At 46.4% G+C, this 72,089-nt stretch overlaps 1 protein-coding gene across 5 annotated transcripts; it reads right to left on the bottom strand.

Annotated features, from left to right (window-relative positions):
• Positions 1 to 29,217: 29,217 nt before the first annotated feature.
• On the bottom strand, positions 29,218 to 61,644 carry LOC141054067 (uncharacterized). 5 transcript variants are annotated; one of them, XR_012221341.1, is made up of 4 exons: positions 61,491 to 61,644; positions 32,315 to 34,782; positions 29,775 to 29,848; positions 29,218 to 29,694 (listed from the first exon to the last, which is right to left on the bottom strand). XR_012221341.1 is itself a non-coding variant. In XM_073551247.1 (2 exons), the coding sequence occupies exon 2, from the start codon at positions 34,654 to 34,656 to the stop codon at positions 33,541 to 33,543; it is 1,116 nt and encodes a 371-aa protein (XP_073407348.1). In that variant the 5' UTR covers positions 34,657 to 34,782; positions 61,491 to 61,644; the 3' UTR covers positions 29,218 to 33,540. The 5 variants fall into 5 exon arrangements, 2 of the variants coding, with proteins under 2 accessions (XP_073407348.1, XP_073407349.1); XR_012221340.1 differs by having other exon boundaries at positions 29,775 to 34,782; XR_012221339.1 differs by having other exon boundaries at positions 29,218 to 29,848.
• Between the last annotated feature and the right edge of the window lie 10,445 nt (positions 61,645 to 72,089).

Below are 72,089 nucleotides of genomic sequence, written 5' to 3'. Positions count from 1 at the left end.
AAAAATACTAAATAGTATATTATGAAGAAACATCATATGTATGCTATACTAAAATGTCAATATACACAGGGATTAAATCCATATAAACTTATCTGGACTAATAGGAGCTTTCCATAATGGAAACAGGCATAGCCTATCTACTGTTCCATATAGAGCCTAAGTGCCCAAATTGTATCGCTACACTATTAGTAAGTACCTCATAATCCCAAAAAGTGGTGTGTGAATAAAAAGACATTCCCCAAAAGGGCACTTACAAGATTAAAGTATATGGCGCTGGCTTCCCCGTCGTACTTTTTTTTTTGTGGTTTATGAATTGAATTTTGAGTTTTTGCCTTAGTAATATTTTCTGGGTTGTGTTGGTTATCATTTCCAACCAAGTCTGGTGGAGGAAGGAACTACAGAGAGGAGATCCTTCCAGCTCAGGCAGAGCTCTGGTGTAGTAGCTTCAGGTGGAAGCTGAATTCTGGTGGTGGACTCTGTTGCTGGGAGCAAGAGCAACAGAGCAAAGCTGAGTGGTGTTCCCCTGTTTTGTAACTTTCCTTTTGTGTGTTTCAGAGCAGTGGTGGGGTTAGTTTCCGCACCGTCCATTTCACTAGAAAGGGCTAGGTGCAGGGCGAGCTAGGGTTTTTAGGTTCCTGATCGGCGCCTGGTGCGGAACCGGAATAGGGAACATTAGGAGTGTAGAGACACTGACTCAGGGGAGTGCAGGAGGTCTCCACGTCCCCGTTCCCTATCGCAGGGCCCTCCATTGTATCAGTTTCCCTGTTGTTTCCCTTTATTATTTAAATTCGCCCTGCTGGAGGCGGTGTATCCAGTTATACGTGTAATTCTGAAATTCGCCTGCTGGAGGCGGTGTATCCAGCTGCACGTTATATTATTTAAATTCGCCCTGCTGGAGGCGGTGTATCCAGAGTCACGTGTGCCATAGAAATTCGCCCTGCTGGAGGCGGTGTGTCCAGTCACACGTTAACCATCACATTGTGGTACTCTTACACTCATAAAGCTCTGCACACAGTGCAAAGCCTGACAATAATTACAAGCAGTTATCCATACACCCTTGAACGCACCCACTAGAGTGCCTCATATAAAAGTTAAGAAAGTGTAGTTGTACTTTTACACTCATAAAGGCTTTGCACAGAGTGGAAAGCCAGGAAAAAATTATAAGGAGGGTCATCCAGTCATCCATAGACCCAAGAAGGCAACAACTGGTGGGCCTTATTCAAATATTGAACATTAAAACACTTGCAGCTGTCATCTGGAGATGTGGAAAAGTCTAGTCTAATACAGTCTTTGTTAATTTTATTAGATTGAACCTGTCAGCACTTTCTGTTGACAAGCAAAAGCGCCTGTCTGTTATTACCCCATCGGTGGCACTAAAACCCGCTCAGACAAGACGCTAGTGGTAGGACAGCACATGGCAGGTGTCCAGCTTTAAGACCCAATAGCAGAAGGTCGCAGAGGAATTAGGAAGTACTCTGGTTTTGTCGGCCAAGTATTGCTTGACCACCTTTAAAAACTTTTCCCTTATCAAAAATAGTCGGCCTGGGCTGGTGTCATGAAATTGGCCCAAGACTTTCACAGCGACCCCTCCATCTGCTGTGTGTCTCCCTGGCCTCTATTCCTTGTTTGGGCAAGGAAGGTTGCCGCCTCCCACTAGCGTTGTCTGATGGGAATTTGTTCAACAAATTTTCCACAATGCCATTCTGGTAGAGCACCATTTTACAAGACCTCTCCACCTCAGGAAGAAGAGATGCAAAGTTCTGCTTGTACCGTGGGTCTAGCAGGGTGAACAACCAGCACTCTTTTTTGGACAAAATGAATGTGACACGAGGGTCATGGGAAAGGCAGCAGTACATAAAATCTGCCATATGTGCCAAGGTCCCTACAGCCAAAGCTTCCCTGTCTCCACCATGATGACTACTCTCCATGTCCTCTTCCTCCTCATTCCTATCCTCAGCCCATCACGTAGGAGAAATGCAATGAAGTTGTGTGGGTACTAGCTTCTTTTGCGCTATTAGCCAGCTCTGTTCCTCCTCCTCTTCCTCAGCTTCCACCTCCTCATTGTTACCCGATCTGGGCTGTGCAGATGAGATGAGGCAGGGCTGGATTGTATCTCCCTGTCTCATGTCTTCCTCCATCTCTATCTGGTCCGCATAGAAAGCTTCATGTTTAATTGTCAGATCAGCAACGACTGTTTAAGTAGACATAAGCTAGATCGCCGCTCACCATCTTTGTGGAGTCCACAAAGTCTTGAAGAACTGCACAAATGTCAGACATTCATGCCCACTCTTCTGCTGTTTATGTGGAGGCTGACCAGAATATAGACAGGCGTGTTGGAGCTGGTATCCCACAACTGGACTCTGCTGCTCACAAAGCTTTGCCAGCATGTGCAGTGTGAAGTTTCAGCACATGGTTATGACACACACCAGTCGGTGAGCTGGCACTTGCATGTGCTACTGCAGCACTACCAGAGCAGTGACGACTGTAGCTGACTTACGGAAATGGCCTGTTACAGACTGACCTAGTTGGAATAATGATATTGCAACCACTAGTGGCAGCACCGGGCAGATAGCTTAGTCTGGAATAACCAAGGAGTCGATACACAGGAACAGCAATGTAGTTTGAAGGAATAAATAGGGTGTGCAATCAGAATGAACCAATCAGGAACTCGGTAGTAACCAACAAGAAATTCAGGGTGGAGTCATCAGCAACAACATAGGTTCAAGTATGGAACTGTCCAGCGAGCTGAATAGATCAGAAGGACGAACTGCTGACTGGTGCACATGAGCTGCTAGTTTGGAATCCTGACACGGGCGCTGAAGCGGCGTACCTTGACCAGAAGCTCTGGCAAACATGATTAGGTTTTCAGAAATGGCTGAGCTACCAAGTGTAGCATGTGGGCCAAGCATGGTACGTGTGTTCACTTACCAACCTTCACGGCAGCCGCCAGGTTACACCCATTATCACACACAATTATGCCTGGTTGTAGGTTCAGAGGTGAGAGCCACAGATCTGTCTGATCTCTTATTCCATTCAATAATTGACGCGGTGTGTGGTTTGTCTCCTAGACAAATTAGCTTCAGCAGAGCTTTGCTGTTGCAGAAGATGTGCTCTGAAATAGCACATCGGAGATGGAGGATAAGTAGGAGGGGGGGTAGGAACTGGCGTAGGAAGTGGAGGACACCATGATAGAAGTAGGGCCAGCAATCCTTTGCGTCAGTAGCATGTGGCTTACCAGAATGGGACTCGGCTCTGGCATCCACAATGTTCACCGAGTGGACCAAATTTCTACACCTGTAGCAGGCCAATTTAGAATTTTATTTCAAACCAATGAAATTTCAGGCAAAGCAGGTTTTACAGTATATATGACATTAATTTTTGGAACAAAAGTATTTTGTGAACTGTACAAGGGCCAACATTTTTTTATTTTATTTTAACCTACCGTAATTTAACACAAAGTACATTATCATAGTATCGTAGAGTTGGAAGGGACCTCCTGGGCCATCTGGTCCAACCCCCTGCTCAAAGTAGGATTCGCTAAATCATCCCAGTCAGATGTCTGTCCAGCCTCTGTTTGAAGACTTCCATTGAAGGAGAACTCACCACTTCTCGTGGCAGCCTGTTCCACTCATTGATCACTCTATCTGTCAAAAAGTTTTTTCTAATATCTAATCTGTGTCTCCTCCCATTCAGTTTCATCCCATTGCTTCTAGTCTTTCCTTGTGCAAATGAGAATAAAGTTGATCCTTCTACAATGTGACAGCCCTTTAGATATTTGTAGACAGCTATTAAGTCTCCTCTCAGTCTTCTCTTTTGCAAACTAAACAATCCCAAATCCTGCAACCTTTCCTCATAAGACAGGGTTTGCAGACCGGTCACCATTCTGGTTGCTCTTTTCTGAACTTGCTCCAGTTTGTTGATGTCTTTTTTAAAATGTGGTGCCCAAAACTGGACACAATATTCCAGATGAGGTCTGACCAAAGAGGAGTAGAGGGAAATAATGACTTCACGTGATCTAGACTGTATGCTTCTGTTAATACATCCTAGAATTGCATTTGCCTTTTTTGCTGCTGCATCACACTGTTGACTCATATTCAGTCTGTGATCTATTAGTATACCCAAATCTTTTTCACATGTGCTGTTGCTTAGGCCTATTCCTCCCATTCTGTATATGCTTTTTTCATTTTTATTGCCCAGATGTAGTACTTTGCATTTTTCCCTGTTAAAAACCATTCTGTTAGTTGCTGCCCACTTCTCCAGTTTATTTATATCTTTTTGAATCCTCTCTCTCTCTTCTCTAGTATTAGCTATCCCTCCTAGCTTTGTGTCATCAGCAAATTTAATGAGTTTACCCTCAATTCCTTCATCTAAATCGTTGATAAAGATGTTGAACAATACAGGGCCCAGGACAGAGCCCTGTGGTACCCCACTTGAGACATTCTTCCAACTGGATGTGCAGCCATTTACGATCACTCTTTGGGTCCGATCACTAAGCCAGTTATGAATCCACCTAACAGTTGCCTTGTCCATTCCATACTTAGTCATTTTTTCAATAAGGATTGTATGAGAGACTTTGTCAAATGCTTTGCTGAAGTCAAGATATACTATATCTACAGCATTTCCTTGATCCACCCAATCAGTGATTCCGTCATAGAAGGAAATTAAGTTAGTCTGACATGACTTATTAGTTACAAACCCATGCTGACTCTGTTTAATCACTTCATTCTTATCCAGGTACTGACATACATGTTGTTTAATAATTTGTTCAAAGATCTTTCCTGGTATAGAAGTCAGACTCACCGGCCTATAGTTGCCTGGGTCCACCTTCTTCCCCTTTTTGAAAATAGGAACAACATTTGCTCTACTCCAGTCTTTTGGGACTTCTTGTCATGATCTGACAGTTTTAAATTGCACTGGGTGAACTTTTTTTACTTTGGAAAGTTCCAAGGTGTCTTGACTGTCCCCGGTGGTGGTGAGTGGTATTGCACTTTAGGGTTTTTTGCACTTAATTATGGATCAGGTGTGACACCCTATAAAGGTGTGCTCAGGGTGTTCACTCACTGCCTGTGATATTGTGAGATTGTTCACTTTGAGTTGGAGAGCCTGGAGGAAGGATGGAGCTGGTGAGGAGTCCTGCGCAGCTTAGCCAGGGGGGAAGTGTTTCAGCTATGGTGTCTGGACGAAGGGCTGGCATGGCGTGGTGGAGTCGCAGTGATGGTGTCAGCGGGAAATGTCTGCATGGGCTGGTGGAGTGGCGACTATGGAGAGTGGCACTCACCATGTGGGACTTGGCTGCTGAACTGGACTCAAGCATGCTCGACTTCGTGTCAGAAGCTGAACTCATCCTTGGGACTCTGGTTCTAAGCAGCTGCAACTGGTGGTGGACTCTGCTCCAAGGCTGCACTAAGGTGAAGGATCCTGTTATGGTGATGGATCCGGGTGGAGGAGAAGACGCACGCAGGTGGTGGGCTCTGTTGCTAGGAGCGCACGCAACAGAGCAAAGCTAAGTGGTGTTTCCCCTGTATTGTCTCTTTCCTCATGTGTGTTATTAGTGCAGTGGTGGGATTAGTCTCCGCACCGACCCATTCCCTAGTGAGGGTTTAGGGTCAGGGTGAGCAAGGGTGTCAAGGTACGCGTGCGGCGACAGGTGCGGAGCCTGTTTAGGGAATGTAAGGAGTGCAGGGACACTGGCTCAGGGGAGCTTAGGAGGTCTCCATGTCCCCATTCCCTATCGCAGGGCCCACCATTGTTATAGTTTCCCAGGTTCCCCCCTTTTATTATTTAAATGCGCCTTACTGGAGGCGGTGTTTCCAGAAATATATTTATAACGTGTAATACCTAAATTCGCCAGGTGGAGACGGCGTATCCACCTGCACATCCTTATTATTTGAATTCGCCCCACTGGAGGCGGTGTATCCAGGGTCACGTGTGTTATGGGTTCGCCTTGCGGCATCATCTGCGACCAGACACACGTGACCATGACACTTCTCCTGTTCTCCAAGAATTTTCAAAGATTATGGAGAGGTGTTCAAAAATTTCTTCTGCTATCTCCTTCAGTACTCTGGGGTGTAATTCATCTGGACCTGGAGACTTGAATTCATTTAGGTTAGCTAAGTGCTTCCTCACTATTTTTCTGTTTATAAATATCCTGGATTCTTCTATTCCCTTAATAGGACAGTGAAGAGCAGTTGATGTTACATTTCCTTTCTGAGAGAAAACAGATGCAAAATAGGAATTTAAAAGTTCGGCCTTCTCAACATCCTGTCTTACCAGTTCATCATTTTCATCCTGTAAAAATCCTATAGCATCTTTGACTTTTCTTTTACTTTTGACATATCCCCAAAATCCTTTATTATTGCTTTTGACATCTCTTGCAAGCCTCAATTCATTGTCAGCTTTAGATAATATGATTTGTGCCCTGGAGGTTCTGCAGACAGCAGTATATTCTTCTTTAGATATGCCTCCCTCTTTCCATTTTATAAACATTTTTTTCTTCCTTGTTAGCATGTGCTTAAGTTCTGTGTTCATCCATCCTGGCTTCCTTAAATGCTTCCTATTCTTCCCTCTTTTCGGAATTGTTAACAATTGTGCTTTGAGAATTTCATTTTTCAAGATTTCCCATCCTTCCTGGACATTTTTGTCTTTAAGGATATCCAGCCATCGGATCCCTCCAATTCTCTTTCTGAAGCCCTTAAAATCTGCCTTTCTGAAATCTAACCATGACGTCTGAGTCTTCACAGGTCTTCCTCCTCTAGTTATCCAAAATTCTAAAATAGCATGGTCGCTACCTCCTAGGGTCCCAGCCACTTTTACCTCTTAACTTTTAACTTTTACCTTTTCTCTTCCGACCAGCCTAGGCCCTGCAATCCACTCACTAGTTGCTGGATCCTGGCTCTATTGTCTGCAGTCTGCCAGAGCCCCATTAAACTGTAGGGATAACTAATTGCATCCAGAAAAAAAAGTTTTGAATGTAAATATTTTGAAAGTGTAGTTGATGTTCTCCCACATTCATAGACGCTTTGCAGAAAGTGCAAAGACAGGAAAAAATTATAAGTTGGGTAATACAGTAATCATTTTCAGATGTCCGCGTCTTCTCCTTCCTCGTGAGGCTGGGGGGATTGCCTCCACGTGCTTCTTGGAGCCCAATTTCCAGGTGCCTGGGCAGTAAGTGACCCGACTTTGAGTAGTGGGGAGCGCCTGACATGTAGAAATGGGCGACAGCCCCGTGTCATCTGCACCATTGCCTGTTCCTGCATAGGAGGTGGGGAACCCCAATGACAGTACGATCTCTCGGCTGTAGTTTCCCCATCTCCAGCCGCCTCGAGGAGCCTCTCCCAGGCCCGTTTATTTCTAAAGAAGGATTCATCCTGCTTCCTTCCTTCTCGGGTCAAACCGACCTTATACCAGTGATGCTGACCCTCCATTTTGAGGAACGTGACTTTGGTTCCAGCTGTTAGCTCTTGCAGCCTTCACAGTAAGAGTTACATCTCTACTAACCGCTGGTTGAACGAGATGTGATGATGGGTTCCAAAGTCATCTGAACCCCCATCTGCACTGCCGGTTGAACATAACAACCTCACCCGGGATGCCAGCTGTCGGTACATTGCGGCTAGTGGTCTCGCTAGCACTTCTTCAGCCATGGTCCTTGCTCGCCTCCTTTTCTCTTCCGACCAGCCTAGGCCCTGCAATCCACTCACTAGTTGCTGGATCCTGGCTCTATTGTCTGCAGTCTGCCAGAACCCCAGCGGTGAAGGCTGCAGCATGGGTTCAGGCCTTGGTGGTTCTGGGAAAGCAGATGGTTCTTGGCCACAGGTTACCGCCATCTCCACTGCTGCAACATCTTGGTCTGATTCTGATGTTCCTTTGTTTGCTCCCTCAGGAGTCCCCTGATATTCTGCCATCTTTGTTGCCTTGTCGCTCACTAAGCACGTTACACTGTATGGATTACTAATTCAATTCAGAAAAAAAATGTGAACACTTTTTTGGAGTGTTATATACCATTGAATTGTACCCCATAGCACGTAATACTTTATGAATGAGTAATTGAATACAGAAGGATCTTTTAATGCTTTTTTATTGTTATATACCACTGAATTGAACTCAAGAGCATATAATACTCTATGGATGAGTAATGTAATACTGAATTTTTTTTGGAGGGTTATATACCACTGATATTTAACAGAAAACACCTAATAGTGTAAGGATGGCTAATTGAATGCAGACAAATTTTTCAATGCTTTTTTTGAGTTTTATATACTAACAAAATATACCCCAGAGGAATGGAGACATGTGACCCAGAGAAGCAGGAGGATCAGGAGGCAGTCAGCACCCATACTGCTCAGAAACCAGTACCAGGCTCTCACGCAGGAAAACGATGAAGAAATACATCAGGATAAGACTTTGCCCACAAACAGCAACCTTGTACGCCTTCAGAGTCCTCCTGGATGGAGAAAGAAAAATGTTGTGAAGAAGAAACGGAGAGTGGTGGTCATGGGGGATTCCCTGTTGAGAGGAACAGAGGCCGCTATCTGCAGACCGGGTATAACTTCAAGAGAAATGTGCTGTCTTCCAGGTGCAAAAATTAAAGATGTGTCTGACAGGATATCAGGACTCTTCAGACCTACAGATGACTACCCATTCCTGCTACTACATGTGGGGACAAATGACACCGCAAGAAACGACCTGGAAACCATCTGCAGAGACTTTGAAGACTTAGGCAAGAAAGTGAAAGAACTGGGAGCGCAGGTGGTCTTCTCTTCCATCCTCCCAGTGGATGGCCATGGAACAAGGAGGTGGAATAAGATTCTGCAGGTGAACAACTGGCTACGTCGATGGTGCCGTCAGCAACGATTTGGATTTCTGGATCACGGAGTGAATTACTTATACGATGGACTACTTGCTAGAGATGGGGTGCACCTTACGAAGACTGGAAAGCAGGTATTTGGAAGTCGCCTTGCTACACTTGTAAGGAGAGCTTTAAACTAGAACAACATGGGAAGGGAAGCAAAAGACCAGAAAAAGCCATACACCTGACAAATGCTATTGAGAACTCTGCTATTAGAAGTGGAAAGGAAGAACAAAGACAAAAGAATCTAATTAATTAAAATATTGGAGAAAGAGAAACCAATCACAAACTAAAATGCTTCTATACTAATGCACAAAGCATGGGCAACAAACAAGGAGAATTGGAACTACTAACACAGGAAAAGAAATATGATGTCATTGGAATCACTGAAACTTGGTGGGACAATACACATGATTGGAATACAAGACTAGAAGGATACAACTTATTTGCAAGAAACAGACTTGATAAACGAGGAGGGGGTGTCGCATTGTATGTTAGAAACGCGTATATCTGCACAGAGATTGAAGCTTCAGAGACTGGGAGTTCTGTGGAAACTGTTTGGGTAAGAATACAAGGACAGAACAATGGAAAGGACACCATTGTAGGCATTTACTACAGGCCGCCTGTGCAAGCTGAAGATATGGATGAACTCTTTATGCATCAAATGGCCAAGTTCTCCAAAAACTATGACATAGTTGTCATGGGAGATTTCAACTATCCAGACATTTGTTGGGAATCTCTCTCAGGCAAAACTAACAGGTCAAGGAAATTCTTATCCTCTCTTGCTGACAACTTTATCTTCCAAAAGGTAGGGGAGAAAACAAGGGGAACTGCTACCTTGGATCTAATCCTTATAAACAGGAAATGGTTGAGGAGGTAAAAGTGGCTGGGACCCTAGGAGGTAGCGACCATGCTATTTTAGAATTTTGGATAACTAGAGGCGGAAGACCTGTGAAGACTCAGACGTCAAGGTTAGATTTCAGAAAGGCAGATTTTAAGGGATTCAGAAAGAGAATTGGAGGGATCCAATGGCTGGATATCCTAAAAGACAAAAATGTCCAGGAGGGATGGGAAATCTTGAAAAATGAAATTCTCAAAGCACAGTTGTTAACAATTCCGAAAAGAGGGAAGAATAGGAAGCATTTAAGGAAACCAGGATGGATGAACACAGAACTTAAGCACATGCTAAAAAGGAAGAAAAAAATGTTTATAAAATGGAAAGAGGGAGGCATATCTAAAGAAGAATATAATGCTGTCTGCAGAACCTGCAGGGCACAAATCAGATTATCTAAAGCTGAAAATGAATTGAGGCTTGCAAGAGATGTCAAAAACAATAATAAAGGATTTTGGGGATATGTCAAAAGTAAAAGAAAAGTCAAAGATGCTATAGGATTTTTACAGGATGAAAATGATGAAATGGTAAGACACGATGTTGAGAAGACTGAACTTTTAAATTCCTATTTTGCATCTGTTTTCTCTCAGAAAGGAAATGTAACATCAACTGTTATTCACTGTCCTATTAAGGGAATAGAAGAATCCAGGATATCTATAAACAGAAAGATAGTGAGGAAACACTTAGCTAACCTAAATGAATTCAAGTCTCCAGGTCCAGATGAATTACACCCCAGAGTACTGAAGGAGATAGCAGAAGAAATTTTTGAACCCCTCTCCATAATCTTTGAAAATTCTTGGAGAACAGGAGAAGTGCCAGAAGACTGGAGAAGAGCAAATGTTGTTCCTATCTTCAAAAAGGGGAAGAAGGTGGACCCAGGGAACTATAGGCCGGTGAGTCTGACTTCTATACCAGGAAAGATCTTTGAACAAATTATTAAACAACATGTATGTCAATACCTGGATAAGAATGAAATGATTAAACAGAGTCAGCATGGGTTTGTAACTAATAAGTCATGTCAGACTAACTTAATTTCCTTCTATGACGGTATCACTGATTGGGTGGATCAAGGAAATGCTGTAGATATAGTATATCTTGACTTCAGCAAAGCATTTGACAAAGTCTCTCATACAATCCTTATTGAAAAAATGACTAAGTATGGAATGGACAAGGCAACTGTTAGGTGGATTCATAACTGGCTTAGTGATCGGACCCAAAGAGTGGTCGTAAATGGCTGCACATCCAGTTGGAAGAATGTCTCAAGTGGGGTACCACAGGGCTCTGTCCTGGGCCCTGTATTGTTCAACATCTTTATCAACGATTTAGATGAAGGAATTGAGGGTAAACTCATTAAATTTGCTGATGACACAAAGCTAGGAGGGATAGCTAATACTAGAGAAGAGAGAGAGAGGATTCAAAAAGATTTAAATAAACTGGAGAAGTGGGCAGCAACTAACAGAATGGTTTTTAACAGGGAGAAATGCAAAGTACTACATCTGGGCAATAAAAATGAAAAAAGCATATATAGAATGGGAGGAATAGGGCTAAGTGACAGCACATGTGAAAAAGACTTGGGTATACTAATAGATCACAGACTGAATATGAGTCAACAGTGTGATGCAGCAGCAAAAAAGGCAAATGCAATTCTAGGATGTATTAACAGAAGCATACAGTCTAGATCACGTGAAGTCATTATTTCCCTCTACTCCTCTTTGGTCAGACCTCATCTGGAATATTGTGTCCAGTTTTGGGCACCACATTTTAAAAAAGACATCAACAAACTGGAGCAAGTTCAGAAAAGAGCGACCAGAATGGTGACCGGTCTGCAAACCCTGTCTTATGAGGAAAGGTTGCAGGATTTGGGAATGTTTAGTTTGCAAAAGAGAAGACTGAGAGGAGACTTAATAGCTGTCTACAAATATCTAAAGGGCTGTCACATTGTAGAAGGATCATCTTTATTCTCATTTGCACAAGGAAAGACTAGAAGCAATGGGATGAAACTGAATGGGAGGAGACACAGATTAGATATTAGAAAAAACTTTTTGACAGATAGAGTGATCAATGAGTGGAACAGGCTGCCACGAGAAGTGGTGAGTTCTCCTTCAATGGAAGTCTTCAAACAGAGGCTGGACAGACATCTGACTGGGATGATTTAGCAAATCCTGCTTTGAGCAGGGGGTTGGACTAGATGGCCCAGTAGGTCCCTTCCAACTCTACGATTCTATGATTCTATGATTCTATGAATGCTTTTTTTGAGGGTTATATACCACCAAAATGTACCCCAGAGGACGTAATACTCTTTGGATGAGCAATATAATACTGAAATAATTTTGAACGCTTTTTGGAGGGTTATATACCACCTAAATGTACCCTAGAGCACATATCAAAATTACCCTGCGGATGAGCAGTATAATACCAAAACAATTTTGAATGCTTTTCTGGATAGTTATATACCACCGAAATGTGCCCCAGAGGATGTAATACTCTATGTAACAGCAATATAATACTAAAACAATTTTGAACGCTTTTTGGAGGGTTATATACCACCAAAATGTACCCCAGAGGACGTAATACTCTTTGGATGAGCAATATAATACTGAAATAATTTTGAACGCTTTTTGGAGGGTTATATACCACCTAAATGTACCCTAGAGCACATATCAAAATTACCCTGCGGATGAGCAGTATAATACCAAAACAATTTTGAATGCTTTTCTGGATAGTTATATACCACCGAAATGTGCCCCAGAGGATGTAATACTCTATGTAACAGCAATATAATACTAAAACAATTTTGAACGCTTTTTGGAGGGTTACATACAACCAAAATGTATCACAGATCATATGCATACCAGCATAATGTACCCTGGAGCATGTAGTGCTATATGTAGTAAATAAATTCTGACAAATTGTTGAATGCTTTTTTGGAGGGTTATATACCACCAAAATGTACCCCAGAGGATGTAATACTCTATGGATGAGCAATATAATACTGAAATCATTTTTAACGCTTTATTAGAGGGTTATATAACACCAAAATCTACCCAAGTACACATATTAGCCTACAAATGAGCAATATAATACCAAAACAATTTTGAACGCTTATTTTGGAGGGTTATATAACAGAAATGTAACAGAAAGCAAGTAATACTCTATTGATGAGTAATTGAGTCCAGAAACATTTTTTAATGCTTTTCTGGAGTGTTACATACTACCGTATTGTACCCCAGATCATGGAATACTCTATGGATGAGTAATTTAATACTAAAAAAAGTGATTTTTTTGGAGGGTTATATACTACCAACATTTACCCCAGAATACGTAAAACTATGGATGACCAATAATACCCAAAACATTTTTAAAGCTTTATTGAAGTGTTAAATACCACCCAAATGTACCCCAGAGGCTGTAATACTCTATGGATGAGCAATATAATACAGGAAAAAAAGATAACTTTTTTGGAGGGTTACATACTATCAAAATGTACCCCAAAGGACGTAATACTCTATGGATGAGTATGTGAATACAGTACCATTTCTTTACTCTTTTTTTGAAGGGTTGTATACCACAGAAATGTACCCCAGAGCAAGTAATATTCTATGGATGAGCAATATAAAACCGGGAAAAAAATTTGTATGCCTTTTTGGATGGTTATATACTAGCAAAATGTACCCCAGAGGATGTAATACTCTATGGATGAGTAGTTGAACACAGAAAAAAATGTTAACTTTTTTTGGAGTGTTCTATACCACCGAAATGTAACAGAAAGCACATAATATTCTATGAATGAGTAATATAATCCTAAAAAAATTTTCAACCCTTTTTTTAAAGTTATATATGAACAAAATGTAACAGAGAGCACATAATACTGTAATACTCTATGGATGAGTAATTGAATCCAGATACATTTTTAATGCTTTTTTTGAGGGTTATATACCGCTGAAATGTATCCCAGGGCACATAATACTCTATGAATAAGCAATATAATATCGTAACATTTTTCAACACTTTTTTTGAGGGTTATATATTACTAAAATGTACCCCTCAACGCTGGGATGGCATCATGAAATTGTCCCAGGCCTTTGACAGTGTACCCCCTGCCTTTGCTGTGTGTGTTCCCTTACCCTTGGTTGAGCAAGGAAACTTGCCCCCTGAAGCTAGTATTGTGTGATGGGAATTTTTTCAACATGTTTTCTACAATGTCCTTCTGGTATAGCACCATTTTAGAAGACCTCCACCTCAGAAAGAAGAGATGCAAAGTTCTCCTTGTAGCATTGGTCTAGCAGGGTGAACAGCCAGTACTCTTTTTTGGCCAAGAGGAATGTAACGCGAGAGTCACAGGAAAGGTCAGCAGTACATAAAATCTGCCATTTGTGCCAAGGCCCCTACAGCTAACACTTCCATGTCTCCACCACGAAGACCCTCCTCCTCCCTCTCTTCCTCCTCATTCCCATCTTCAACCCATTCACGTAGAAGATGCGGGGAGGAGTCCTGAGGAGATAATTTGCATATTCCCAGTGCATTATTGGATAAGTGAAGAGTTTCCGCGAGCCCAAAGAACACTGGATTTTGGCTGTTGCAGCTGAAAGGAGAAGAGAGAGAGAGAGAGAATTTTTTCAGCCGCCAGAACCGAGTTTAGGGTTAAATTTCCGGCTGAGTCAATTCCTCCGGGCATGCGCACTGTAAAATGCGGATCCGGCCGACCAAAAAAACGTTTCATTGTCCGCCCGGGCAAGTTGGCGGACGCCAAAATTTTGGCGGATCCGTATAAAAACGGATCCAACGGATGACCATCCGTCAAGATCCGCCGGTAATGCAACTCAATGGGGAAAAAACGGATCCGCCAAGAAAAATGGCGCATCTGTTTTTTTAGCAAAATGGCGGATTTTGACTGATGATGACAGACGGATGTGTGAAAGAGGCCTTACCAGTGGAAAAGCCAAACTTCAGATGCCAGAAATGCAAGCTTGTGTCCCTGTTGGAGGAAAAGTTGCAAAATCTCGAAGAGAGGTTAGCTACATTGAAGATCATTAAGGAAGGTGAAGAGTTTTTGGACAGAGCAGAATTATCTCTTCATGTTACAGAAAGAAATTCAAAGTGCACCTGAACAAACAGAGGAATGGAAGCATGTGACCCAGAGAAGCAGGAGGATCGGGAGGCAGTCAGCACCCATACTGCTCAGGAACCAGCACCAGGCTCTCACGCAGGAAAACGATGAAGAAATACATCAGGATAAGACTTTACCCACAAAGAAGAACCTTGTACGCCCTCAGCATCCTCCTGGATGGAGAAAGAAAAATGTTGTGAAGAAGAAACGGAGAGTGGTGGTCATGGGGGATTCCCTGTTGAGAGGAACAGAGGCCGCTATCTGCAGACCGGATATAACCTCAAGAGAAATGTGCTGTCTTCTAGGTGCAAAAATTAAAGATGTGTCTGACAGGATATCAGGACTCTTCAGACGTAGGTTCCTAATTGAGGTGTTGTGTGCCCTTTTTCATAGCAGACTTGCATAAGTAAGTTATGATTTCATAATCCCCCTGTGTTGATTGTAATTTTTAATCAATAAAGTAAATATATTTTTTTTCGGATTTTGAACTAGTACTTGCCTTTGGTAACTGGTTGTGGTGCAAATGTGGGTATGTTGTCAGAAACTGCTCAACTACCAAACTGAGCATGTGTGCCAAGCAGAGTATGTGTGTGAGCGTGCCAAGCTTCACAGCCACCGCTAGGTTATTCCCATTATCACACACAACCATGCCTGGTTGGAGGTTCAGTGGCAAAAGCCACATGTCTGTCTGGTCTGTTATTTCTTTAAGTAACTCTGCCATGGTGTGCGGTTTGTCTCCTAGATAAATTAGCATCAGTAGATCCTATTGCTGCTTCGCTGAGGCATTGTTGCAGAGCTTCCAGCTGATGCGGACAACAGTCTGAGATAGTATATCGGAGGTGGAGGATGAGGAGCAGGAGGGAGTGCAGGAATTGATGTATGACATGGAGGAAACCCTGATAGAAGTAGGGCCAGCAATCCTCGACATTGGAAGCATGTGCCTCACCAGCCTCCACAATATTCACTCATTGTGCCATCAGGAAAATGTAGCGTTCCTGACCACATGCGCTTGTCCACGTGTCGTGTTAAGTGGACAATCCCAGTAACCGTGTAGGTAAGGGCACGGGTGATGTGCCTGGACACGTGCTGGTACAAGGCGGGGACACCACCACGGGAGAAAAAGTGCCGACTAGGGACCAAGTTCCAAGGGACAGCTGCAAAAATGAGTCAGCGGAAATCCTCCATGTCACCAGCCTAAATGGCAACATTCTCATGGCAAGCAGCCGGAAAATGTGCCTGTTTAGCCTTTGGGCCTGTGGGTGGGTGGCTGGAGCCTTTCTCTTTCATTCAAAGGCCTGGGGTAGGGACAGCTAAATGCTGTGCTGGGGCAAGGATTTGGAAGTGCCTATTGATGGTGCCTCAGAATGTGCAAGGACAGCTGCAGAGCGGGAGGCATCTGTGCCAGTATCATGGACAGGGGATGGAGAAGCATCTAACATAGGGGAATGACCTTTTTTTTTTTTTGTCTCAAAACTTTCTTTAAAAAAGTCCCAGAATGGGGAACACCTAACTCTTTGATGGAGAAATTCAGGAGTGTTATTGCTCTGTGGAACAGTTGCCCGCCTTCTCCCTCTGGTTACCACACTGCCTCTTTCTGCCCGTTTCGTTGTTGCCGAAGCCTCCCCCTCAGCCCTGCTGGCCTCGCTCTGTATGCCAGATTTCCAGGTTGGGTCGGTGTCCTTGTCATCCACCACATCGTCTTCCACCGCTGAACCCTGGTCCTCCTGACTTTTTGACTTAACAACACCCTGACTTATCAGCAACTGTGTCTCATCATCATCTTCCTCCTTAGGCAAAATTTGCCTTTCCCACCTTCATTTTCTTGTGGATGCTTTAAGTTTTGTGCATCACTAAACAGCATCTCCTCCTGTCCCTCTTGGAAAACATATGGTGAGAGGCCAAAATCAAGAAGTGATGTTGTAAAGCATTCCTCAAAGTGTCATAGTGTGGGATCACTGGCCTCTTCGGACACAACATGGTAGGATGAAGGAGGATCTTGGTGATGATTAAGTGATCCAGGCTGTTGGCTGGTGAGACTGGACCATGTGGAAGACTGGGTGGTGCTCCAAGCATGCTGGAAACATTCTCTGCTATCCAACCGACCAATGTACCCAATTTTTTTCACCCAAAAAATAAAAATGTGGTCAGCTACAAAGCCCTAATCCCTACCTAGAGACTGTATTCAGCCACTCTCCCTGGTCCTGGGACTCTCTCTCCCTCTCTAGGTTAAAAGCAGATTGTACGTGATATAAACAATTAGCCATTAGAAAGGCTGTTATAATTATGGCTCAGCTTCAGCACCAGTATCTACACTACAGGACTCTGATTTGTTAAACTGTGTACACACCTGGACAAGCACGCTCTCCCTCCGATGACAACTGTCAAAGAGATGTTAAATGGCATCAGTGAGCCACGCCTATGGGGCTGCATTATACTTTATGGATGACTATGGGTTGTGCATTATACTTTATGGATGACTATGTTCTGTGCATTATACTTTATGGATGACTATGGGATGTGCATTATACTTTATGGATGACTATGGGGGTGCATTATTCTTTATGGATGACCATGGAGGTACAGTATACTTTATGGATGACTATGGGGCTGCATTATACTATATAGGATGACTATGGAGGTACATTATTCTTTATGGACGACTATGGAGGTACATTATTCTTTATGGATGACTATGCTGTGCAGTTGGCGGCAACCATTTCTGCTCAACATGAATCAACTTTCATCAGTGAATAGCACTGAGGCCACTGGTCCCTCGTCCTGATTAGATGCTTTCTGGCCCATGGTGGTGTGATCAGGTACCTTGCAGGTCGACTAGTACGCAGACCACGCTGACATAAGTGGTTTTGAATGGTCTGACGTGACACTTGGTCATCTCTCCCCTCCTTTAAATATGCCTGGAGTTGTGTGGCATTCATAATACGGTTCCAAAGGGCATCGTTCACAATGAAGCGTCATCAGTGTGGGATGTGGCAGAGGACGTCCACTTCTCTGCCTTTCTGTGCCTCTTCCAGTCTCTGTTGTACCCTGCTGATGACTCTGTGACAGTCTGAGCTCAGTGGCCACTTCAGTCTCAGAACATCCTGCCGTAAGCCTCACGGTGCTGAGGTACTATTGATCATTTCTTAGGTGTCGTCTTGGTTTCATGACGTCAAAATGTGAACAGCAATGTGAGAACGGTTTAACCCCTTCTTGACATTTGCCGTATATAGACGACGGCGTGATGATTGCATGCAGCAATGCCCACGATCGCTGCTAGCACAGATTGCGGGCGTTTAACCCCTGTGATGCCGCTTTCAATAGTGACAGCAGCATAACAGAAGGAGGAAGCTCCCTATGTGCTCCCATTGACATAATGCGATCGCGTTGTGATGATGGTCTCCATGGAGACCCCGGTCCGAAAGACGTCTATGGACTGTGACCTGTAAGCTCCTGCTCAGAGCATGAGCTGACCCACCTCCTTCCTGCATGTAAAATGCTTATTTAAAGCCCTGCAGTGCAGACGCATTGCAAGAGTATTAGATCAGCGATCAGTCAATGGAAAAAATATGGAAAAAGTATAGCTATCTAAATATGGGGATGCTGCAAAAAAAAAAAAAAAAAAAGCTTCTTTTAGTGTGTGACAGCAGCCAAACAGAAAAATGTGCCATAGATCTGGTATCGCTGTAATTACACCGACCCAAAGAAAGTTTTCACTTATACCGGACGAGCAACAACGTGAAAAATAAATTAAACCAATTCTTCACCTATGGTTGATTTGTTCATTCAGCCTCCTAAAGATTGCAGTAAGGCTCGGCTCACATTTATCCTGCGCTCTGTGCTGAGCGCTTACATCGGTGTTTCCATGTAAATCTCTGAAATATGTGATTCAAATGGAACTCCCGCCGGAAGATTCCCTGTAATGAGGCAGAAGGAGGCACTATGGACGGCGTAGGACCTGTGACACCATCTTTTAGGCGTGCATAAAAGCGCGGTCCTTCACAGTTTTGTGCACTTTTGAAAAGAAGGACAACACTGAACAGAGGCCAGACTGAGTCCAAAGTAACTCTGCTGCTTCATTACAGTGAATTGATTCCTCAAGGTTCTCATTTGAATCACGTCACGCGGAGATTTAGATGTAAACCCCAAAGTAAGTGCTCAACGTAGAGCGTGGGATAGATGTGATCGCAAGTCCCCACTCAGGTCCGTCACCTGTCAATGGAAATATAGGAGTTTCCACGTTACAGATAGCACTAAGGCTCTGTAAAAGTGATAAAGCTCCTTTCCCCTCAAAAGAAATTAATCAAATTCTGTGCTCCTAAATCCAAATGCCCCCTTCTTTATGAGCCCCCCTTTTTTTATCGCATTGCATTCGTCCAATTTTTTCGCTAGTGTGACTCCGGCCGTATACACAAAACGGAACACGGTGTTTTCATTTCATCACTCAGCACCGTGGCACCTTGGACACCGTACCCCTGCACCGTGACCCCACTCTTCTCTGGTAAATAACCACCTTTGTCATTTTTGAGATTGGAACCGTCTTGCCATTAAATCCTCTTATCCTTTCCATTTTTTTCCATAGATTTTTTTGCATATGTTTTGTTTACCTTCCCCCTTTTCCTCTTATTTTTCCTGTCCTTTCCACTAGTCCATTTCTTTATTCAAACTTCTCTTTAATTAAACTTTTCCTATACCTCCGGTGCAAACCTCCAAGTATCAAGAAGCCCCATTTCTAGTACCACACTGTATACCTAGTCACATACAGATATAGTATATATATAAATATATATATACACACACACACACATACTGTATACACTTTCCCCTCGGACTATATCAACCTGACATTTATCATATATCCTTTACATTAGTGGATTTATGTTCTAGTCCTCCTCTTTGCTTTTTATTATTATTATACATTTATATAGTGCCATTTCTTCCATGGCACTTTACATGTGAAAAGGGGAAATATAGACAAGTATAGTAAACATGTGTAAGACAAGGGACGCACAAGTACATAAGGAGAGGGAACCCTGCCCGCAAGGGCTCACAGTCTACAGGGATGGGTGAGGATACAGTAGGAGAGGGTAGAGCAGGTCGTGCTGTGGTTCAGTAGACCAAGGATCATTGCAGGCTGTAGGCTTGTCGGAACAGGTGGGTCTTCAGGTTCTTCTTGAAGGTTTCCGTTGATGGTGAGAGTCTGATGTGTTGCGGCAGAGAGTTCCAGAGTATGGAGGAAGCACGGAAGAAGTCTTGGATGCGGTTGTGGGAAGAAGAGATAAGGGGGGAGTAGAGAAGGAGATCTTGAAATAATCGAAGGTTGCGTGCGGGTAAGTACCTGGAGACCATGTCACGGATGTATGGAGGAGACAGGTTGTGGATGGCTTTGAATGTCATGGTTAGGGTTTTGAATTGGAACCTCTGGGCAATAGGAAGCCAGTGAAGGGCCTGGCATAGGGGGGAGGCTGGGGAGTAGCGGGGAGACGGGGATTAGTCGGGCAGCAGAGTGTAGGATGGACTGGAGTGGTGCCAGAGGGGAGGCCAGAGAGGAGGAGGTTGCAGTAGTCGAGGCGGGAGATTAGAGCATGCACTAGTGTTTTTGTGGTTGAGGAATGAGCGGATCCGGGAGATATTTTTGGGTTTGAGGCGGCAGGAGGCGAGAGTTTGGATATGTGGTTTGAAAGAGTGCGCAGAGCCGAGGATCACCCCAAGGCACCGAGCGTGCGGGACTGGGAAAAGAGAGCAGCCATTGATATTGATGGATAGGTCGGGTAGAGTGAGATGGGTGAACGATGATGAATTGTTTTGTCCACGTTCAGTTTGAGAAAGCGAGCAGATAAGAAGGCTGAGATAGCAGACAGACATTGTGTGATTTCAATCAGTAAGGAGGTAAGGTTGGGTCCAGATCGGTAGATCTGCGTGTCATCAGCGTAGAGGTGGTACTGCAAACCGTGGGATTTTATGAGCTGTCCCAAGCAGAAGTTATAGATGGAGAATAGTAGGGGTCCTAGGACAGAGCCTCGAGGAACAGCAACAGACAGGGGGCGAGGTGAGGAGGTGGTGTGTGAGAGGGAGACACTGAATGTTTGGTCTGTTAGGTATGACGAGATCCAGGATAGGGCCAGGTCTGTGATGCCAAGAAATGAGAGAATCTGTAGCAGGAGGTAATGGTCCACGGTGACGAAGGCAGAAGACATGTCCAGGAGAAGAGGAGGACAGAGTAGTGTCGCTTGCTCTTGGCGGTTAGTAAGTCCTTAGTGACTTTAGTTAGGGCAGTTTCAGTTGAGTGATGCGGTCGGAAGCCAGATTGGAACCGGTCAAAGAGGGAACAGGAGGAGAGGTGGGAGGACAGTTAAAGATATACATGCTGTTCCAGTAGTTTTGACGAGTAAGGGAGAAGAGATATCGGGCGATAGTTAGACGCAGAGGATGGGTCAAGGGAGGGCTTTTTGAGGATGGGTGTGATTGAGGCATGTTTGAAGGATGAGGGAAAGACACCATTTGTAAGTGAAAGGTTGAATAGGTGTGTTAGAGATGAGATGAAGACTGTGGCCAAGTTAGGGATGAGGTGAGACGGGAGTGGGTCGAGGGCACAAGTGGTGAGGTGTGATCTTGACAGGAGGGTGGAGAGCTGATCTGTCATGGTGGAGAAGCTGGCTTTTGCAGAACAGGGCTGAGTGGCTAAGAGGGGTATTGAGGGCTGCGGGCCAAAGTTTTGTCTGATCGTATCGATCTTCTGCTTTAAGAAGGAGGCAAAGTCTTCAGCAGAAATGAGAGGAGAGGGAGGAGGTGCTGTGGGACGGAGTAGAGAATTGAAAGTGTTGAAGAGCTGTTTAGGGTTGTGAGACGGAGGATATGAGAGATGTGAAGTTTGTTTTGCGGCAGAGAGCGTGTACTTAAAGCTGGCAAGGGACTGTTTGTATGCGCTGAAGTGCTCAGTAGAATGGGTTCCCTTCCATCTCCGCTCAGCGGCCCTGGAAACCCGTCTCAGTTCTTTGGTCAGGCTGGTCAGCTAGGGCTGCCTGTTGATTGTTCGCGTTTTGCTCAGTGTGAGGGTGGCAGCTTTTCCTGCATGGCACGTGTGATGTTATATTCTCTTATGTATACTGTATTTGATATCCTTTTAATTTAATTCTATGACCCGTCGTGATTTTTATGTTTTCATTTTTCTTGTTCATCCATCGCTTTTGTATACCAATCTATCTTGAAAAAAGGCCCGCGATTGGCAGAAACGTTGATTGATTTGTATCTGAATTTATTTGGGTCGAATATATATTTTTTTTAGTTTTGCTTCATTATTAATAAACTCGACATATTGCTGCATTTGAGTGCGAAAGTTTCTACCCCTCTTTATCTAAGATTTTTTTTTTTTTTTTTACAGCTCTTGCAAGTTTATTTTTTTCCCACTCTATGCGCACTAAAGTATCTATTTCTGTAATTGCCTTGTAATGTTTTCATTTCCTGTTCTGTCCAGATGTCGCTGTATCCAAGAATTCCAAGCGGAGGAAATTCACCGACAGCCATACTGGGACACCCAAGTGATGGGTGTCTCAATATGAAAACTGCTGCTGGTACCAACCTATTGCGCGGCACCACACACAGTTACAGTCACACTCACGCAGCCTCTTGCGCGGTACCACCAGCAGAACACCATCGCACTGCGCCTACGTGAGTTCCGTGCAGGCGCAGTGAATCATTCGGCTGATCCCGGCGGCAGATGCCCAACGTGTCTAGAGGCAGAGGAAGCCAGTCTGTTGTGAGTTCATTTTTCCCTTCACCATTGACGTCTGATGAACTCCCTCCTCTGGTGAAGGAAGGTAGTGAGGCTGATTACCAAACACCTGGGCAGCTAGATGATGACTGGGTGGCTGGAATTGAGGACTGGATATAAGGCTGCCGACACCCTTCTTCCTGGCTGGTGATTTTCCTGCTGGATTCTTGGAGACCAGTCTGATTCCTGCATCTCAAAGCTAAGTTTTTCTGCTCTTCTTTGTACTCTTCAGTTTTGTTTTTGTTTTGCCTTGTTTTTTGGAAGTTCTGCCATCCCCGGCTGGGGGTGAGCTGAACTCCATTTTTGTCTCTGATCTGTTGATCTTTTGTTCTGTCTTCAGAATATACCTGAGTGCTGATATAGTCTTTTGAAGCCTAGCGACTTCAGGGCCTGTTTTTCCTATCAGTCGGTTGGCTCATTTTGATAGGGTTTTTGCGGATGGCAGACAGCAGCTTTCCTGTCCTGTCCTATGTAGTTAGCTTGGGCCCCATCATTTGCTCAACCTATCTTTCTATCTGTGTTAGTGTTTTCATCTTGCTTCACCGTCATTATATGTTGGGGGCTGCCTATTGCTTTGGGGTCTGCTCTGGGGCAGTTTAGTTTTTCCCCTTTCTGTCTTTAGGCTATGTAGTTCTCCGGCTGTGAACAAGGGGTCTAGGGCACCGTAGGAACCCCCCACGGCTACTGCTAGTTGTTGTGGATAGGTTCAGGGGTCTGCAATCCGATAGCTGCCAACCTCTCTGGTTTTTCTGGACTTAGCTGGTATTTTGTTTTTTCCTCCTTCGGTGACTCATCATAACAGAATCACCAGCCATACCGCAGATCCTAGGGTACTCAATAGCAGGAGAGAATTGTAAGGGGAAAAAAAAAAAGTTAAAAAAAAAGTGTCAGAATTTTTTTTTTTTTGTGTGCATATTTTTCCCTCTATATCTCTGAGGCCGTAGGGGGAACTTTTCTCTCAATGGAGATGAAGCAATTGTCTGATCGTGTGGAGCAGCTCGCTGCTGAAGTGCGGGGAATTTCCACCTATCTTGCTCATTCACATGCTGCTGAACCAAAGATTCCTACTCCTGATGTGTTTTTTGGGGATCGGTCTAAATTCTTGAATTTCAAGAATAATTGTAAATTATTTTTTGCCTTGAAGCCTAACTCGTCGGGGAACTCCGCGCAGCAGGTTAAAATTGTCATCTCTTTGCTGCGCGGCGATCCCCAGGATTGGGCGTTTTCTTTGAAACCTGATGATCCTATTCTGAATAATGTGAACGCATTTTTTCAAGCCTTGGGGTTGTTGTATTATGAACCTAATGCTATTGATCAGGCTGAAAAGACCCTGTTGGCATTAAGCCAGGGTCAGGATTCGGCAGAGTTGTACTGTCAAAAATTTTGAAAGTGGGCGGTCCTTACTACCTGGAATGATGGTGCCTTGGCAGCCCTCTTTCGGAAGGGTTTGTCAGAAACTGTAAAAGATACTATGGTGGGATTTCCTGTTCCCTCTGGTCTTGACGATTCTATGTCATTAGCCATTCAGGTGGATAGGCGTTTACGTGAACGCAAAACTACACGAGAGATGTTGCCACCTGTTGAACAAATGTCTGAACCTATGCAATGTGATAGAGTTTTGTCTAGGGCGCAACGTCAGGAGTTCAGAAGGCGTAATAAGCTGTGTTTTTTTTGTGGAGATGCCTCGCATATTATTTCTGTCTGCCCTAAACATGAGAAACGTTGTGCACACACGTTTTCTGTGGGTGGTGTTCAACCTAAGTTTCTTCTGGCAATTACTCTGATCTGCTCCCTGTCCACATTTTCCGCCAAGGCTTTTGTGGATTCAGGAGCAGCTCTGAACCTGATGGACTTGGATTTTGCTAAACGTTGTGGATTTCCTATGACACCTCTGCGGATGCCTATCCCTTTGAGGGGGATTGATGCTACTCCTTTGGCGAAGAATAAACCTCAGTTTTGGACCCAGGTGGTAATGCGGGTCGCCCCAGACCATCAAGAAAATTGCAGATTTTTGGTGTTGCATAATTTGCATGATACCATTGTTCTGGGGTTTCCCTGGTTGCAAATCCATAATCCAGCTCTGGATTGGAAATCTTTGTCTGTGGTGAGTTGGGGTTGTCGGTGTGCCCTTAGTGATGCTCTTGTTTTCTCCACCTCTCCCCAGTCGCATGATGTTCCTGACTATTTGGCTGACTTTTATGATGTATTTAGTGAGAATGAGTCTGCGTCTTTGCCTCCTCATAGGAGTTATGACTGTGCAATTGAGCTGAACCCGGGGTGTAAATTCCCCAAGGGTCGGCTTTTCAATTTATCTGTACCCGAGCACGAGACTATGCGATCCTATATTAAGGAGGCGTTGGAGAAGGGTCATATTAGACCATCCTCTTCACCCTTAGGTGCTGTTTTTTTTTTCGTGGCTAAAAAGGATGGTTCATTAAGGCCTTGTATTGACTATCGTGCCCTCAACAAAATTACTGTTAAATATCAGTATCCGTTACCCCTGATTTCTGATCTATTCTCGAGTTAAAGGTGCTTGCTGGTTTACCAAGCTTGACCTCAGGGGGGCGTATAATCTTATTCGCATTAAGCAGGGGGATGAATGGAAGACGGCATTTAATACATCGGAGGGACATTTTGAGTACCTGGTGATGCCTTTTGGGCTCACTAATGCCCCTTCTGTCTTCCAGTGCTTCATGAACGATATATTCCGAGACTTTGTGGATAAATTTTTGATTATCTATCTGGTTGATATTTTGATCTTCTCCAAGAATTGGGACTCTCACGTGGAACATGTTCGGACTGTGTTCCGGATTTTGAGGGAGAATTCCCTGTATGTCAAGGGATCGAAATGCCTTTTTGGGGTACAGAGGATTTCATTTTTGGGATTTATTTTGTCTCCGTCAACTATTGAAATGGACCTGGCCAAGGTACAGGCCATTTATGATTGGGTTCAGCCCACTTCTTTGAAGGCCCTCCAGAAGTTTTTGGGTTTTGCTAATTTTTATCGGAAATTTATAGCTAATTTTTCTGGTATTGCCAAGCCATTGACGGATTTGACTAGGAAGGGTGCTGATGTGCTGAATTGGTCTCCAGAGGCTGTTTCTTCCTTTCAGGAGCTGAAGCGAAGATTCACTTCTGCTCCGGTTTTGCGGCAACCTGATGTCTCACTCCCGTTTCAGGTGGAGGTGGACGCTTCTGAGATTGGTGCAGGAGCGGTGTTGTCCCAAAAAGATCCTGTGACATCTAAAATGAATCCTTGTGCTTTCTTTTCCCGAAAGTTCTCCCCATCCGAACGTAACTATGATGTGGGGAATCGGGAACTGTTGGCCATGAAATGGGCATTTGAGGAGTGGAGACATTGGTTGGAGGGAGCCAAACACCAATTCGTGGTCCTTACTGACCACAAGAATTTGATTTACCTGGAGTCGGCCAAGCGCTTGAATCCTAGACAGGCTAGGTGGGCCTTGTTTTTCACACGTTTTGATTTTGTGGTCTGTTTTCTTCCGGGCACTAAGAATGTCAAGGCAGACGCCCTTTCTAGGAGTTTCCTTGCTGATTCTCCTGTTGTGACTAAGCCTGCTACCATCTTAGGCGAGGGGGTAGTTCTTTCTGCCATCTCGCCCGATTTGAGACGTGCTCTGGAAGAGTTTCAGGAGGATAAACCTGAGCGTTGTCCCAGTGGAAAGTTGTATGTTCCTGACCAGTGGAATAAATTCATGGACTTCAGTGTGCTGCTTTACAAATTCATGAACCCAGGTTATGAGAAAAGATTGAAACGCATTGGGAAATAAAAGTTAAAGTGTATACCACTTCTTCATCAGGGGATGACATATCATACATGTCATCCCCTGATGAAGAAGTGGTATACACTTTGAAACGCGTTGGGAAATAAAACAGTTAATCTTTTCTCATAACCTGGGTTTGTGAATTTGTCAAGCAGCGCACTGAACCCATGACTTTATTCCTTAAAAATCTGAAGTTCTGGCGGTCACGGAGCTGACCTTTGGACGTGCAGCAAGCTGACTACGGATCTTATATGCCAGTACCTCTCCTGGAAAGGGTGAGTGAATTTTTATTTATTCATTTAGCAATAGCTCGGATAAGACCCTATTGCGCTTTTTGTTCCTATAGTTTATTTGCATTGACCAGTGGAGGAAGAGAGTGATGTCTGAAGTTCATTGCTCTGCATTGGCTGGTCATCCAGGTATTTTTGGTACTAGAGATCTGGTGAGTCAGTCTTTTTGGTGGCCCGCCTTGTCTCATGATGTCAGGAATTTTGTGCAGTCCTGTGGGACTTGCTCCCGGTCTAAACCTTGTTCTCGCTCTAGTGGCTTGTTGATGCCTTTGCCGGTGCCCAGGAGGCCATGGACCCATATTTCAATGGATTTTATCTCTGATATGCCTGTCTCTCAGAGAATGACTTATTTGGGTGATTTGTAATAGATTCTCTAAGATGGTCCATCTTGTACCACTCCCTAAGTTGCCATCTTCCTCTGAGTTGGTGCCCCTGTTTTTGCAACAGGTGGTTCGCTTGCACGGGATTCCTGAGAACATAGTATCTGACAGAGGAGTTCAGTTTGTGTCTAGATTTTGGAGGACTTTCTGTTCCAAGCTGGGAATTGTCCTTCTCCTCTGCGTTTCACCCACAGACCAATGGGCAGACGGAGAGAACAAACCAGACTTTGGAGTCATATTTGAGATGTTTTATTTCTGCCGATCAGGATGATTGGGTTTCATTTTTGCCCTTGGCCGAATTTGCTTTAAATAATAGAGCTAGTTCTGCCACTTTGATGTCACCTTTTTTTTGTAACTCTGGTTTTCACCCTCGATTTTCTTCAGGGCAGGTGGAGCCTTCTGCCTGCCCAGGTGTTGACACTGTGGTGGAGAGAATGCACCAGATCTGGGACCAAGTAGTGGATAAGTTGTCTCTCTCCCAGGAAAAGGCCCAGCGGTTTTCCAACCGGCGTAGGACCGTTGGTCCCCAGTTTAAGGTGGGTGATATGGTTTGGTTATCATCAAAAAATATCGCTATGAAGGTAGCTTCTCCTAAGTTTAAGCCTAGATTTATTGGACCTTACAAGATTTTGGAGATCATTAATCCGGTCTCTTTTCAGTTGGCTCTTCCTGTCACATTTAAAATTCATAATGTGTTTCATAAGTCCTTGTTGAAGAGGTTTGTTGAACCAGTATTTCCTGTGATGGCACCTCCTGACCCTATATTGGTTGAAGGTAACATGGAATATGAGGTAGAGAAGATACTGGATTCCCGTCTGGCTAGACGGAGACTCCAGTATTTGGTTAAGTGGAAGGGTTATGGTCAGGAGGATAATTCCTGGGTCTCTGCCTCTGATATTCATGCTGAAAGATTGGTGCGTGCCTTTCATCAGGCTCACCCGGATCACCCTGGTGGCATGGATGAGGGTTCGGTGACCCCTCAAGGGGGAGGTACTGTTGTGAGTTAATTTTTCCCTTCACCATTGAGGTCTGATGAACTCCCTCCTCTGGTGAAGGAAGGTAGTGAGGCTGATTACCAAACACCTGGGCAGCTAGATGATGACTGGGTGGCTGGAATTGAGGACTGGATATAAGGCTGCCGACGCCCTTCTTCCTGGCTGGTGATTTTCCTGCTGGATTCTTGGAGACCAGTCTGATTCCTGCATCTCAAAGCTAAGTTTTTCTGCTCTTCTTTGTACTCTTCAGTTTTGTTTTGCCTTGTTTTTTGGGAGTTCTGCCATCCCCAGCTGGGGGTGAGCTGAACTCCATTTTTGTCACTGATCTGTTGATCTTTTGATCTGTCTTCAGAATATACTTGAGTGCTGATAGTCTTTTGAAGCCTAGCGACTTCAGGGCCTGTTTTTCCTATCAGTCGGTTGGCTCATTTTGATAGGGTTTTTGCGGATGGCAGACAGCAGCTTTCCTGTCCTATGTAGTTAGCTTGGGCCCCATCATTTGCTCAACCTATCTTTCTATCTGTGTTAGTGTTTTCATCTTGCTTCACCGTCATTATATGTTGGGGGCTGCCTATTGCTTTGGGGTCTGCTCTGGGGCAGTTTAGCTTTTCCCCTTTCTGTCTTTAGGCTATGTAGTTCTCCGGCTGTGATCGAGGGGTCTAGGGCACCGTAGGAACCCCCCACGGCTACTGCTAGTTGTTGTGGATAGGTTCAGGGGTCTGCAATCCGATAGCTGCCAACCTCTCTGGTTTTTCTGGACTTAGCTGGTATTTTGTTTTTTCCTCCTTCGGTGACTCATCATAACACAGTCACACTAAAGGGGTCTTCCCATGAAAGAAAAGTTCATTTTAAAAATGGTCTGTGTCTGACAGTCTATGGAGCATACCTCATCTCCTGGGAAGGGGAGGAAGCAAGAGACAATACTGACATTACAGCAGTGGCTCACAAAGGATATATTTTGTGAGGTAAAATATTTCACTGACTGTTTTTAAACAATTTTTACCTCACAAAATGTATCCTCTGCGATCTCGTTTCCATCTAGTTAAAAAATAAGTACCAAAAAGCATTTATTCCCTTTGAACCGCTCTGCTCCAGCTACGCTCACTGCACATGTTCCTTACGACTGCTATAAAGAAACACTGATGAATACAAGTATAATATAGAAGTATAATATGGCTTTATTATGTATTTTTTGTTACACACAGACAACTACCAAGTTGGTATAAACTATAAGTTGTGAAGCCACAGTCATCTTGTCCACTTCTCCAGCCTAAAAGAAATAAAGTGCAATAAAGTGAAACCCCATATGAATGCTCACTACTCATACTACTACAAGATGCAGGTGACGGATTGGCGCTACTGAATATTTTTCCTTTAATCCTTTAAATATACCATATGTGTCAAAGCTGCAGAGAAAACAGAAAACCACTGAAGATCCCGACTCCGGCTGCAGTCCACTGGGCGGAGCAGCAGCAGCAGATGTCAAATCCGCACCTATGGCATCACTTCCTGCTCAGTAACGGGATACAGCCGCCTTCTGCAGACCTCCAGCTCCAACGTGTACTCTGCATAGCGTACGTCTAAGGCCGTGTTCACACGTTGTGTTTTTGCAGCACGGATTTGTCATAAAACCTGAAGGAAATCATGATGGCAGCAGAGTGAATGGCAGCCCGTGAGTCTCGCGCATGTTGCTCCTTTGTGAATTTACTGACCTGGTGCAGACTCAAATCTGTAGAACTTCAATTCTTTCGCAGGACTACACAGGGTTTGGTGAACTACGTCGGACCTGCGTTGGATTTATTTTTTAATCAATAGTGAATCACGGAAAGTGTCAGTTTATTCAAAGAAAATATTTTTTGTTTATTTTTTATTACTTTATTAGTGATGTGGGGTGTGACAGACCCCTCTCTAATACTGGCACCACCTGTGTTTTTGGACAATCCCCAGCTGACATCAACCCCAAACTCCATTATCCCAATTGCCTCAGCATAAAGGGCTAGCAGGAAGAGCGAAGGCGACGTTCCAGAATTGGAGCACATCATGTCACGTTCCACTTCTGGTGTGGCCGAAAACTGGCATTTTTAGGCCGGGAAGGGCCCAATAAGCAGGGACCTTTCTGGCCTATTAATCCCTTCAGGACCTTGGGGTGCTGGTTTTTGCTTTACCGTATTTTTTGCTCCCCGTCTACTCAGAGCCATAACTTAATTTTTGGTCAATATGAGGGGAGTAGTCACCAGATGCTGACGGAGACGACGGGAGCTCACCAGATACCGATGATGACGCAGGAGACACGGGCGGTCACCAGAAACCGATGATGACGGAGGCGAATGGCGGTCACCAGAAACCGATGAAGACGGAGGAGACACGGGGGGTCACCAGAAACCGATGATAACGGAGGTGACGGGCGGTCACCAGATACCGATGATGACTGAGGCGATGGGCGGTCACCAGATACCGATGACGGAGGAGACACGGGCGGTCACCAGCTACCGATGACGACGGTGGAGACACGGGCGGTCACCAGATACCGATGATGACGGAGGAGACACGGGCGGTCACCAGATACCGATGATGACGGAGGAGACACGGGCGGTCACCAGATACCGATGATGACGGAGGAGACACGGGCGGTCATCAGGTACTGATAACGGGCGGTCACCAGATACTGATGACGGAGGCGACGGGCGGTCACCAGATACCGATGATGACGGAGGTGACGAGCTGTGACCAGATACCGATTATGACGGTGGCGACGGACGGCCACCAGATACCGATGATGACGGAGGAGACACGGGTGGTCACCAGATACCAATGATGACGGAGGAGACACGGGTGGTCACCAGATACCAATGATGACGGAGGAGACACGGGTGGTCACCAGATACTGATAAAGATGGAGGAGACACGGGCAGTCACCAGATACCGATGATGACGGAGGCGACGGGCGGTCACCAGATACCGATGATGACGGCGGCAACGAGTGGTCATCAGATACTGATGACGGAGGCGACGGGCGGTCACCAGATACCGATGAAGATGGAGGAGACACGGGCAGTCACCAGATACCGATGATGACGGAGGCGACGGGCGGTCACCAGATACCGATGATGACGGAGGCAACGAGTGGTCATCAGATACTGATGACGGAGGCGACGGGCGGTCACCAGATACTGATGACGGAGGTGACGGGCGGTCACCAGATACTAATGACGGAGGTGACGGGCGGTCACCAGATACTGATGACGGAGGTGACGAGTGGTCACCAGATACCGATGATGACGAAGGCAACGGACGGTCACCAGATACTGATGACGGAGGCGACGAGTGGTCACCAGATACCGATGACGGAGGTGACGAGTGGTCACCAGATACCGATGACGGAGGTGACGAGTGGTCACCAGATACCGATGACTGAGGTGACGAGTGGTCACCAGATACCGATGACTGAGGCGACGAGTGGTCATCAGATACTGATGATGGAGGCGACGGGCGGTCACCAGATACCGACGATGACGGAGGCGACGGGCGGTCACCAGATACCGACGATGACGGAGGTGACGGGCGGTCACCAGATACCGACGATGACGGAGGTTACGAGTGGTCACCAGATACCGATGATGACGAAGGCAACAGACGGTCACCAGATACTGATGATGACGGAGGCGACGAGTGGTCACCAGATACTGATGATGACGGAGGCGACGAGTGGTCACCAGATACTGACGGAGGCGACGAGTGGTCACCAGATACTGATGATGACGGAGGTGACGAGTGGTCACCAGATACCGATGATGACGGAGGGGACGAGTGGTCACCAGATACCGATGATGACAAAGGCGACGGACGGTCACCAGATGCTGAAGATGAAAGAGGCAACAGACGGTCACCAGATACTGATGACGGAGGCGACGAGTGGTCACCAGATACTGATGATGACGGAGGCGACAAGTGGTCACCAGATACTGATGATGACGGAGGTGACGAGTGGTCACCAGATACCGATGATGACGGAGGTGACGAGTGGTCACCAGATACCAATGATGACAAAGGCGACGGACGGTCACCAGATGCTGAAGATGAAAGAGGCGATAGGAGGTCATCAGATACTGATGACGGAGGCGACAGGCGGTCACCAGATACTGATGGGATTTACAGCCCCTTTTGTTCTTTGCATTTTATTAATGGATACAAATAAAATGAAACTATTAACATTGATATAGTGGAAAGCTTCTTGTTTTGCAGGATTTCTTACCATATCTGCTTAAATTTTTTGCACAGTACTGGATGTTCCACTAGTTTCTGGTCCAAGTACAGAAGTGGCTACCAATATGGAGCGGAGTCCTCACCGTTACCAGTATTACGTATAGCGTGCCTGAGGGAGGCAGACAGAAGACGAAGTCTGAAGTGCGGCAATATCTGCGGGGCAGGAAGTGATGTCACAGCAGGTGGAAAACTTGTATTTAATGGACCCCAAAGAAAACACGAAAACTCCGGATAGGTAGATGGAAGTGACAGATTGGATTCAGATAGTTATGTGGTCCCAAAAACAAGCAAACAAAAAAAACCCACACAAGATGCTCAGTTCTTCTGCCGACCTATCACTGGGTCACACTAAAGTTCGGAGGATGAGAGTTTATGAAAAGTGTAAATATAGCCACCAAGCCGCTCATAAAGTCAAGTATTGCCGAGCTGGGGCTATAGCTCATAACAGCGTCCTATGATAACTTTTTCCTAATACGGCCGTCTGAGACTGACCCCGGCACGAGGGGACGATGGATCAGCTGCTTTCTTCCCCGGCAGCACAGTGGCCATCCAGTACATAGTAACTACCACGCTCAGTGATCCAGCCGAGTTCAGGTCTTCAACCTAAATGGGAGCTCCAAAGTTTCCCCAAAAATGAGCCGATCACAGGCTGTCCTGCAGCAATTAGCTGCGATCTGATGAAAAACCCCAGAAAGAAGCGTTCGTTTCCACCACAAAAAAAAAAAAACACCCCCCCCCCCCTCAATCACTACACACATCTCACTATCATCAATAGACAGTCCGTGTAACAAATGTACGTCCTAGTCCTCCACACACAGAAGAATAGACACCCTGTATGGCCATTAAAATGAGTTTATTGACCAGATAGCCCCTTGAAGGGCGATCTGTCACTTAGCTGAGGGGAGAGAGCCTTTGCAGTGATAGTAAGCAGACTTTGCCAATAGAAAGTGAAGGACTACAACGATGTGCCACAGTGGTAGGACACAGCTCGGCTGCAGATCCCATCATCTCCATCTTGGCTCCATCCATGCAGAGAACAAAGAACAGTTCGGACACGGGCAGCCTCATTCGTCAGCTACAATAGACCCCACTGCACCGCTTATCCACCAACGTTCATGAATGCTGGACATGCATGTATGGAGAAGTAGGTAGCGATGTCTGCATGTAGATGGGCAATGTCTCTAGAGCCACCAGGCCAGTAGCACTGTGGTCACCTCACTGTCTATAAGATTTCAGTGTCTGGATATTGTACAGATTGTGGACTCGGATGTGCGCCAGGAGCGTCTGTTTCTTATTGAAGCTCCTCTCGCATTGGCTGCATGCAAAGGGTTTTTCTGGGGTGTGCGCATCCTGATGGGCCAACATTTGGGTTTTCAGGAAGAAGCTCTCGTTGCACTGGCCGCACTTGTACGGCTTGTCCCCCGTGTGTACTCCCTCGTGAGTGTTGAGCAGGGTCTGGTCGTTGAAGCTCTTCTCACAGTGCCGGCACTGATAGGGCTTGGGCTTTAGGTGGCTTTGCTCATGGGCCAATAAGCTGCTACGACTGGGGAACCAGCTGTTACACTCACTGCATTCTTGTGGTTCATCTCCGACGTGTGTCTTCTTATGAGTCAAGAACAGTTTCTCGTCGTTGAAGTTTCTGTCGCACTGGTTGCACTGGTAAGGCTTGCTAAACTTATGATTGGTGCTATGAGCTGTGAGCAGCGATGCCCTGGAGAAGCTCTGGTCACAGAACGTGCATGGGTAGGCTAGCTGCCCTGTGTGGACTCGGTGATGGGCTTCCAGGATGGACTGGCTGTTAAATCTTTTGTCACAATATCTACATTTCAGCGGCTTATCCCTATCCGCGTCCTCATTATTTCTACTTCTCTTGGCCGCCGCCGATTTTGCTTTACATGTCACCTTCTTGGTTTTTCTCTTTTTGGCGCTCGCCTTCTTGTTAGTTGCGCTCTCCTTCTTGTTTCTTGCACTCTCCTTCTTGCCTTTTGCTTTCTTTCTGGTGTTAGTTTTTGCATTACTGCTGGATTTTGGAGTGGAGTTTTTGGATGAAGATTTGCTGGTGGTCTCTAATGGAACCACATTTTCTGCACCCAAGCTTCGGGTACGTTGCCGTCTAGTCGCCGTCACCCCTGACTTTTGACTGCAGGTCTTATTACTGAAGGGTTTTCTTCCGCCATGGATCTTGATGTGGGTTTCTAGGGCCGTGTTATATTTGTAACATTTACCACATAAGGGGCAACATTTGCCCTTTTCCTGAATCTCTAAGAGAAGTGACGGGGTCCTTCGGCTTCTCGTTTTGATTGCCAGCTTTCTAGTTCTGGTTTCCATCATGCTTATCCTGTTGGGTGTTTTTTAAGGACGATGTTGTCTTCTCAGAGTAACTCAGAACGAGCCTCCTGTCATAAAACCGTTCCGGTCTTCAGTCACCAACACAAGAAAATGGTTTGATTTTTGTTCCTGTGACAAAGAGAACACATAATAAATAGTCAGATACCAAAGAAACAATCATGGAAGTAACAACATCCTAATATATTACATTGAGATCAGAAAAAGAATGTAGAAAACGCTGTACATGCACAAAATATTACAGAAATCGTACAGAAAGAAAACATCAAATCTTCATCACATATCCAGAAGTATCAAACTGCGCAAGTACGGAAATGCATTCTGTGCAAATCAACGTGGACAAATAGCACAAGATCAATGGCAAATAGATCCCAGTAACCACTGGAATATCGCGCATGTACAACAAATAGAGAATGATGAATGCAAGGTCCTGTAACATGGTATAACTGTGCAATATACCCAGAGCACAGAATATCAGATAATATACCACAGGAGAACCATGTACATCCATTACTGATCCTGAGTTACCTCCTGTATTATACTCCAGAGCTGCACTCACTATTCTGCTGGTGCAGTCATTGTGTACATCCATTACTGCTCCTGAGTTACATCCTGTATTATACCCCAGAGCTGCACTCACTATTCTGCTGGTGCAGTCACTGTGTACATACATTACATTACAGATCACGAGTTTTCATCCTGTATTATACCCCAGAGCTGCACTCACTATTCTGCTGGTGCAGTCACTGTGTACATCCATTACTGCTCCTGAGTTACATCCTGTATTATACCCCAGAGCTGCACTCACTATTCTGCTGGTGCAGTCATTGTGTACATACATAACATTACTGATCCTGAGTTACCTCCTGTATTATACTCCAGAGCTGCTCTCACTATTCTGCTGCTGCAGTCACTGTGTACATACATTACTGATCCTGAGTTACATCCTGTATTATACCCCAGAGCTGCACTCACTATTCTGCTGGTGCAGTCACTGTGTACATCCATTACTGCTCCTGAGTTACATCCTGTATTATACCCCAGAGCTGCACTCACTATTCTGCTGGTGCAGTCATTGTGTACATACATAACATTACTGATCCTGAGTTACCTCCTGTATTATACTCCAGAGCTGCTCTCACTATTCTGCTGCTGCAGTCACTGTGTACATACATTACTGATCCTGAGTTACATCCTGTATTATACCCCAGAGCTGCACTCACTATTCTGCTGGTGCAGTCACTGTGTACATCCATTACTGCTCCTGAGTTACATCCTGTATTATACCCCAGAGCTGCACTCACTATTCTGCTGGTGCAGTCACTGTGTGCATACATTACATTACTGATCCTGAGTCACATCCTGTATTATACTCCAGAGCTGCACGCACTATTCTGCTGGTGCAGTCACTGTGTACATACATTACATTACTGATCCTGAGTTACATCCTGTATTATACTCCAGAGCTGCACTCACTATTCTGCTGGTGCAGTCACTGTGTGCATACATTACATCACTGATCCTGAGTTACATCCTGTATTATACTCCAGAGCTGCACTCACTATTCTGCTGGTGCAGTCACTGTGTACATACATTACTGATCCTGAGTTACATCCTGTATTATACTCCAGAGCTGCACTCACTATTCTGCTGGTGCAGTCACTGTGTACATACATTACATTACTGATCCTGAGTCACATCCTGTATTATACTCCAGAGCTGCACTCACTATTCTGCTGGTGCAGTCACTGTGTGCATACATTACATCACTGATCCTGAGTTACATCCTGTATTATACTCCAGAGCTGCACTCACTATTCTGCTGGTGCAGTCACTGTGTACATACATTACTGATCCTGAGTTACATCCTGTATTATACTCCAGAGCTGCACTCACTATTCTGCTGGTGCAGTCACTGTGTACATACATTACATTACTGATCCTGAGTCACATCCTGTATTATACTCCAGAGCTGCACTCACTATTCTGCTGGTGCAGTCACTGTGTACATACATTACTGATCCGGAGTTACATCCTGTATTATACTCCAGAGCTGCACTCACTATTCTGCTGGTGCAGTCACTGTGTACATACATTTCTTCAAGGACTGTTTACCTTTCTGTCTTCGGGCCTCTTCACTGTTTATTTTTTTTTTTAAAATCTACATTTCCCGATGCAGATTCTGGACCCTTTTTTCTTTCTTTTTTTTTTTTTTTTTTTTTTTGGGGGGGGGGGGGGGGGGAATCTGGAATCCACATTACACTTTTTTGAGAAGCTGTAGAGAATTAGCAGGGCCTGTGTAATTTAAACTCCTTCACGATCTTGGACGTATAGGTACGTCATCGCTCGTGTCACTGCCGGAGCTCGCATCTTTCCCTGCACATGACAGCTGATCTGATCAACGGTCATGTGCCTTTAAGAGGGGTGAATCATAGCTCCACCTGTGACTGTTAACCAGTTAAATGCTGTCATCAATCACTGCATTTAACACGTGATGGCCGGAAGTTCATCACAAGTTCCGCTCAACGGCCCCCATCATGATCACAAGGCGCTGATGGGTTGTCATGAGAGTTGGGGTTCTGTAGAAGATCCCTGTGCCCGAATCCCCTATGAACGCCGGTGATTTCTGCTCTACTGCTGAAGCCCTGCTATGTGTAGCACAGGTGACCGGATGATTTAAAAAAAAAATAAAAAAAAGTTAAAATTACCGTTATTTTGCCCCATTTAAAATAAAAATACAAATTTGGTATTGACGCGTTCAGAAATGTCCTATCGGATTAATTTTATATTTTGATCGGTAAATGACAATGAGAAAAAAAAAAATCAAAATGTCAGAATTACACTTTTGATACCGCTGCAACATTGCAATAAAAGGCGACCAGAACATTGTATCTAAATGGTATCAATAAAAAGTCGGCTCAGTGGCGGAGCAGCGGGTCACAGGAGGTAGGAGCTGGCAGCTGTAACTGTGCCTGCTGCTAAAGAGAAAATAGAATTAGACTTACCGGTAATTCGGTTTCTGCGAACCTTCCACGACAGATACATCGGAGGATGTCTTCTTCGCCCTAGGGACAAGAACACAAAGAGGTTAAAAACCCCTCCCCTTCCTGCAACCACCAGTGTTTTCCTGGACACACTAGCATGAATAGTTACCACCAAAGTGCAGGAATCATCCAATAAGAATGTCAGATAGGGAGGGAAATTAGTGCTGTCGTGGAAGGTTCCCAGAAACCGAATTACCGATAAGTCTAATTCTATTTCTCTAGTCACCTTCCATGACCGCTACATCAGAGTAATACCAACGGCTAACTTCTCTGGGGGGGGGGAGATCACGGCCTGCATCTGCCAAATGTTAGTTCCCTATTGAAATTTAGCCTGTAATGCCTGGTGAACGTGTGGATGGACGACCAGGTGGCAGCTCTGCATATCTGCTCTGACAAAGCCTTCCCCCGCTCTGCCCATGATGTTGCTATCGCACGGGTAGAATGTGCCTTCAGTGAAGCGGGTGGAGCCAGCTTCTGAGACACGCAGGCCAGGCAGATAGATTGTGTGATCCAATTTGCGATCGTGTTCTTTGACACCTTCTTGCCCTTATTTCGTCCTGAGAATTGGATGAATAAATTCTGGTGAATCCACCAGGCTTCAGTCTGCTGTAGGTAAAACAGGACCACTCTGCGAACGTTGAGAGTGTGGAAGGTCTCTTCCTTAGGGTTGGAAGAGCTCGGGCAGAATGAGGGCAGTACAATATCCTGATCCCTATGGAAGTTTGGGACCACTTTGGGTAGAAAGGCGGGATCTAATCTCGATAGTATTATCTGCAGTGATTGTGAGGTAAGGTTCTTGAATTGACATGGCCTGCAATTCTCCTATACGTCTAGCCGCAGTAATTGCAACTAAGAAGACGGTTTAAGGGTTAGGTTTTTTTTTTTTATGGAATCTACACTGTGTTCCAAATTATTATGCAAAAAATATTTCCTCCTATTTTCTCTAAATTACCTATATGAATTGCAGTCATTGTTATTTTCCAGTCATCTAATATTCTAGTATAATTGCAATGTTTTTGAACAAACTGCCTATGAAAACAGTATTTTTTTAAAAATAAGAAACTCAAAATGCATGTTCCAAATTATTATGCACAGCAGAGTTTAACCTTTTTATTTTTATTTTGAACAAAAAAAATGGTGAATTGTGGAATGATAAGCATTATCAGCTTATTACAAAATGAAATCAAACAGTTTTCAAGTGAAAACTTTCTTCTCGGTGATGTTACATTTTCACATCGGACCCCTTGTTCGAAAGAAGCTTCTGAACTCTCTCGTCCATTGGTCAGTTTTTGGACGGTTTGTGCTTCAATTGTTTTGCATGTGGACAGAATCCCCTCCCAGAGCTGTTGCTTAGATGTGAGCTGCCTCCCGCCATCATAGACACTCCTTGTGATGATGCTCCAGAGGTTCTCAATGGGGTTGAGGTCAGGGGAAGATGGTGGCCACACCATAAGTTTGTCCTCTTTTCTGCCCATAGCCAGAGATGCAGATGTGTAATTTGCAGCATGAGACGGCGCATTATCAGGCATGAAAATGATCTTGCTGCGGAAAGCACGGTTCTTGCTCTTGAACCATGGCAGGAAGTGCTGTTTTAGAAACTCCACATAGATTATGGAGTTCATCTTTACCCCTTCAGGGATCCTAAAGGGGCCGACAATCTCTCTCCCCATGATTCCAGCCCAAAACATGACTCCACCTCCTCCTTGTTGGCACCTTAGCCGTGTTTTCATGGGGTGTCCATCAACCAGCCATCCTCCACTCCATCCATCTGGACCATCGAGCGTTGCACGGCACTCATCGGTGAACAAAACAGTTTGGAAGTCAGTCTTCATGTCTCGTTTGGCCCACTGGAGCCGTTTCTGCTTGTGTGCAGTGGATAGAGGTGGTCGACAGGATGGCTTGCACACAGCTGCAAACCTCTGAAGGACCCTGCATCTTGTTGTTCGGAGGACGTTGGAGGCACCAGCAGCTTCAAAAACTTGTCTGCTGCTATGACAAGGCATTTTTGCAGCTGCTCTTTTAACCTGACGCAATTGCCTGTTGGAAAGAGTCCTCAATTTTTCCTTATCAGCACGCACACGTGTGTGCTGGGAATCAGCGACATACTTCTTGATTGTGTGATGATCACGATGAAGTGTCTTGGCAATGTTGATTGTAGTCATGCCTTGACCTAAATACTCCACAATTTGTTGCTTCTCAGCAGCCGACATATCCTTTTTCTTTCTTTCCCATTTTGGCAAAAAATGTAGGCTGCTTAATAATGTGGAACAGCCTTCTTAAGTAGTCTTGCCTTTATTTGGACACACCTGCCAAACTAATTTGCACAGGTATCTGCAATTGCTTTTAGTGATATAAAGAGCCCTGACACACATCACTATCAATGAGTTTACATGACAAACAAAAAAAATTCTAACCTTATCACTCCGAAACTCTTTTTGCATAATAATTTGGAACACAGTTTAGAGGCTCAAATGGACCTTAGGTTAGGCTGTTGAGCACAATGTTGAGATCCCAAGGAGGCACCTGACTGCGGAGTTTAGGACGAATCCTGGCCGCCGAAGCCATAAAACGTTTGATCCAACGGTGGCCGGTCAGGTCAAGATAAAAAAAAAAAAAAAAAAAGGCGCTTAAGAGCTGATATTTGCACCTTTAGTGTGCTGGGGGTAAGGCCCATTTCTAGACCTTTTTGTAATTGTCTAGGGTCTGTGCTACACTGGGATGGAAGGGATCAGGGGTGCCTGGAGAGCACCAGGACTTAACTTTTTCCAACCCTTGGCATAGATGGCCTTGGTTATTGGTTTTCGGCTTTTCTGAAGGGTTTGGATTACCCTGAGAGCCCTTTGGCTTTTAAGAATTCGGCCTCAGTAACCATGCTTCCAGGTTCAATTTGCATAAGTCCGGGTGTAGCAGAGGACCTTGGTGAAGGAGGTCGCCCTTTGGGGTAGAAGCCAGGAGCCTTCCTGGGCCATAGCAAGTAGGGCACTGTACCAACTTTTTCCGGGCCACAGAGGGCGATTATATTGTGGGCCCTCGGTCCGATGCGAGGTTGAAATCCCACCATTGGGCGAAGGCATCTATTCTTTGAGCTCGGTCCATGTGGTTGAGGGAGAATACTACTGTCTTCGCATTTTGCCTGTTGGCGAATAGGTCCACCTCCGGAGTCCTCCATCTTGAGGCTAGGGACGAGAAGGCTGTTTGGTCCAGGCACCACTCCCCTGGATGAAATTCTTTCCGGCTGAGGAAATCTGCCTGGGTGTTGCCTGAACCTTTCAGATGCACTGCTGTGACAAAAAGTAAGTTTTCCCCTACCCAGGAGAAGATCCTTGCTGCTATTGCCTTCAGGCCGGCGTACTTCGTACACCCTTGGTGCTGGAGAAAGGCCACTGTGGTCATGTTGTCCAAGTAGATGCGGACGTGGCGATTTTTATTAGCGATGATGACGCTTTTTAGAGCTTTTTCTACCACCTTCAGTTCTCTCAGGTTTGAGGAACTGCTGATGCTTGGTGGCTATCGCCCCTGAAAATAGGATCTCTACTACTGCGCCCCAGCCTCGTTGGCTGGCTTCTGAGCGGAGTGTTTTCAGGGGAAGCTGATCCCGGCTCCCTTCTGAAGATTTCAGTAGTTCAACCACCACCTCAGGGCCTATTTTACCTGACCGGGGAGGGAAATCCTTCAGGACAATGGAATTTGTCGCCGCCTGGAATGTAGAAGCACGTGGCTTTGTAGGATTTGGGTGTGGGCCTGAGCCCAAGAAGCCGCCTGGATGCATGCGGTCAGAGATCCTAGAGCAGACATTGACTCTCTGAGGGTCGGTGCCCGCTGGTTCCTGAACCTGGTTTTTTGTGGACAAGGTCGACCTGACAATCCTTAGGCGGGAAGAATGTCTTTTCCCTTGAGTCCAAGAGAACTCCCAGAAACTTTCTTCTCGTGGAGGGATGGATCTCTGATCTCTCCAGGTTCAGTATCCAACCCAGGGATCTTAATATCTCCAGGGTCTATTCTACATCCATCTTCAGACATGAGATAGATGGTGCAGTGACGAGGAAGTCGTCCAGCTATGGGATAAAGCATATCCCCTGGCGCCAGATGAAAATCACTGCTTCCGCCATGATCTTGGTAAAGATCCGTGGTCGGATGGATTAGCACATGGTACTATGCATCCTTCAGATCCACCGTTGCCATTACCCAGTTGTCCGATGAGCAGAACTGCCGACCTGGTTGACTCCATTTTAAATCGCCTGTACAGGACCGATTTGTTTAATGGCTTCAGGTTTATGTTGATTCGGTTTTCCCTGACGGTTTTGTCACCAGGAAGAGACGCGAGTAATGGCCGTGTCCTTCTCCATCTTTGGCACCCACAAAATCGCGTTCTACCGGAGCAGATCTCTTGGTAAAGAGTCCTGGAGATGTGGAGACTGTAGGGAGATCACCCTTAAGCATTGCGGGGGAGGACTCTCGAACCCAATTTTTCGTCCATCTCGTATGGTACGGTGGACCCACTGATTTGTGGAGATGGACTGCCACCAGGTGAAAAAGAGCGAGAGACGACCCCCAACCGGGCATCGTCATTGCTTATCTGGGGTCTGTTGATGGTTAGGGACAAGGATGTTTTTGCCCTTGCCTCCTTTGAGATAACTCCATCTCCCTGCCTTGCCTTCCCCCCTATACTCAGAGAGTTGGTCACGGGAGGGACGAAAAATCCATCTCCTAAGATTTCTATGTTCCTGAAGAGATTCTTTTGTCCGAAGCCTTGTCCAGGATGTCATCCAGGACAGGCCCAAACACATAGTGGCCCTGGAAGGGGATGGCGCGCAATTTGGAGATAAAGTCGCCCCCCAGGATTTTAACCAGGGCGCTCTTCTAGAGGAGTTAGAAAGGACAGCCTCATTTGTGGCTACCCGGACTGACTCCCTGACAAGAGCAGTCACGTTTAGCCTAGAAGAGCTGGTGCACTAAAGAATTACCCGAGTCCTGCGATTACAGGCTGGTCTTCTATCCTGGTCCCGGCCTCAAGTTGCTTAGCGACTGCCAGCGGAAGCATCGGCTAAGAATCCCGTTGCTTTCTGCAGTAGGGGTAGGGAGTCAAGTATCTCTTCCCCTGAGGTGCCCTGAGTTTGTGCGTAACCATAGAGACAGGGACCTGGCCACACGTGGAAGCTATTTTAGCTTTTAGCAGATTTGTAGAGGTGTCCCAGGACTTCCTTAATAAGCTCTCAATTTTACGATCCATTGGATCTTTGAGCTGGGAGGAGTCCTCAAAGGGAAGGGCTACTAAGGCCTTTTCAGGGAGGCCCTCTTTTTTGTAGGATCAGATTCTGTACGCGTGTATGGGAAACCCCTTTTGATCTTTGGCCTTCAGACCCCCAACATCTCGTCCTGTACCGTGTATTTAACTTCCTCCTCCATCCCTATGGTGCCCCTCACCATACTGATTAGCTCACCCATATCCTCGGAATCAAAGTAATATTTTTTATTCCCTGATTTAGGGGTGGAAGTGGAAGAGGAACCCTCAATCTCCCAAGCGTCCTCTGAATCCGAGGACTGAATTTCGCCTGAGTCTGATTCTATCGGAGCTTTCTTCCTCCTCCTAGTGGGAGGCAGTTGTGGCACCGGAACCTGGGAGAAGGGAGCCATGGAGGTCTGAACCTCCTGTATTATGAGGGATTTGATGCTATCCAGGCGAGAGGGCTGCTCAGCACAAAGGACCTCATCTGTACAGGACTGGCAGAGCTTTTTCTCGTATGTAGAGGGAGTCTTGCAGTACACATTTTACACTTGCGGCTGGTTAATGCATGACCTGACGAATGCAGTTACGCTCAGCCTAGAATGGCCGGTCCAAGAGACCTTTTCTCCCTACAAGAGAGAAGGTATGCTAAGCCATTTCAGGGAATAAATGCTGGATAGCCAGGGCCGACGCCTGATACTTACAGTAGGAGGGGGTACGCTGGGCTCCGCAGACGCAGAGAGAGGGCTTGTCACCGTCCATGTCCGTCTATAGTCAGTGTCAGACAGGTGTCTTACCTGATGATCTCCTCATCCGGACCTTTTAAAAATATCGAGGGTCCAGCGTTGTTTGTGCACCTCCTCCTCAATTTGGCCCAATGGCGGGGAACCACTTTAGAACGCCCAAGAATGTGACCGCCGGTCCCAGGAGCAAAGCGCCCGCCGGAGCGCGCTTCCCCGTGGAACCCATAGGGACAGACCGTAAGTGACGCGCACCCCAGTGGAACGCCCAGTAATGCCCGAAGTGGAGGAACGCAACCCCTAGCCAGCGTGAGCCCCCAGGAATCTGCAGCACGGAGGAGGAAGCCGGGGAGCTACTGGAGGCCTACCGCGCGCACATCACCACCCCGCTTTACCCCCAGTGGCGCAGGAGAGGCAGAAGTGTCCCGAGTCCCACCATGCTGGCGGAGACGGGAGCAGCCACCGGAGAGCAAGGCCCCCGAACTCGGCATCTGACAGGTATCTTGGACGTGGGGTGCTACCGATCGCCGGCCACGGCAGCACCATCGTAGACCTCTTCATGCCCCATAGGGGAAAGGAAAACACTGGTGGTTGCAGGAAGGGGAGGGGTTTTTATCCTTTCTGCGTTCCTGTCCCCTATTAGGGCTGGGAAGACATCCTCCGATGTAGCTGTCAAGGAAGGTAACTAGAGAAATGAATATTAATTTCTCTTATAGAGCGCACAGTGACACCCGCAGCAGCCAGCTTCCAGAAGACATACTACCTTCCTGCGCGCCCTTGCTGAATCTCGTTGGTTCCAGCGCCAGCAGCATTTCTGGCTGAGCGTTCACGGGGCCCCGCTAATTAAGGTAATGAATATGCACGCCTCTCCACTCCCACAGGTGTGGAGTGAATATTCATTACTTTAATGAGCGGGGCCCCGTGAACGCTTGGCCGGAACGAGATGCAGTGAGGGCGCGCAGGCAAGGCAAGTAGGATATTTATTTTTATTTATTTTTTTTACAGAAACCATGCATACAAGGATGGGGATGAGGGGACAATGCACACCCAGTTCATAATTGAGGCAATAAGTTTACCCAGATTTTTGTGCCAAAATTAGGTGCCTCGGCTTATACTCGGGTCGGTTAAGGCTTCTTTCACACATCAGTTTTTTTGTAAAATCAGTCACAATCCGTCAAAGTGTTCAAAAAACTGATCCTGTGCAGACTGTAAAAAACTGATGCACCAGGTCTGTCATTTTTTTTACGGATCCATCGAAGCCGCCGTAGGAATTTTAAAGGAAAGAGAAATAATATAATAAAATATATATATATATACATACACATATATATCTGTGTGTGTGTGTGTGTGTGTCCGGGATAGGCATCTGCACCGTCGCAGCTACAGCCACAAAATTTGGCACAATCACACGTCTGGACCCCGAGAGCGTCCTAAGCTATGTTGTGAGGCGAAATTTTAACCCCGTGCGTTCCAATTCACCAAACAATTTTGCCCCTATCTACATACTGGGGAAACAGTGAGTGCATATCAAGCCCCGCCCCTCATTATGATGCCACAATGGTTGCCATGGCGACGCTGATGTCATCATAGGTTGCAAGCCCCGCCGCTCATTATGTCATAATGGTTGACTATGGTATGGAGGATGTGTGATGGGTATATGGGCACTGGACTATGGTATGGAGGATGTGTGATGGGTATATGGGCACGGGACTATGAGATGAAGGATGTGTGATGGGTATATGGGCACGGGACTATGGGATGGAGGATATGTCTGATGGGTATATGGGCACGGGACTATGAGATGGAGGATATGTCTGATGGGTATATGGGCACGGGAATATGGGATGAATGATGTATGATGGGTATATGGGCACGGGACTATGAGATGAAGGATGTGTGATGGGTATATGGGCACGGGACTATGGGATGGAGGATATGTCTGATGGGTATATGGGCACGGGACTATGAGATGGAGGATATGTCTGATGGGTATATGGGCACGGGACTATGAGATGGAGGATATGTCTGATGGGTATATGGGCACGGGACTATGAGATGAATGATGTATGATGGGTATATGGGCACGGGACTATGAGATGAAGGATGTGTGATGGGTATATGGGCACAGGACTATGGGATGGAGGATATGTCTGATGGGTATATGGGCACGGGACTATGGGATGGAGGATATGTCTGATGGGTATATGGGCACGGGACTATGGGATGGCGGATATGTATGATGGGTATATGGGCACAGGACTATGGGATGGAGGCTATGTATGATGGGTATATGGGCACGGGACTATGAGATGGAGGATGTGTGATGGGTATATGGTCACTCGACTATGGAATGGCGAATATGTATGATGGGTATATGGGCATGGGACTATGGGATGGAGGATATGTATGATAGGTATATGGGCATGGGACTATGGCATGGAGGATGTGTATGATGGGTATATGGGCACAGGACTATGGGATGGAGGATAATTATAATTTGTGATAACTAACCACAGTTAGTTACTATGTCCGGGCAGCGCCGGGCTCTTCAGCTAGTATATCTTTTGGCAGGGACAGGATGGCTATCACTTTGGAATACCTCAGACAGATCCTACAACAGGCAACCCTTCAGGAAAAAAGTGTCTGCCATGGACTTCTATGCATATAGGATAATGACAAGATTTGCAGAGGAAAAAAATCACATCTTAAAATGCAAACACCTCTTTCACCAATTTATTGTTGACATGTATGCAAAGATTGAGAGTGAACGTCTATTATATATCCGACTAAATCAAAAGAAGCTCAGGGCAGAAGAATATATTCACCTTAGAGATGCTGTGGCAAATGATGCTGATCCAAAAGAGTTGGGGAAAATGGTTATTCTTCCATCAACTGTCACTGGAAGCCCACAACACATGCATGAATACACACAGGATGCAATGACTTATGTGAGAAAGTATGGCCGTCCAGATCTTTTCATCACCTTTACTTGCAATCCTGCCTGGGAGGAAATTGGAGGGCACCTGTTGCCGGGCCAAAAAACAGTGAATCGCCATTACCTTATTGCTTGGGTTTTCCAACAGAAACTTTCAAAAATGACTAAGCTCATCACAAAATCACATATTTATGGTGAGACGCAGTGCTGGATGTATTCAGTTGAATGGCAAAAAAGAGGCCTTCCTCATGCCCACATCTTGATCTGGCTGAAGCAAAAAATACAGCCTTCCGAAATTGACAATATCATCAGTGCCGAATTGCCAGACCTTCAGACTGACCCATTGCTGTTTGACATCATCACAAAAAACATGATCCATGGTCCGTGTGGGAGTCTCAACAAAAATTCTCCCTGTATGATTGATGGCAGGTGTTCAAAGCATTACCCACGATCCCTGGTCCAAGAAACCCAAACAGGACAAGATGGATATCCAGTCTACCGATGAAGAAAGCCAGAGGATGGTGGTTTCACAGCAAAGCTCAAAATGCGTGTTGGATCACCACTCCAAGAGATAGAAATTGACAACAGGTGGGTAGTGCCTTACAACCCTTTGCTGTCAAAAATCTTCCAGGCCCACATAAATGTCGAATATTGTCACTCTGTTAAATCAATAAAGTATATCTGCAAATATGTCCACAAAGGAAGTGATCAAGCAGTTTTTGAACTGCAGAAAAATGGACCTATTATTGATGAAGTGGAGGCATTCCAGATGGGCAGGTACATAAGCAGCAATGAAGCTGTTTGGAGAATACTAGGATTCTCCATTCATGAGCGCTACCCACCAGTTGTGCATCAGAGTGTGCACTTGGAAAATGGACAGAGAATTTACTTTAACCCAGCAAACTTACAGCAGCAGCTCCTACCACCTAAGACCACCCTCTTGGCATTTTTTGAGCTGTGTCAACAAGACCCTTTTGCAAAAACAATTCTCTACTGTGATTTACCAAAGTACTACACTTGGAATGCCTCCAGAAAAACACTGGAACGGAGGAAACGGGGGCTTGATATCGAAGGCTATCCAGGGGTGAAAGCAACTGATACTCTTGGTCGCGTCTACACTGTTCATCTGTCAAATGCAGAGTGCTTCTACCTGCGCATGTTACTTCATGTTGTCAAAGGCCCTACATCATTTTCTGACCTGAAGACCGTCGGAAGCCATGTGTGTGAAACATTCAGGGAAGCTTGCCAAAGAAAAGGACTTCAGGAACATGATGGACACTGGGACATGACCCTCAGTGAAGCAGCAGCCACACAAACCCCAAAGCGACTAAGAAACCTCTTTGCTATTATTCTAACAACCTGTAGCATTTCAAATCCTCTTGAGATTTGGACAAAGTACAAAAATGATCTCAGTGAGGAGTCGGACATCCTCATGCAGATTAGAAGGGAAAATCCACAGCAACTCATCAACTTCACTGACGAAATGTTCAATGAAACTTTAAGGCTCCTTGAAGATCAGTGCATAGCAATGTCAGGAAAAGCCTTACAGTTGCTTGGTTTGCCTGCTCCAATAAGAAATCCTGAAGGCATCCAAATGTGTAGGCAGATTTTCATAGAAACAAACTACAATATTGATGAACTGACAGCATTTGTGTCTCAGAACGAGCCAATATTGGTACCAGATCAAAGGGACGCCTATAACTACATTTTAAGTTTCAGTGAAACCAGCAAAGGTGGGATTGTCTTCTCTGATGCTCCAGGTGGAACAGGAAAGACATTTGTAATCAACTTGCTCCTGGCAAAATTTTGACAACAAAAAAGATTGCACTTGCAGTGGCATCTTCTGGAATTGCAGCTACGCTTTTAAAAGGTGGCAGGACAGCACATTCAAACTGCCACTAAACCTGTCTCATAGTGACAGCCCCGTGTGTAATATTGCCAAGGGTTCAGGACTGGCCAAATTGCTTCAAAAATGCAGTGCCATCATTTGGGATGAATGCACCATGTCACACAAAAGGGCTCTGGAAGCAGTGGACAGACTGTTGCAAGACCTGCGTAGCAACAAATATATCGTGGGAGTAGTTGTTGTTTTGGCAGGTGACTTCCGTCAAACACTACCTGTTATTCCAAGATCAACCCCTGCAGACGAACTCAATGCCTGTCTCAAAGCATCGTACCTTTGGAGAAAAGTAAAGAAAATGTCACTGAACACAAACATGAGGGTCTACATGACAGGCGATGTTTCTGCTGGACTGTTTTCGAGCCAGCTGTTGACTATTGGAGATGGCAAGGCACCACTAAACTCAACCACTGAACAGATCACCTTCCCAAGCAACTTTTGTTGCATTGTGACTTCCATTGAGGAGTTGAAAGCAAAGGTTTTTCCAAACATTCAACTCCACTTCAAAAATTCTGGCTGGCTGTGTGAAAGGGCTATTCTAGCTCCCAAAAATGCCAGCGTCAACAAGATCAATCTTCAGATTCTAAATCTCCTTCCAGGTGAGTGCACAACTTACAAGTCAGTGGATACAGTTACAGACCCTGCTCAAGCATTATTTTATCCAACCGAGTTCCTCAATTCCTTGGAGCCACAAGGACTTCCTCCTCACAACCTCTTTCTAAAACCAGGAGCACCTATTCTGCTATTGAGAAATTTGGATCCACCAAAGCTGTGTAATGGAACAAGACTCTTGATTAAGAACCTGTTTCCACATGTAATTGAGGCAACCATTTTGACAGGATGTGCCACAGGAGAAGATGTTTTCATTCCAACAATTCCTCTCATTCCATCTGATTTGCCTTTTTGATTTTAAATGCCTCCAGTTTCCTGTTCGACTGGCATTTTCTATGTCCATCAACAAGGCTCAGGGACAGTCCTTGAAAGTAGTTGGAATTGATTTACAATCTCCATGCTTTTCTCATGGTCAACTTTATGTGGCCTGTTCAAGATTTGGAGCAGCCAAAAATCTGTTCGTCTTTGCACCTGAAGGAAAAACTAAGAATGTCGTTTATCAAAAGGCACTCGAATAAATAGTACAAGATTACTTCACATTACTTGGCCAATTTATTTAAATCTGTGTGGAATATCTCTGGTGTTGAAATATATGATGTGAAATGCTTCTATTGGCTTAGTTTTTGCCTTTTAATAATTACATTTCTATCTGTTTTGTGGTTTTTGTGTACAGAATAAATTTTTGTTAACACATTCACATTCTATTCTAACACGGGAATATGGGATGGAGGATATGTATGATGGGTATATGGGCATGGGACTATGGGATGGAGGATATGTATGATGGGTATATGGGCACGGGACTATGGGATGGAGGATATGTATGATGGGTATATGGGCACGGGACTATGGGATGGAGGATGTGTGATGGGTATATGGGCACGGGACTATGGGATGGCGAATATGTATGATGGGCATGGGACTATGGGATGGAGGATGTGTGACGGGTATATGGGCACGGGACTATGGGATGGCGAATATGTATGACGGGTATATGGGCACAGGACTATGGGATGGAGGATATGTATGACGGGTATATGGGCACGAGCCTATGGGATGGAGGATGTGTGACGGGTATATGGGCACGGGACTATGGGATGGAGGATATGTATGACGGGTATATGGGCACAGGCCTATGGGATGGAGGATATGTTTGACGGGTATATGGGCACGGGACTATGGGATGGAGGATATGTGACGGGTATATGGGCACTGGACTATGGGATGGAGGATATGTATGACGGGTATATGGGCACTGGACTATGGGATGGAGGATATGTATGACGGGTATATGGGCACGGGACTATGGGATGGAGGATATGTATGACGGGTATATGGGCACGGGACTATGGGATGGAGGATATGTATGATGGGTATATGGGCACGGGCCTATGGGATGGAGGATATGTATGACGGGTATATGGGCACGGGACTATGGGATGGAGGATATGTATGATGGGTATATGGGCACGGGACTATGGGATGGAGGATATGTATGACGGGTATATGGGCACGGGCAAATTATAATTTGTTATAACTAACCACAGTTAGTTACTATGCCCGGGCAGCGCCGGGCTCTTCAGCTAGTATGTGTGTGTATATATCTATCTCAATGTGGGTGTGTGTGTGTGTCCAGGATTGGCATCCGCACCGTCGCAGCTACAGCCACACGTCTGGACCCCGAGAGCGTCATAAGCTATGTTGTGAGGCAAAATTTTAACCCCACGCATTCCAGTTCACCAAACAATTTTGCCCCTATCTACATAATGGGGAAAAAGTGAAAGGAAAAAGTGTTGGAGGCAAATTGACAGCTGCCAGATGTGAACAAGGGGGACTTACAGAATGAGAGCGATGGCGCCAAAGAGTATATACCGTACAGTTGCTAAGGTGGGGCCCTGACATGGGATACTCACCCCACACGGGGATATGAACACACACACACACACAAAATGCGCCACACACTACCACGTGCTTCCACACATACACCAACCTCGCCACATAAAAGTCGGAACACAAAAGTTGCCACTCAAAACTCGCCACGCTGTCCCAGAGCTGTTTAACCCCTTCACCCCAAGGGTGGTTTGCACGTTCATGACCGGGCCAATTTTTACAATTCTGACCACTGTACCTTTATGAGGTCATAACTCTGGAACACTTCCATTGATCCCAGTGATTCTGACATTGTTTTCTCGTGACATATTGTACTTCATGTTAGTGGTAAAATTTCATTCAAATAACTTGCGTTTATTTGTGAAAAAAATGGAAATTTGGCAAAAATTTTGAAAATTTCGCAATTTTCCAACTTTGAATTTTTATGCCCTTAAATCACAGAGATACGGCACACAAAAAACTTGATAAGTAACATTTCCCACATGTTTACTTTACATCAGCACAATTTTGGAACCAAAATTTTTTTTTGTTAGGAAGTTATAAGGGTTAAAAGTTGACCAGCGATTTCTCATTTTTACAACACCATTTTATTTTTAGGACCACATCACATTTGAAGCCACTTTGAGGGGTCTATATGATAGAAAATACCCAAAAGTGACACCATTCTAAAAACTGAACCCCTTAAGGTGCTCAAAACCACATTCAAGAAGTTTATTAACCCATTAGGTGCGTCACAGGAATTTTTTTGAATATTTAAAAAGAAATGAACATCTAACTTTTTTTCACAAAAAAAATACTTCAGGTTCAATTTTTTTTATTTTACCAAGGGTAACAGGAGAAATTAGACTGCAAAAGTTATTGTGCAATTTGCCCTGAGTACGCTGATACCTGATTTGTGGGGGGGAACGACTGTTTCGGCGCATGGCAGAGCTCAGAATGGAAGGAGCGCCGTTTGACTTTTTCAATGCAAAATTGGCTGGAATTCAGATCGGACGCCATGTCACGTTTGGAGAGTCCCTGATGTACCTAAACAGTGGAAACCCCCTACAAGTGACCCCATTTTGGAAACTAGACCCCCCAAGGAACTTATCTAGATATGTGGTGAGAACTTTGAACCCACAAGGGCTTTACAGAAGTTTATAACGTACAGCGGTACAATTAAAAAATCATATTTTTTCCACAAAAATGATCTTTTCACCCCAATTTTTATTTTCCCAAGGGTAACAGGACCCTAAAAGTTATTGTGCAATTTGTCCTGAGTACGCTGATACCCCACATGTGGGGGTAAACCACTATTTGGGCGCATGGCAGAGCTCGGAAGGGAAGCAATGCCATTTGACGTTTTTGGCTGGAATTGAGATCGGACACCATGTCGCGTTTGGAAAACCCCTGATGTACCAAAACAGTGGAAACCCACCACAAATGACACCATTTTGGAAACTAGACCCCCTAAGGAACTTATCTAGATGTGTGGTGAGCACTTTGACCCCCCCAGTGCTTCACAGAAGTTTATAATGCCCGGGCGTGAAAATAAATAATTCGTATTTTTTCCACAAACATGATCTTTTAGTCACCATTTTTTTATTTTCCCAAGGGTACCAGGAGAAATTGAACCCCAAAAGTTGTTGTCCAATTTGTCCTGAGTATGCTGATACCCCATATGTGGGAGAAAACTACTGTATGGGCACACGTCGGGGCTCGGAAGGGAAGTAGTGACGTTTTGGTATGCAGACTTTGATGGAATGGTCTGCGGGTGTCATGTTGCCTTTGGAGAGCCCCTAATGTACCTAAACAGTGGAAACCCCCCACAAATGACCCCATTTTGAAAACTAGACCCACTAAGGAACTTATCTAGATGTGAGGTGAGCACTTTGAACCCCCAAGGTCTTCACAGAAGTTTATAATGCCAGGGCATGAAAATAAAAAAATCGTATTTTTTCCAGAAACATGATCAATTAGTCCGCAATTTTTTCATTTTCCCAAGGGTAACAGGAGAAATTGGACCCCAAAAGTTGTTGTCCAATTTGGCCTGAGTACGCTGACACCCCATATGTGGGAGAAAACTACTGTATGGACACACGTCGGGGCTCGGAAGGGAAGCAGTGACGTTTTGGAATGCAGACTTTGATGGAATGGTCTGCGGGTGTCATGTGCGTTTGGAGAGCCCCTGATGTACCTAAACTATTGAAACTCCCCACAAGTGACCCCATTTTGGACACTAGACCCCACGGAACTTATCTAGATGTGTGGTGAGCACTTTGAACCCCCAAGTGCTTCACAGAAGTTTATAACACTCGGACGTGAAAATAAAAAAATAATTTTTTTCCACAAAAATGATATTTTTGCCCCCAATTTTTAATTTTCCTAAGGGTAACAGGAGAAATTGGACCCCAAAAATTGTTTTGCAATTTGTCCTGAGTAGGCTAATACCCTACATGTGGGGGTAAAACACTGTTTGGGCGCATGGCAGAGCTTGGAAGGGAAGGAGCACCATTTGACTTTTTCAACTCAGAATTGGCTGGAATTGAGATCAGACGCCATGTTGCATTTGGAGAGCCCCTGATGTGCCCAAACAGTGGAAACCCCCAATTATAACTCCAACCCTAACCCCAACACACCCCTAACCCTAATCTGAGCCCTAACCCTAGCCCTAGCCCTAACCCTAAGGCTGTGTGCACACGCTGCGGATTTTGCTGCGGTTCCGCAGCGGTTTTGGCTGCTGCGGACCCCAGTACCATGATTCCCTATGGGAATCAAAAACCGCAGTGCAGACGGTGCGGAATTTTCCGCGCGGATTATCTGCGGTTTTCAATCCGCAGAAAGAATTGACATGTCAATTCTTTCTGCGGATTCTCCTGCGGTTTGCCATCTCCTCTATTGAGGAGATGAAAAACCGCAGGACAAAACCGCAGAGCAATCTGCAGGTAAAACCGCAGGTCTTTTGACCTGCGGTTTCACCTGCGGATTTTACAAAATCCGCGCGGATGAATCCGCACCTAATCCGCAGCGTGTGCACACAGCCTTACCCCAACGGGAAAATGGAGATAAATACTTTTTTTTAGTTTTATTATTTTTCCCTAACTAAGGGGGTGATAACGGGGGGTTGATTTACTATTTATGGCGGTTTTTATTTTTGGCGGCTGTCATACGCTAAAAGACGCTTTTTATTGTAAAAATAGTTTTTGCATCACCACATATTGAGAGCTATAATTTTTCCGTATTTTGACCCACTGAGTCATGTGAGGTCTTATTTTTTGCGGGACGAGTTGACGTTTTTATTGGTACCATTTTCAGGCACGTGACATTTTTTGATCGCTTTTTATTCCTATTTTTGGGACGCAGAATGAACAAAAACCAGCGTTTCATGAATTTCTTTTGGGGGGGGTGCGTTTACACCGTTCCGCGTGCGGTAAAATTGATAAGGCGGTTTTATTCTTCGGGTCAGTACAGTTACAGCGATACCTCATTTAGGTCGTTTTTTTATGTTTTTGTCGGTTTTATGCAATGAAAACTATTTTATATAAAAAATAATTATTTTTGCATCGCTTTATTCTGTGAGCTATAACTTTTTTATTTTTTCGCTGATGATGCTGTGTGGTGGCTCGTTTTTTGCGGGACAAGATGACGTTTTCAGCGGTACCATGGATATTTATATGCATCTTTTTGATCGCGCGTTATTACACTTTTTGTTTGGCGGTATGATAATAAATCATTATTTTTTGCTTCGTTTTTTATTTTTATTTTTTAAGGGGTTCGCTAAAAGGGTTAACTAATGGGACAGTTTTATAGGGCGGGTCATTACGGACGCGGCGATACCTAATATGTGTACTTTTATTGGTTTTTTTTTATTATTTTCAAAAAATGAATTTATTGGGGAATATTTTTTTTTTTTTTTACTAATTTATTTGGCGATTTTTTTTAATTTATTTTTACATTTTTTTTTAATTTTTTTTTTACTTTATTACATAGTCCCAGGTGGGACATCACTGTCCTGTGACAGATCGCTGATCTGTCACATCACAGATCACTGTGACAGATCAGCAATCTGTCACAGGCATTGAAGCAGACTTCCTCTTGCCTGCGCTTTGCAGGCACTGAGAAAGCCAGCTTCCTCAGGTCCCCGTCGCCATCTTGGATCCGGGGGCCTGGAGGATAGGAGCCCCCCGCAGCAGCGCTGCACATTGCGCTGCCGTGGGGGGCTCAGGGAAGCACGGAGGGAGCCCCCTCCCTGCCGATGCTTCCCTTTAACTCCCGGTACACCGCGATCATGTTTGATCGCGGTGTGCAAGGGGTTAACGTGTCGGGGGGCGGTCCGTGACCGCCCCTGACACATAGTGCCGGGTGTCAGCTGTGATAATCAGCTGACACCCGGCCGCGATCAGCGGCGCTCACCACGTGGGCGCCGCTGATCGCGGTAGACGTACTATCCCGTCCACGGTCATACGGGCCCGGGTACCGTGGACGGGATAGTACGTCGGATGTCAGGAAGGGGTTAAAAGGTGAAAAATGAGCTGTGATTGGTCGCTATCAGCAACAGTTTTCATTGTAGACAGTTGTGGTAACTGAGGCCTATTATTCTTATCATTTCTATAGTGTTATCGGCCTTCTGTAAAGCTGGAAATATCACAATTTATTACCGTGCCAACACAGACCACCCTCTGACACAGACTGCAGGGGGAACCCAGTATCACACAGGATAGGATTAGATACATGGCTCAGCAGACAGTATCACACAGGAGAGGATTAGATACACAGCTCAGCAGTATCATAGACGGCTCAGCAGTCAGTATCACATAGGATTAGATACACAGCTCAGCAGTTAGTATCACACAGGAGAGGATTAGATACACAGCTCAGCAGACAGTATCACACAGGATAGGATCAGATACACAGCTCAGCAGTCAGTATCACACAGGAGAGGATTAGATACACAGCTCAGCAGTCAGTATCACACAGGATAGGATCAGATACACAGCTCAGCAGTCAGTATCACACAGGATAGGATTAGATACACGGCTCAGCAGTCAGTGTCACACAGGATGGGATTAGATACACAGCTCAGCAGTCAGTATCACATAGGATTAGATACACAGCTCAGCAGACAGTATCACACAGGATAGGATTAGATACACAGCTCAGCAGTTAGTATCACACAGGAGAGGATTAGATACACAGCTCAGCAGACAGTATCACACAGGATAGGATTAGATACACAGCTCAGCAGTTAGTATCACACAGGAGAGGATTAGATACACAGCTCAGCAGTCAGAATCACACAGGATGGGATTAGATGCACGGTTTTTATGTGCAATATAATCATTATAATTTGTTATAACTAACCACAGTTGGTTGCTATGCCCAGGCAACGCCGGGCTCTTCAGCTAGTAGATAGATAAAATTAAGGAAGAGAAATTATTCCGGGCATGCTCAGTTTTAAAAGATGCAATCGGTTGCTGGATTCCGTTTTTTGACGGCCAGTGATGGATCCTGCGCCCATAGGCTTCCATTATAGCCAACGACGGACAGCGCTGGATGCGTCGCTGTCCGACTTTTCGACGTACACAAAAACGTTACTTTGTTGTCTACGGCCGACGGATGAAACGTGCGGCCATCCATCACAATCAGTCGCTAATACAAGTCTATGACAAAAAAACGGATCCGGCGGCATCAGTTGCTGGATCCATTTTTTTTTTTTTTTTTTTTTAAAAAAAAGACGGATTGTGACTGATGGCAAAAAACTGATGTGAGTATAGACGGTAGACATGTTTGTTATCTGCGGACTCGTTATGACCTGGAGAATCACAATGGCAGACCACTCTTAGCATTTTGTGAACATGGTAAATAAAAACCAATTGTGGAATTGGATTTTTTATTTTTATTTCACCGCACTTCAAATTTTTTTTCCTGATTGCCAGTTCACTATGGAAAAATCAATGGTGTTGTTCAAAACGACAACGTCTCCCACAAAAGACAAACCCTCATGTCTATGTAGATAAGGGGAAAAAAAATTAAAAAAAAAAAAAAAAAATTATGGCTCTGGGAAGAAGGGCAGCAAAACACTAAAGCGCAAAAATGGAAAATCGCAAGGTGGTGAAGGGGTTAAAGTGGACATGATTATTTTGGCAGCATTATGGAGGGAGTGGTGGAGTGTTAACCCTCTTCAAGCTACAAGACATACTGTACATGTCCATCACAAGCAAGGGTTAATTTCTGCTCCATGATGCACAGGAGCGTCTCACTAAACTAGAATATCAAAAAGTGACTCTCCTCTATTCTAGAGAGTCATTACACACAGAGTGATCCATGTCACCTGTTTAATTCTGTTAATGTCGATGATTATGGCTTACAGCCAATGAAAACGCAAAAGTCATTATCTCAGTAAATTAGAATACTTTATAACAGCAGCTTGAAAAATCTGAAATGTTGTCCTCCTGAAATGTATGATCAGTAAATGCCCTCAATACTTGGTCGGGCTCCTTTTGCATCAATTACTGCATCAATGCGGCGTGGCATGCAGGCGATCAGCCTGTGGAACTGCTGAGGGGTTATGGAAGCCCAGGTTGCTTTGATTGCAGCCTTCAGCTCGTCTGCATTGTTGGGTCTGGTGTCTCTCATCTTCCTCCTGACAATACTCCATAGATTCTCTATGGGGTTAAGGTCAGGAGAGTTTGCTGCCAATCAAGCCCAGTGATACTGTCGTGTGTACACCAGGTGTTGGTCCTTTTGGAAGTGTGGACAGGAGCCAAGTCCTGCTGGAGAATGACATTTCCATCTCCATAAAGCTTGTCGGCAGAGGGAAGCATGAAGAGCTCTAACATGTCCTGGTAGACGGCTGCACTGACTTTGGCATTGATAAAACACAGTGGACCTACACCAGCAGATGACATGGCTCCCCAAACCATCACTGATGGTGGAGACTTCACACTAGACCTCCAGCAGCTTGGATTGTGGCCTCCACTCTTCAGACTCTGGGACCACTGACAACAGTCCAGTTCTTATCTCCTTGGCCCAGGTAAGACGCTTCTGGCGTTGTCTATTGGTCATGAGTGGCTGACACAAGGAATGTGACACTTGTAGCCCATGTCCTCGATACGTCTGTGTGTGGTGTGAAGCAATGGCTCCAGCAGCAGTCCACTCCTTGTGAATCTCCCCCACATTACTGAATGGCCTTTTCTCAACAATCCTTTCCAGGCTGCGGTTATCCCGGTTGCTTTTGCACCTTTTTCTACCACACTTTTTCCTTCCACTCAACTCTCTATTAATCTGCTTAGATACAGCACTGTGTGAGCAGCCGGCTTCTTTAGCAATGACCTTTTGTGGCTTCCCCTCCTTGTGGAGTGTGTCAGTGACTGCCTTCTGGACATCTGTCAGGTCAGCAGTCTTCCCCATGATTGTGGAGCTACTGAAACAGACTAAGGGACCTTTATAAACACTTAGGAGCCTTTACAGGTGTTTATTATTATTCTAATTTACTGAGATAATGACTTTTGGGTTCTCATTGGCTGTAAGCCATAATCATCAACATTACCAGAAATAAACCCATGAAATAGATGACTCTGTGTGTAATGACTCTGTAGGTATTGAAGAACTGAAATAAATTCACTTTTTGAAGATATTCTAATTTTGTGAGAAGCTCCTGCATAGACACAGTTGTGTGAAATAAGTGTTTACTCCCTTCCCGATTTCTTATTCTTTCCCATGTTTGTCACAGTAAGGGCTCATACTCACTTGCGAGAGACTCGCATGATTCTCATGCGAGTATCTCGCATGAAAACCTGGCATTGCCGCCGGCACTCGGACCGAAGCGTGCGGCTACATGTATTTCTATGCAGCTGCACGCTCCGGTCCAAGTACCGGCAGAAGTGCCGGGTTTTCATGCGAGTCTCTCGCAAGTGAAAAGTGAACCCATCAGCTGTTTTGGCCGCTATGAGATGCGGCCGCTGCCTTTCAGGGCTGATATAGACCATTCTATAATGCTGTAGATAAGCCCCAGATCCGACTTGCAAGATAAGAAAAATAAGTTTTATTATACCCACCCGGGGGGGCGGTCTGGTCTGATGGGTGTCACAGGTCCGGGTCCGGTGCCTCCCATCTTCTTGCGACGACACCCTCCTGCTTGCTTCATGGCTGCTTGGCATCGCGCTCCTGCGCAGGCGTGCTGATCTGACCTGTTGAGGGCAAAGCAAAGTACTGCAGTACGCAGGGTGTCTCTGACCTTTCCCGCGCCTGCCCACTGCAGTACTTAGCTTTGCCCTCAACAGGGCAGATAAGTACGCCTGCGCAGGAGTGGTGCAGCAAGCAGGAGGGCGTCGTTGCAAGAAGATGGGAGGCGCCGGACCCGGACTTGCGACACCCATCAGACTGGACCGCCCCCGGGTGAGTATAATAAAACTTATTTCTCTTATCTTGCAGGTCGGATCGGGGACTTATCTACAGCATTATAGAATACTCTATATCAGCCAAAACTGCTGACAGGATCGCTTTAGATGTTTCTGATAACCAAACAAATGTAAATATTAGACAAGGATAACACAAGTAATCACAAAATGAAGTTTATAAATGAAGATCTTTATTATTAAGGGGAAAAAAAACAAAACAAAACAAAACCTACAGAGCCCTGTGTGAAAAAGTAATGAGAATGTCCGGCCATCTGTTCCTGACTTCAAGCTGAAGGGCACTTGGGTTATACAGAGGGACAATGATCCAAAACACACCAGCAAGTCCACCTTTGAATGGCTTAAGAAAGACAAAATTCAGACTTTGGAGGGGCCTAGTCAAAGTCCTGACCTTAATCCGATTGCAATGCTGCAATAAAAAGGTGGTTCATGCTCGCAAAACCTCCAATGTGGCTGAATTACAACAATTCTGCAAAGCTGAGCGGCCAGAATTCCTCCAGAGCGTTGTAAAAGACTCATTGCAAGTTATTAGGGGGCAATGACTTTTTCACACTGAGGCCTTGAGGTTTGGATTTCTTTTTCCTTTAAAGGGAATCTGTCACCCCTTTTTTTGGCCTATGAGCTGCCGGCACCACGATCAGGGGCTTATCTGCAGCATTCTGTAATGCATTCTGTAATCCTGTAGCTAAGCCCCCGATGTAACCTGAAAGAGAAGAAAAACGAGTTAGATTATACTCACCGGGGGGCGGTCCAGTTTTGGTCCGATGGGTGTTGCAGTCCGGTGCCTCCCTTCTTCTAACGGTGACGTCCTCTTCTTTGCTTCCCATCGTGGCTCCTGCACAGGCGCACTGCTTCCCTGTTGAGGGCAGAGCAGAATACTGCAGTGCGCAGGTGCCGGACCTCTCCCAGTGCCTGTGCATGGCAGGACTCTGCTCTGCCCTCAACAGGGAAGCAGTGCGCCTGTGCAGGAGCCACGACGGGAAGCAAAGAAGAGGACGTCACCGTTAGAAGAAGGGAGGCACCGGACTGCAACACCCATCAAACTGGACCGCCCCCCCCAGTGAGTATAATATAACTTGTTTTTCTTATCTTTCAGGTTACTTCGGGGGCTTATCTACTGCATTACAGAATGCTGCAGATAAGCCCCCGATGGACCCTGAAAAATAGGCGACAGATTTCCTTAATGTTTTTGCTGCATTTTTTTTTTACTGCAAAAGTTTAAGTTGCTTATAAGAAGCAGTTTTTTCTTCGCTTTTCTCTCTTGTGCATGCTGATGGAATTAAATCAGATTTATTTTTATGCACTAAACTTTATCAGGTTTTGGCACTGAAACCCAATCCCTGCAAAGAAGTTGAAAGAAGTGACATGCTGCATTTTGCAAAAACGCAGCTCTTTGGCAAATCTGTCAGGGTGAAAAAAAACAAGGTATGAACATAGCCTGTTCTCAACCTAAAGAACCAAAGAAGCGAGCGTCAGCCGCGGGCGTCAACCGGACAGGGAGCGAGCGTCAACCGGACAGGGAGCGAGCGTCAACCGGACAGGGAGCGAGCGTCAACCGGACAGGGAGCGAGCGTCAACCGGACAGGGAGCGAGCGTCAACCGGACAGGGAGCGAGCGTCGGAGGAAGCGAGCGTCAACCGGACAGGGAGCGAGCGTCAACCGGACAGGGAGCGAGCGTCGGAGGAAGCGAGCGTCAACCGGACAGGGAGCGAGCGTCGGAGGAAGCGAGCGTCAGTCGCAGGCGGCAACCGGACAGGGGGGCAGTTCCTCACATCACCAGCTGGGGGAGCAGTGCTGGGGCCTCTGCAGTGATTTCTGGGGTGCAGCTGGGTGACGTCACCAGGGCTGCACCACTACCACCACTGAGGGGTGATGTTTCCACAGAAGCGGTTAGGGTGCCGTTATACTGAGGAGTATCGGCGTTATTCCCTCCCGGCCGAGGTGTGAGGGCGCAGATCCGTCCTCCTCCCGCAGCCTCCGCACCACCTCACCTGTCCGAGGCCCCATCCCCTTCACTGAGGCGCCAAAAGCCTGAGAACACCGGCTGTGTGTGATCCGGGGCCGCACCGCGCACTCACCTGGACAACGGCATCTGCCGACCGCACTGCGAGGATCAGGACGGTCCGGGCCACAATGGAGCAGAACTGATGACGTGGGGTCACGTGATAGGCCTGGAGAGGGGAGGGGCTTGCGAGCCTCTATCAGGATTGGTTGTGACTGGGATGTGTGAAGTTTGGTGGTGGCGACACTCCTCACTGCGCTGCTGCTATTTGTCTTTTTGTCCAATGGACGCCGGGACTTTATCTCTCTGTCTCCATCACTCGGGGTCTGTACCTTACAATGTACTGAAACTGGGAAAAAGCTCAAGTGGATGGAATGGTGAAGACTCCTCTCCGCCATTGTTTTTTGTGGTTTTCAGTTTCCAGCTCTCATGATAAAGGTTCACAATTCCACACACCAGACGAGGCCACGGCGTCACCAGACGAGGCCGCGGGGACATCAGACGAGGTCACGGCGACACCAGATGAGGCCGCGGGGACACCAGACGAGGTCACGGCGACAATAGAAGAGGCTACAGCGACACCAGACGAGGCCACGGCGACACCAGACGAGGCCACGGCGACACCAGACGAGGTCGCGGCGACACCAGACGAGGCCACGGCGTCACCAGACGAGGCCGCGGGGACATCAGACGAGGCCGCGGCGACACCAGATGAGGCCGCGGGGACATCAGACGAGGCCGCGGCGACACCAGATGAGGCCGCGGGGACACCAGACGAGGTCACGGCGACAATAGAAGAGGCTACAGCGACACCAGACGAGGCCACGGCGACACCAGACGAGGCCACGGCGACACCAGACGAGGCCACGGCGACACCAGACGAGGCCACGGCGACACCAGACGAGGTCGCGGCGACACCAGACGAGGCCACGGCGACAATAGAAGAGGCTACAGCGACACCAGACGAGGCCACGGCGACACCAGACGAGGCCACGGCGACACCAGACGAGGCCACGGCGACATCAGACGAGGCCACGGCGACATCAGACGAGGCCACGGCGACACCAGACGAGGCCACGGCGACATCAGACGAGGCCGCGGCGACACCAGACGAGGCCGCGGCGACACCAGACGAGGTCACGGCGATATCAGACGAGGCCACGGCGACACCAGACGAGGCCACGGCGACATCAGACGAGGTCACGGCGTCACCAGACGAGGCCACGGCGACATCAGACGAGGTCACGGCGTCACCAGACGAGGCCACGGCGACATCAGACGAGGCCACGGCGACACCAGACGAGGCCGCGGCGACACCAGACGAGGCCACGGCGATATCAGACGAGGCCACGGCGACACCAGACGAGGCCACGGCGACATCAGACGAGGTCACGGCGTCACCAGACGAGGCCACGGCGACATCAGACGAGGTCACGGCGTCACCAGACGAGGCCACGGCGACATCAGACGAGGCCACGGCGACACCAGACGAGGCCGCGGCGACACCAGACGAGGCCACGGCGATATCAGACGAGGCCACGGCGACAATAGAAGAGGCTACAGCGACACCAGACGAGGCCACGGCGACACCAGACGAGGCCACGGCGACATCAGACGAGGCCACGGCAACATCAGACGAGGCCACGGCGTCACCAGACGAGGTCACGGCGACATCAGACGAGGCCACGGCGACACCAGACGAGGCCACGGCGACACCAGACGAGGCCACGGTGTCACCAGACGAGGCCACGGCGATATCAGACGAGGCCACGGCGACACCAGACGAGGCCACGGCGACACCAGACGAGGCCACGACGACATCAGACGAGGTCATGGCGTCACCAGACGAGGCCACGGCGACATCAGACGAGGCCACGGCGACACCAGACGAGGCCGACATCAGACGAGGCCACAGCGACATCAGACGAGGCCACGGCGACACCAGACGAGGTCACGGCGACATCAGACGAGGCCACGGCGACACCAGACGAGGCCACGGCGACATCAGACGAGGCCACAGCGACATCAGACGAGGCCACGGCGACACCAGACGAGGTCACGGCGACACAAGACGAGGTCACGGCGATATCAGACGAGGCCACGGCGACACCAGACGAGGTCACGGCGTCACCAGACGAGGCCACGGCGATATCAGACGAGGCCACGGCGACACCAGACGAGGCCACAGCGATATCAGACGAGGCCACGGCGACACCAGACGAGGCCACGGCGACATCAGACGAGGTCACGGCGTCACCAGACGAGGCCACGGCGACATCAGACGAGGCCACGGCGACACCAGACGAGGCCGCGGCGACACCAGACGAGGTCACGGCGACATCAGACGAGGCCACGGCGACACCAGACGAGGTCACGGCGACATCAGACGAGGTCACGGCGACACCAGACGAGGCCACGGCGACATCAGACGAGGCCACAGCGACATCAGACGAGGCCACGGCGACACCAGACGAGGTCACGGCGACATCAGACGAGGTCACGGCGTCACCAGACGAGGCCACGGCGATACCAGACGAGGCCACGGCGACACCAGACGAGGCCACGGCGACACCAGACGAGGTCACGGCGATATCAGACGAGGCCACGGCGACACAAGACGAGGTCACGGCGATATCAGACGAGGCCACGGCGACACCAGACGAGGTCACGGCGACATCAGACGAGGTCACGGCGACACCAGACGAGGTCACGACGACACCAGACGAGGTCACGGCGACACCAGACGAGGTCACGGCGACACCAGACGTGGCCACGGCGACCTCAGACGAGGCCACGGCGACACCAGGCAGCAATGGCAACACTAGACGAGGCCACGGCGACACCAGACGAGGTCACGGCGACACCAGGCGAGGCCACGGCGACACCAGACAAGGCCACGGCGACACCAGGCAGCAATGGCAACACCAGACGAGGTCACGGCGACAATAGACGAGGCCACGGCGACACCAGACAAGGCCACGGCGACACCAGGCAGCAATGGCAACACCAGACGAGGTCACGGCGACAATAGAAGAGGCTACAGCGACACCAGACGAGGCCACGGCGACACCAGATGCAGCAATGGCGACTTTAGACGCAGCAATAGCGACACAAGATGAGGCCACGGTGACACCAGAAGCGAGATCACGATTCTCCACATCAGACACGGCCATGGCGACACCAGACACAGCCATGTCCGGTTTTTATACTTTGGTGGTTAAAAAAATTCAGAAATTAAAAAAAAACAAAAAACATATATATATTTATATTGTGTTGCCGTTTTCTGAGACCGTTCTTATTGTTTTGTCACCGGAGCCGTGTGACAGATCTGATTTTCTGTCAGATTTGATCTTTGAATTACTTTTTATTCACTTATTTTTGTAGCAACTGAAATCCACGACGTCCGACGCTTCTTTTTGGCGATTAATTTCTGGGTAAATGACATCTTATTTTCACAGGTTGGACGGTGACAGCTGCGGAGACTCTGAATGTTTTTAGCACTATTCTATTAATTTATTCTAAGTTTTGGGTTTATTTCTGTTTGTTTTTTTACCCTTTTTTTCGTTTGAGTCTGCGATTGCTCTGTACACTATATTCTTCAGTGCAGCAGAAATATCGACCTCCAGTTGGGTGCCGGAATAGTTGCATGATGACATGATCGCTTCACTGATATACCAGTGGCAGCTAAGTGGTTAAACATCAGAGATCAGCGCCACCCCTGGTCTCTGGTGGAGGCCGGTACTGGCTATATAACACAGACAGTACCTGCCCTGTGTGGATCCGGCTGAGGACATGAGCACATCTGCGCCATTCATCCGATCCGGGGACCTGTTGGCTTTTACGCTTTGTCACAAATCAAAATCGCCCATCACCCTGTGGGTCCACGAAAACAGACAACACACGGATGTCTTTCGTATGAGGTCCGATAACATTGTAATGGGTATGAGCCAAACACACTGATCAAACAAGGACAGAAATTGGTCTGATTTTTATCACATACGAGAAAATAGACATCCAGCAGAAGCCGCAAAGACAATCTCACCACAAAGGCGTCAATGAGGCGTGAGAAATATAAAATCACCATTCTGTTTCATCACGTACAATGGAGGCTGCAGCAGAGCCAGGTAGGATGGGGTTAAGATTAGATGCAGGCCGGGGCCCCAGGCAGTTTACAAGGTGAGGGCCTGTGAAGGGTTAATACTAAAATCAGAGCTGAAGTTTCTCTTCTCCATTTTTCCTGAAGGTTTCGTTTCTCCGTTTTTGTTGCTGTAAGATAAATTCTGTAATTAGGTAAAAGTTCAAACTGTCATGAAACCAGACTGTTCCCATCAGGTGCAAGATAAGGGAGGCGGGGGTGTAAAACTCTGAAGAATATGCCATTATACTACTTTCTATTTGGATATGGACATATATGTAGTTTCCGGTTTTCTTGCAATATTATTGGCTTATAAAGTAAAATTATGTTATTGGTAGTTGAGAACTTTGCATAATTAAGCAAAATGTTATAAAAGAAGTGACTAAAATAAAGGGGCTTAGTGATCTGTCTTGATCCTCCCGTACACAGACCCCCGTCTCCGTGTGGTCATTTGAGTTGCTAGCAACACTCTGTGGAATAATTTGGACATCACTGCCTCAACCGTGAAGGGTTAATTTAGCCCTCCCTCAATAGCTACCCTGACAGCTAGCGCCCAACGTGGGGCCCCTGAATAGGGACGCCTCTGCCCCCGGAGGGCAGCAAGACAAAGGACCCTCGGAGTGGACACAGGTGCTGGAATATTGGGACTGATCATCCCCCACAACAACCACGGTAAGTTGGCAGTCATACTGTTCAGATCGTTGGTGTGGTTTTCCTGTGCTTGTTGCTGCAAAGAGGATCTGAGGTTTGTCCTTGTGGTGGGGTGATTCATGGGTGGAATCATATAGAGGTGCAATCCCGTTGGGGGCCCAGTGCTCGAACCGTACCTCATAAGGGACGGACACCCTGGATTGACCAGTGATTGTGGCTCTCTTTATAGTCAAAATATCCTGAAATCCTGAGTTCAGGCGTGGTGATGTGATCGAAGAATGGGTAGGATATGTAACTCAGGTATATAGATATATATAACCAGAGGTGTCCGGAGGGATAGTCTGAGACGCCCTCCTCCTTTCACTGAGTACCGCAATGAATTTTGGGCTTCCCAGAGGGGGTTGACCTGGTGGAACAGACTGATACGGCCGCTCCAGATCTGTGCACAACTAAAGTAAGGATATTTAGCTCTAAATGAGAGAATCCGTGGAAGGAAAATAATTTTGTGGCTTGGCACATGAATTGTGTGACGAAGGTGTTAGGAAGAACAGAGAAAGTGAATTCTGATTGTTTCTGTTACTGCTATGTTGAAAAAGGAAAAATTGTCTTTTATCATGGCAAGGATGGGATGTATTGTGGTTCAAGAAAGTGACTGTCGTGTGAAAATTGAGGAAGTGATTAAAGAAGGAACTAACATTGATACTGTGTCAGGCAGGCAAATAGTTAAAAGTGATGATTTGAATAAAGAAGTCTCCCTGCTAGATGATAATTGTACAAGGAGACCGGGAGACGCTGACGGTACGGATGTACCTATTATCATCCGCCGCTAGCCTCAGTCCCTGCTATGCCTAATATTGCTAGTGGTTATGAGTATACTCCCTTCACCCCATGCCAAATAGACACCCTTTGTGTCATGATACAGGACAGGGTTTTGCTTTGGCCCATCCTGGTCAGACATGGGGTTAATTGTTCTGCCTCTCTCTGGCAGAGGGCGGCTATTTAATGCTCACTAGACCTTGGTCTGGTGTCAGTTATACTTCTGCCCTCGACTGAGTTAGTTGACCTCTGGTGTATGTGTGCCTTGTGCCTGATTACTTGTTGCTTGTTTGGTTTTGATCCGGTTCTGTCCCTGTTACGAGTTCTGCCTGTCCCTTTTGTACCGCACCGCTCTCTCGTGTATGACTCTCTGCTTGTGACTCGACTATTCTCTGCTCGTCCCGCTGTACCGCGCTTGCCCGTACTGTGTATGACCTTTGGCTTTGCCTCACCTCCCATCTGTATATCCCTCCTGTACTCCGTTTGCCCGTACTGTGTCTGACCTCCGTTTTGCCTGACTCTGAGTTGTTCTATGGTGTCCTGCCATCTCTGAAAGCAGGGCGCTAAGCCCCGCCCCCTTGCAGTCACAAGACCGTAGGTCCTGTGCCAGCTTGCTAACTTCAGCGTCCACAGGTCCTGTGCATTTTTACTTTCCGGCGCTGACAGGATCCTGACACTGATAGTTTGAAGCACGCATTGTCACCGCTGCTGCCCTGCTCCACAGGTATCTTTGAGCACTGTTTTTGTACTCAGGACATGCGCACTGGCTCAGTGAGCGAGTGTAGTGCGATGTTCCTGACATTATAACTGACCATTACCATTTTTTTTCTCTGCTCCCTTTCTCCTGTGTGATGGATCCTATGCACGCCCTTTCTGAGCAGGTAAAGCACCTGACTCAGATGTCTCAGAGACTCCTGGGGGAATAACTAGCCCTGGCTCAGTCTCAGCAGCTGATCGCTGACACTGTGCAGGGGGTTTTATCATCAGGGGCTCGGGAGGTTACAGTAATTTCCCCTGAATCTCCGATTAAGTTACCGGATACTTTTTCTGGAGATAGAAGGGAATTCAAAGTGTTCAAGGAGGGCTGTAAGCTTTTTTTTTTCTTGAGACCACACTCCTCGGGGGATGAAAGTCAGAGAGTAGGGGTCATTATGTCTCTGTTAAGGGGAGCTCCCCAGGCTTGGGCTTTCTCCCTTCCTGCCCCTGAGCGTATCACTGTGGAGGCATTTTTTGAAGCTTTGGGGCATATTTATGATGAGCCTGATAGGATGCATATGGCTGAGGACAGGGTGATGAGTGTGTGTCGGGAAGCACTCAGCCGAGTGGTTCTGTTCAGAGTTCAGACGCTGGGCTGCTGAGGTCTGCTGGAATGATGCCGCCCTCCAGGGTTTGTTCCGTAGAGGCCTGTCTGAACATCTGAAAGATGCCTTGGCTCTCCACCCTCCGCCTGATTCCCTGGAGGAGGCTATGACTCAAGCCGTCCGAATGGATCGCAGGCTACGGGCCAGGGGAGTGATGCAGGTCGAAACCCCATTATTTTCTCAAGGAAGGGGAGCCAGTCTTACATTGGAAACCATGGGGATGGGAACCGACAACGGCGTTTGGGAAAATGCTGTTTTTTCTGTGGAGATTCTGGACATTGGAAAAAGAATTGCCCTTCTTGTCCACCAACTTACAAGCGATTGAGCCCAGGTGATTGTCGTGGAGGTCACCCAGGCTCTCAGGTACCCTTTTCTCCATTTTCCAAAATGATGTTACAAGTGGAACTTTGTTGTGGGAATGTCTCCACAACCACTTCTGCTTTTGTGGATTGTGGATCGTCGTTAAACTTTATTGACTAAATTGGTGTCCAGGTGTAAGTTAGGGACTGTTAGGCTGGAGACTCCTATTCACGTTGTTGCCATTGACAAAACCACTGGCAAAAAATGATGTCATATTTCGTACAGAAGAGTTTCTCCTTAAAGTGAGTTCCTTACACCAGGAACATATTTCATGTTTTATTATGGACAACCTGCCTGCGGGACTGGTGTTGGTGTTCCCCTGGTTGCAATTACATAATCCGGTGATCAATTGGGAATCTCGGGACATTGCTAAATGGGGTCCCTATTGTTCCAAAAAATGTCTGGTTACTGTGTCTGTGTCGTCCGTGAGTCTGGAAGGTATTCCGGAGTGCCTAAAAGACTATATGGACATTTTCTCCGAAAAAGAGGCTGAGGTTTTACCACCACACCGCCCTTTTGATTGTGCCATTGACCTGGTTCCAGGTGCTAAATTGCCCAAGGCCCGCTTGTATAACCTTTCGGGTCCAGAACGGTCTGCGATGAAGGAATACATTTCCGAGAGTCTCCGTAAGGGACACATTCGTCCTTCTGTTTCTCCCGTGGCGGCGGGGTTCTTTTTTGTAAAGAAAAAAGACAGTAGTTTACGCCCATGCCTCGATTTTCGTGAGTTAAATAAGATAACTGTGAGGAATACGTATCCCCTCCCACTTATTCCTGATTTATACAACCAGTTGTCCGGAGCTAAGTGGTTTTCGAAATTAGATCTACGGGGAGCGTATAACCTCATTCGAGATGGAGTTGAGTGGAAAACGGCTTTTCTCACTACTGAAGGGTTGTTTGAAAATTTGGTCATGCCTTTCGATCTGACCAATGCTCGAGCGGTCTTCCAAAATTTCATAAATCACGTGTTTTCCGATTTTATTGGACGGTTTATGGTGGTATATTTGGATGACATATTGATCTACTCTCCTGATAAACAGGCTCACATTGGCCATGTTCGGGCAGTTCTCCAAAGGCGTGAGAACTGTCTCTTTGCTAAACTGGAGAAATGTTTATTTTTTGTTCAAGAGCTGTCTTTTCTGGGATTCATTGTGTCTGCTGAGGGGTATCGCATGGATCCTAATAAGGTGCAGGCCATTGTCGATTGGGTTCAACCTTGTGATTTAAAGGCTCTGCAGCGTTTCCTAGGATTCGCCAATTATTATCGCAAGTTTATAAGGGGGTTCTCACAGGTGGTTAAACCCCTCACAGACATGACTCAAAAGGGGGCCGATATCAAGAATTGGTCAGCTGCAGCGATAGCGGCGTTTCAGTTTTTGAAAAAATGTTTCATGTCTGCTCCGGTTCTTATTCAACCGGACCCGTCTGAACCATTTATCGATGAGGTAGACGCCTCAGAGGTGGGGGCGGTATTGTCCCAGGGACCTGCCACTTTGACCAATTTGAGACCTTGCGCCTTTTTCTCTAAGAAATTCTCCTCCGCGGAGAGAAACTATGATGTTGGGAATCGAAAACTTCTGGCCGTAAAGTTGGCCTTTGAAGAATGGAGGCATTTTTTGGAGGGGGCTGTCCATCCTATAACCGTAATTACGGATCACAAAAACCTAGCTTACATTGAGTCAGCTAAAAGGTTGATTCCCAGACAGGCTAGATGGTCACTTTTTTTTCCCGATTCAACTTCTCGATCACTTTTCGGCCAGGGTCCAAAAATGTCAGAGCTGATGCCTTGTCACGCAGTCTTGATCCGGTGTCCCCCCCCCTGAACCTCCATCCTCCATTCTTCAGCCTGGGGTGGTGGTGGCAGGTGTCTCTAATATGTTGGAATGGGAGATTCGGGAAGCCCAGTCTCTTGCACCTCTGGCTAAGCTGGTGGATAAACTTTTTGTGCCAGCTCAGTTTCGTCTCAAGGTCCTCCGGGAGTTCCATGACTCAGTTTTGGGTGGACATCCAGGGATCTCGGCTACCCGGAAGGCCATTGCTAGAGTATTCTGGTGGTCTTCTTTAGCCTCTGATGTTGGGGAATATGTGTCTGCATGTGATGTTTGTGCCCGTGCAAAAACCCCCCATAACCGGCCGGCCGGGGAATTGGTACCACTGCCAATTCCTGAGAGACCATGGACGCATTTGTCCATGGATTTCATCACCAACCTTCCCCCTCCCAGGGGAATACCGTCGTTTGGGTTGTGGTAGACAGGTTTAGTAAGCAGGCACATTTTGTACCGTTGGCAGCTCTACCTAATGCAGAAACCTTGTCCAGATTGTTTGCTGAGCATGTGGTGCGGTTGCATGGGGTACCCTTGAATGTGGTGTCTGATAGAGGAGTGCAATTTGTTTCCAGATTTTGGAATGCTTTTTGTAAGAGGTTGGGTATTGGTCTGTCCTTTTCATCCGCTTATCATCCAGAGACTAATGGGCAGACCGAGCGGACCAATCAGTCTCTGGAGCAAATTCTGCGTTGCTTGACCTCAGCCTGGCAGGATGATTGGTGTTCTGTGTTACCGTTGGCCGAGTTTGCGTTTAACAACCGCTTTAACCAGTCTACGGGTACATCTCCCTTTTTCTGCAACTATGGGTTTCATCCTCATTTTGGAGAATTTTCCCGTTTGAACTCTGGGTGTCCTGGGGCGCATGAGACTATCCAGCGGTTGGGGGAGGTATGTCGGGATGTCCAGAGTAACATTACGAAGGCCCAGGATAAATTTTTAAATTTTCTGCAGACAAAAAACGATCCGTGGGACCGGTGTTTCAGATTGGGGATAAGGTATGGTTATCTACCAAGAATATAAGGCTCAAGGTCCCCTCTGCGAAGCTTGGACCTAAATTTATTGGTCCCTATGAAATTATAGAAGCGGTTAACCCGGTGGCTTTTCAGTTGCGTCTCCCGCCATCTCTACGGATCCCCAATGTTTTCCATAGGGCCCTTTTGAAACCTGTGAGGTCCTGTGGGGAGGGATCATCAGCTTCCCCGCCACTGGTTTTGGTAGACGGGCAGTCTGAGTACGAGGTGGAACGAATTGTCGACTCTAGGTTGATCCGTCGTGCCCTTCAGTATCTGGTACATTGGAAAGGCTACGGTCCTCAAGAACTGTCATGGGTTCCTGCTCAATCGGTTCATGCGGATCGGTTGGTCCGGGCCTTTCACGTCAAGTATCCTGAGAGACCTGGGGTCCAGTGGCCCCCCATTGAGAGGAGGGCACTATCATGATCCAGGACCGGGTTTCGCTTTGGCCCGTCCTGGTCAGACATGGGGTTAATTGTTTCTGCCTCTCTCTGGCAGAGGGCGGCTATTTAA

This window comes from Dendrobates tinctorius, unplaced genomic scaffold, assembly GCF_039654945.1.
Source record: "Dendrobates tinctorius isolate UK_male_01 unplaced genomic scaffold, ASM3965494v1 ptg000173l, whole genome shotgun sequence".
NCBI classification, from domain to species: domain Eukaryota; kingdom Metazoa; phylum Chordata; class Amphibia; order Anura; family Dendrobatidae; genus Dendrobates; species Dendrobates tinctorius.
Note: the sequence above shows the minus strand (reverse complement) of the source record. Positions and strands in the feature narration are given on the sequence as shown.

Bases quoted from the DNA above. Each gene is read 5' to 3' on its own strand.
- LOC141054067 (XM_073551247.1), bottom strand. From the start codon at position 34,656: ATGATGGAAACCAGAACTAGAAAGCTGGCAATCAAAACGAGAAGCCGA.